This window comes from Lepus europaeus, chromosome 12, assembly GCF_033115175.1.
Source record: "Lepus europaeus isolate LE1 chromosome 12, mLepTim1.pri, whole genome shotgun sequence".
Lineage (NCBI taxonomy): Eukaryota > Metazoa > Chordata > Mammalia > Lagomorpha > Leporidae > Lepus > Lepus europaeus.
The window spans coordinates 2128207-2196345 of record NC_084838.1 but is presented as its reverse complement, the minus strand read 5'-3'; the positions used below and the strand labels follow the sequence as shown (position 1 = coordinate 2196345).

Below are 68139 nucleotides of genomic sequence, written 5' to 3'. Positions count from 1 at the left end.
CGCTGTGCTCCACACAAAGATGCCTCTCCAGATGGTCAGCAGCTCCAAAAATAAGAAATGGTTCCCAGCGCTCCGCTCCCAGTGTCGACAAATAAAACCCAGCAACCCACACGCTCCCCAGAGATGATACCGCGGGCGCGGGGGGGAGGGGGGGAACACCGGCTTCACGTGGCCGGCCCGTGGCAAGTCACCTGCCACAGCCACGCACAGGCCGGTGCCCGGGAGCTGGCGCCGTGCTGGGAAATCCCCCGTGGGAGGCCATGGGCCTGCTGGAGAAGCGAGAGGGGGAGGGGAGGGGGCACCGCCGAGGGTAGGAGACCCCCTGGGCAGGGCCCCGGCGCACACAGGCGTGGGGCAGACAAGTGGACAAGTGGACCTGGGCCCCCGTTGGGGTGGGGAAGGGTGTGGTCAACGGGCCTGGGTAGGGGGTGCCGGCAGGCAGCCACGTATGATCTGTGCCACGTCCGGGTCCGCACTCCCTCCTGACACTGCCGTTGGGATCGGCAGCACAAGCCATGCACAAGAGGATGCCAGGGGAAATGCCGTCCCTGTCTGCGTGGGCTGAGGTGTGGCTCCTCCCTGCCCGTGGCCTGGGCCTCCTCTGCTCCCTAGATCTCGGCCCCTTGCATGCAAACCTGAGCTCACGCCACCAACGCTCCAGCCGGCAGGGGGCAGGCATGGGACCCCTCAGCTCTGCTGTCTCCTGAGCCGGTTCTCTATTTTTATTATTAAAGATGTGTTTGTTTATTTAGAACTCAGAGTTATAGAAACGGATGGACAGAGGGAGGGAGAGGGAGAGGGAGAGGGAGAGGGAGAGGGAGAGGGAGAGGGAGAGGGAGAGGGAGAGGGAGAGGGAGAGGGAGAGGGAGAGGGAGAGAGGAGTCTTCCATCTGCCAGTTCAGTCCCCAAATGCCTACAACACCCTGAGCTGGGCCAGGCTGTAGCCAGGAGCCTGGAGCTCCATCTGGGTCTCCCATACACGTGGGCCATCTTCCACTGCTTTCCCAGGCCACAGCAGAGAGCTGGATCGGAAGTGGAGCAGCCGGGACTCGAACCGGCACCCGTATGGGATGCTTTACCCACTACGCCGCAGCGCCGGGCCCGAGCCAGTTTTCAGGACAAGCCTCTGCACTCCGACCTCCTCCTGGCTCAGCCTCCACAACCCTGCCTGACGCCCCCACCAGCGACAGCAGGACTGGGTTTCCCGCTGGGACCTGGCACGACTGGCTGCTACAGCAGGAACACAGCCCTCTCTGGGGCAGCTCCGGGAACCCAGCGCGGCAACAATGTCTCCATCACTCCAGAGGGAAAGAATCAAGGCGAACTTGCTCTGTGAGCCAAGGGTCAGGAACCCCGGTGAGAAGTGGGAGGGGAGAACGTTTTCATGATGAACGCAAAGACAAAAAAATCAGACAGCAGGGAAACAGAAACTGTAAAAAAAAAAAAAAAAAAAAAAAAAAAAAAATCCTAGCGGGGCCGGCGCTGCGGTGCAGCAGGTAAAACCTCCACCTGCGGTGCCTCATCCCGGTTCTAGTCCTGGCTGCTCCACTTCCGATCCAGCTCTCTGCTATGGCCTGGGAAAGCAGTAGAAGATGCCCCAAGTGCTTGGGCCCCTGCACCTGCGTGGGAGACCCGGAAGAAGCTCCTGGCTCCTGGCTTTGGATCGGCCCAGCTCCGGCCATTGTGGCCATTTGGGGAGTGAACCAGTGGGTGGAAGACCTCTCTCTCTCTCTCTCTCTCTCTCTCTCTCCCTCTCTCTCTCTCTCCCTCTCTCTCTCTCTCCCTCTCTCTCTCTCTCCACCTCAGTACCTCTCTCTCTGTTTCTCCCCCTCTCTCCTCACAAACAAACAAATAAATCTTAAAAGGACAAAAAGGCTGCATCAGCAGCGGAGAACAGAGGCCTCCCCAGGCGCAGGGGCGCTGTCCCCGCCCTGTCCAGGAGACGCTGAGGACGTCGCCCGCCCGTCACAGTGGGCGGAAAGCTCCAGAGAGCAAACGGCGGGGGACGGAACGGCTCTGGCTCTCCAGCTGCCTCCACCCCGGCGCCTGCTACAGGCAGAGCCACAGCGAGGAAACCCAGGGACAGCGGCAGGTGCAGGGTTGGGGCGTTGGGGACAGGGGTGCAGCAGGACGGGGTGTTGGGGGATGGGTCGTGAACAGACCCCCGGCAGGTGGAACCACGCGGACCCTAGGCCGGCTGAGAGATGAGGGACCGGCTGATGTGCAGCCCCCGCCCTAACCAGAGCACAACGCCGCGGGGACGCCCAGCCAAGCCGGAAAGGGCAAAAGCAAAATGATAAATATGCTTGGAGACTAACCAGACACAGGGCACAGGCCCCACCTGAGAGCAGGAGGCCCTGGAATGAATGACTAGGGAGCGAGACCACACACTGTGCGGGAGAAGCGCCAAGGTACAAAGTACGTTTGGAAATAAATGGATGAAAAACCACACGCAGGGGCCGGCTCCGTGACGTAGCGGGAAAAGCCGCCGCCTGCAGTGCCGGCATCCCACATGGGCGCCGGCTTGTGTCCCAGCTGCTCCACTTCCGATCCAGCTCCCTTTCAATGCACCTGGGAAAGCAGTGGAGGACGCCCCAAGTCCCTGGGCCCCCGCACCCAAGTGGGCGACCTGGAAGAAGCTCCTGGCTCCTGGCTTTGGATCAGCGCAGCTCCAGCCATTGTGGCCATTTGAGTGGAAGATTCTCTCTCTCTCCCTCTCTCCCGCTCCCACCCCCCCTCCCTCTCTCCCTCTCTCCCTCGGTCTTTCGGGGTCCGGGTTGACCGGTCCGGGAAGTGGTGGTGGCCTGTGTGAACAGAATGATCGCTCGCATTAAGAAAACGCCAGGACGCTGCAAGACGATGCCCGGACTGAACTCTGCGGGGCTGCGGCCGAGGACACGGACGCCGTCGCGTGCTTGTGTGTCAGCGAGCGGTTAGAACCGCCTCCCAGGCCTGCTTCCCAGGAGCGCACCAGACTCCCCGGAAGGAACAAACGCAGCGGAACAGCCACGGCCAAGCCACGGCCACGCCCCTCCCTGGAAGCCCCGGAGCACGACCGGCAGACCGCGATGGAAAACTCGGGGTGGGGCTGGGGTCCCCGGGCCCGGGGCCTCCCCGCGGGGCCCCCGAGTCTGCTCACCTGACCGGTCCATCCTCACACGAGGCAGAGACACTGCCAGGCTGGTCTCACACGGGTGTGGAAGCCGCACCACAGCCAGGGCTGAAGAAGCCGCACAGGGGCCTCAGCAGTTCCACACGCATGTGCACATGTACATACGTGGACACACATGCGCACACGCATGCACGTGGACACACAGGCACACCTGGCACCTCAGCAGTTCCTGCGAGTGCGCAGGGATCCAGTCAGCCGGCCTGGGAGCAGACGCACAGAGAGACCCCAGAGAGGCCGGGGACACGCCAACACACACACACATGCATGCACGCACATGCGCACATGCACGGACACACACATACACCGCACACACGTGTGCACATCAGCACACGCGGGCACACAGGCACACGTGCACGGACACACATGTGTACACACATACACCGCACACACGTGTGCACACCAGCACACGCGGGCACACAGGCACACGTGCACGGACACACATGTGTACACACACATACACCGCACACACGTGTGCACACCAGCACACGCGGGCACACAGGCACACGTGCACGGACACACACATACACCGCACACTGTGTGCACACCAGCACACGTGGGCACACAGGCACACGTGCACGGACACATGCACACACGGACCCAGTGACATGCACACAGAGACACGCCCGTGCACACACGCCCAGTAGCACGGGTTTGACAGGAGTGCAGCGCTGACTCCACGGGGAAGGAGGGGACTGCGCAGGCGCTGCAGGAGCCACCACCAGCGCCTTTCACACGCGTCCCCCACCCACCGGCACCCTGCAGCCCCAGCGCCAGAGCCCGGCTCCTGACCTGGGCCCTGGCAACGCGGCCGAGGCTGCCTGGACCGGCGGCAAAGGGCCCAGATCTCAGGCTGTGCCCGGTGAGCAGGACTTGGCGGACGCTGCTTGCTCTGGGGCACCCGGTCCAGGGAAGGAGACGGAGCAGAGCAAGCACTGTAAACCCCGAGCTCCCACAGCTCGGCCGGCACGCACAGCACTGGCTTTGAACACGGGCGGACGCTCGGGACAGGCAGCCGTGGCCATGGTCAGCAGCAGGGGCCGTGGGGCGCGTGGGCCAGGGACCCGGCGGGGTGGGGGCCACGGGGCGTCCGGGTGGAGGCTGCAGGAGCTGCAGCTGTGACTGCCTCGGGGCCACGCTTACAGGGAAGGGGACTCCCCTGGCCCCCGGGGGAAAATGAACCCTGACTCCAACCCCAGTCGCTGGGGGCTCCCCAGCTGAGTGAGGCGGCGAAGCCCAGGGTGAGGCTGGCCAGGGGCTGGGGGCTTAGATGGGAGACCCCCCACCCGCCGGTATCCCTGCACCACCCCTCCCCCAGGACACCTGCGTGTCCCAGGAGACCCTCACAAGGAGGAGGGTGCTGGGGGAACAGGACCATGGCTCCCTGCTTCCCTCCCTGCCGCTCCACGGGGTGGGTCCCGGGAAGCCCCATCACAGGAGACGGTGACCGGGTAGAGGGCGGGTCAGGCCTTTGCCTCCAGACGTCCGTGTGTCCAGCTAGTGAGTTAGGCTCTGGCGAGCCAAGCCCCTGGGGTCCCCCAGCGATGCCAGAGGCCTTTTTGGGATGGGGGGGTGGGAACAAGTGGCCTGTTGACAAGGCGCCAGTGTCCCACTCGAGTCTGGCTCCCGAGCCCTCTAAGCATCCACAGAGGGGGCAGGAGATGGGCTCACGGCTCCCTGAGCCCCGTGTTCACCTAACTTCCCGCCACTCCCATGGGTGCTGAGCCCACCCATCAGAACAGAGACAGTGACGGACCGGGAGGGCAGCAGCCCGGAGAGGACCCCCGGGGGCATCTCCCGGACAGCAGGCGAAGACGCTGGGACGTCTTATTTTGCTGTGCCCTTTCTTCCCGGAGCAAGCACCATGGCTGGAGTGCGCAGCCCTTCCGTTTGCTTTAGGCTTCTGTCTTGAGCGACACCCTGGGGACGCTTCAGGCCGCTGAGCCGCTCTCTGCAGAGGTGCGCCGTAGGGGGTTCAGCGAGACCCCCGCTTTGGAGCAGAGGCAGGGCAGCCCGGGTAGGGGAGGTGCCGATCTCAAAGGCGGCTCCTGCCACCTCCAGGCAAGCTCGGGCCAGCAGTGCCCACCCAGGGCAGAGAGAGCGCGGCTTGAAGGGTGTTTCGGCATCAGGCCCTGCACAAGGCGACCGCCCATGGGTGGCAGCTCTGTCATGGGCGCTCCTGTCCCCTGATGGCTCCTGGCTGCAAGAGTGGGATCTGGGGAGGGACAAGGGGAGATCAGAGCCAAGCAGGATCCTTGGGGCAGGGCGGCACAGCGGGGAGGACGGGCTGCTGGGACCCGGCCACGGGGGACCCGCTGTGCTGAGCTCCATCTCTGAGAAGCCGGACGCAGCATGGGGGAAACGTGTACACAGGGGGTGCACGTCAGGCACACGCGTGTGAGTGTCCCCAGTGTCAGCCCAGGTCCCCTCCCCCACCACCTGACAATGGGATCCACCCGAGGATCCTCTGAGCCTTTGGTGGAGGTCTCGGGGGGCTTGGGGCAAAGCTCAGGGCCTGAGTAGGAGCCCAACCGTCAGGGAGGCTCCACGGGGGTCCAGGCTGGCTCTGGATAACAAAGTCCAGGCCGCTGCCTGGGACCTAGAGCCCCCTCCCGGCCCCTCCAAGGGATGTCGGCATTGGTCCTCCCTTTCCATGAGCTGCCCCAGGGCCCTGGCTCGGGCTGGGCTCCCACCTGAGGTCCGGCTTCTCACCTGGGAGGGTGGGCAGCCCACGGCCGGGGCCACCCTGCATCTCAGGAAGGCATGCCTGCAGGGGAGCCCATGGGCCCCCTTCGCCTGCGGCCCTGCCTTGGTCGGCACAGGCCCTGGCAGGCCCCCTGCCGGGACACCCCCCCCCCGAGGCTCCCACCCTCCCTGGAGCCTCAAACCAGTGTATCTGCAGCTGCCTCAGTGCCCCGTTCCCCACCCGCCAGCACATCCAGCTCCTGCTCACTCTCAGAGAACATTCCAGCCCCTCCCATTTCTGCACTGGCTCCAGGCACCCAGCCCACCAGGACCAAGCTGTGTGGTCACTCACGTGACCCCCACCAAGGCCCCAGAGCGTCATTTCCCTACTTGGCCCCCTGAAATCAGCAGGTGTCTCCCAGCTGTCAAGGCCCTGCCTGCTCTGTCCAGGCCCCAGCACAGCCCCTGCTGCTACCAGTAACCCCCGGTCACGCCCCACATCCAGTTCAGCGGGGACGACCGGCCCCCCGGGGTGGGGGGAAGGAGAACGGGGGGGGGGGGGGCCTGAGAAGGAAGCAGGGGCGCGGCTGGCTCCTGAAGGCGCTGAGCACAGCACACGTGTGGGCTTCGGGCCCCATTTGCTGGGAAATTCGCCGAGGATGGGGAGCGGAGGTGCTGTTGCCTTGGCAACGCCCTGTCACACTCCAGTGAGGCCCAGCGGCAGAAGCAAGGAGCGCCGAGCTCATTGATTTGCTGGCGTCCCGAGGAGAGGCCTCGGCGGGAGAGCTGCTGCCTCCAGGTGCGCCGGCCTCGGGTCCACCTGGAAGACAGCGTGGCGGGGCGCGGGGAGGGGTGCACGTCCGGCCCTGCTGTGCCAGCCGCAGACACAGTGGCACCTGCTGGCTCGGGCAGCTCTGCATGGGGCCCCAGGAAGGCGCGGAAGCTGGAGGGGTGGGGAGGGGGCAGTGAGGCGTGCTGGTGCCGGGGGCTCAGCCCACCCAGGCCATCAGTGAGGGACGCCCGCAGGTGGGCTCCGCTCTGCCAAGGCCAGAGGCCTTCCCGGAGCAGACACCAGCCCTGTAGACTCCGGAGAAGGTGACATTAACGGGAACCCCGAGGAAGGGTCCGTGAGGAGGAGGAAGCCCACGCGGCCCACGCGGTCAGAGCCGGGGGTCTGGGCTGCCGACAGGGGCCCCTCCCCGCGCTGAGGTCCAGCAGATAGCGTGATGTCGGTGGTCACAGCCCCGGCGGGCAGAGGAGAGCTCGGAGACCCTCAGAGAGCCGGCCCTGGACGCACCAGCTGACATGGCAGAGCCCACGCGTCCAGGGTGGGACACACGGCGGGGGGGGCACTGCGTCTGCGCAGAGCACAGGCTTTTCCCCGAGCCACACGGCACAGCGGCGACGCGCCAGCCCTCGAGCCCTGCCAGCGCCTGGCCGTCCTCTGGAAGCGACTCAGCACCCCGGGCAGGGCGTCCTGGGGGCGGCGGGGCACACGGCGCGAGCTCAGCCTGGCACACGGGTGTTCGCTCGGCTTTCCTATTTGTTTCCCGCCAGCGCCACGCGCCGGGCAAGATGCTGGGGGCTCAGCCTCCGAGGCTCCCTCCCCCCTCGCTGAGCCCTGTCCTGGGCCGTTCCGGAGCTGGGTGGGGTGCAGAGAAGGGGACTTACCCGAGGCAGCGCCGGACCCAGCCCAGCCGTCTGGCCTCGGGGCCCCTGTCCTGCCTCGGCCACCCTGCTTCCCCTGACCTCGGGCACGGAACGGCCACGACCCGACCACCAGGGTCCACTCAGCCACTCCCGGAGCGCTTTTCCTGTTCTCATTGCCATCTCCAGGTTGCATTTTTTTAAAGAGACACAGCAGTGAGTCTGGAATTTAAAACAGGTTTCTGTGTGACAGACACACACTCCCTTCCTCTGCTTCCCTCCCCGGAGGCCCGCCCTGGCTGGGGCTGGGCTGAAGCCAGGAGCCAGGAACCCAGTCCTGGGAGCCGTCACCTGCTGCCTCCCAGGGTGTGCATCCCCAGGAAGCCGGAGCTGGGAGCCACAGCCGGCATCAGACCCCAGGTGCTCTGGCCACCCCAGAATCTGTAAGTCTTTGAAAGCAGCTTTACTGAGATACAATTCACATCGCACACACGTCACCCATTCCGCGTGCACGATTCAACAGCGTGCGGACAGCAGCTTTAACTGATGGGGGGAGTCCAGCATAAGCCACAGGAGCTTTGCCATTTCAACCACTTGACACACACAGTCCGGGGCTTTAGCGACACTCATTGCCGTCTACAACCATCGCCACTGTTTCCAAAGCTTTTGCACGACTCCGACACAAACCTGCACCCCACGTGCAACCCCAGCCCTGCCCCGGAGACCCCGATAACCTCTCCCCACCCCGCCTCTGTGAGCTGACTCCTCCAGTCTCTCCTGTAGGTGCAGTTTTAAAAATGTATTATTTACTTGAGAAACAGAGCTAGAGAGAAAGAGAGAGAGAGAGGGAAACAGAGAGAGAGAGAGAGAGAGAGAGAGAGAGAGAGAGAGGTCTTCCATCGCTGGTTCACTCCCCAGATGGCCACAGTGGCTGGAGCTGGCCTGATCCAAAGCCAGGAGCCAGTGGCTTCTTCCAGGTCTCCCACACGGGTGCAGGGGCCCAAGGACCTGGGCCATCTTCTACTGCTTTCCCAGGCCGTGGCAGAGAGCTGGATGAGAAGAGGAGCAGCCGGGACTCGAACTGGTGCCCATATGGGATGCCGGCACTGCAGGCGGCGGCTTTACCGGCGATGCCACAGCCCGGCCCCTGCAAGTGCATTTTGTGCTTCCGCCCCCGGCTAGTTCCGCTGAGCGCCAGGCCCCTGGGGCCCGCCCCGGAGCAGAGGTCTCGGGTGCTCGGCTCTTCCTGGGCTGCCAGCCCCCGCACGGAGGCACGGAGGCCCCCGGCTGCCCCAGGCCGCAGATGCTGTGAACCGGGCTGCTGTGCTGTCGCCGTCCCCAACAGCCTGGAGCAGACACCCGAAGGGGACTTTCTGGGTCATGTGGTTACATAATCTTAAAAATAAAAACAATTCTTGCTAAAATTGGATCCCGGACGCCAGTCCACTGAGCAGCTCAGCCACAGAAACAAACCGGCCCAGCCCGGGGGCGCAGCCTGCCCCTGACCACCTGCTGTGACCCCTTCCGGACGGGAACCCGGGCTGGGCGCCGCTGCCCTCCAGGAGCCGCCTCCTATCCCTGCGTGGTCTCTGTGACGCAGCCCCATTCGCTCCCATTGCACGGACGGAAACCGAGGCCGGGAGGCCAGTGCCTGGGAGTGGGGACACGACTCAGCCCCCAGCTCCAAATGCCGGGGTCTCCCCAGGCCCTGGCAGCCCCTCCAGTGTCAGTTGTTCTTTCTTAGACAAAACCGGATGCTCCTGGGTCAACAGAACACAGGGGAGGGGGCAGGGAGAACAAGACCCTCAATCTCGCCCGCATCTCAGACACTCCGGAACCTTCTCTGACCAGCGCCCGCAGGGGTGAGGGCGGGAGCGCACCCTGACCCAGCCCGTAGCTCTGCCCCCTGGGCTCCGGGACACGTCTCAAAGAACAAAGGCCAGGACCCATCTCCATCTTCTCTTCTCAAGGTGCGACACCCAGCTCCTGCACCAGGGCCCGGGGGTCTGGGGGGAGGGGCAGGAGTTGGCGCGTGGCCCCGGGGCTGCCTGGGTGGCCTGGGAAAGTTGTCCCCGTCCTCCACTGCCCCGAGCTCCCGTGCCCCTTTTGGTGACACAGGAGAGCCAGCCGTGGCCTTGCTGGCCGCTCTGCCCTCTCATGGCTGGGCCTGCAGCCGCCTGCTGTCGGACAGTTGGGACAGAGTTGATTTTCTAAAGGATAAATGGAGAGGAAAAGGCAGAGAGCTGCCAAGCCTCCACTGCACAGCGGCCCTCCCAGAGACCAGGGGCCGGGAGCCTGACCCCCAGGTGGAGAATGCACACGGAACACGTGGTCCTGGAGGCCAGCCCGGGAGCCCACAGCCCTGCCGGGAGTCCTCTCCCAGGGCCCACGGTACAGGCAGGGCACCTGGGGCTGGCGCAGCTGTGCCACAGCGTGGAGCAGACGGACAAGCAAGGGTAGCCCTATGGCCCAGGTGCACGCACAGACCCTCATCCACCGCCTTCCTGGGGTGCTGGGGGCAGCACCTGCTGCCTGCTCTCGCCTCAGCCCTAGCTGAGGGCACAGGTAACCGTGGCTGTGGACAGACGCCCTGGGCACGACTCCCTGCTCCCAGAGATGCCCTTCCTGGCTGAGCCTCCGCTGACCTCCCTGACCGGTGCGGACAAGGACGCCTTCCGGCCCTCCTGGGGTCCCCGGCGTTTGCACCCCTGCGCCGCCCTGGGACGCCTTCCCGGCCTCTCCGCCGGCCAGGATGCAGCTTCTGTCCCGGTTCAATTTCCCCCGCCTTTTTGATGTCACATCCTGTCCCGGGCTGCCCGCCTCCCGGCCGGCCACCACCGCCGCCGCCGCCGCCGCCGCCACCGCCGCCGCCCCCTCCCCGTGCGAGCCGGGCGCGCGGGTCCTCCCGCGCCACCCCCACACTCGCCCTTCGCGGGCAAACTTTTGGCACCGGCGGCGCCGCCGAGCGCGCGTTCGAGCTCCGCAGGGCGCGCCTCCCGCCGCCGGAGCCGTGCGCGCGGGGAGCGGAGGGCGCAGCCCCCGCCCAGCCCAGCCCAGCCCCGCAGGCAGCCGCGCCGGAACCGGGACGCGATAAATATGCAGAGCGGAGGCTCCGCGCAGCACAGCCCGCGCGCCGCCTGCTCCGGGTGCTGAGCCGGGAGCGCGTCCGCGTCCACGCAGCCGCCGGCCGGCAGCACCCAGGCCCGCACCCAGGACGTCCGAGGTGGCCGCGAGACATGCCACCGGCCCGGAAGCTGCTCAGCCTCCTCCTCCTCATCCTCATGGGCACCGAACTCACCCAAGTACGTACCCCAACGCCATTTTCTTCCCCGCCGGGCGCTGGCCGGGCCGGGGCGCGCGGCAAAGTCGGGGAGCGCCGGGGAAGGGGGCTGGGGAGGGGGTGGACCTGGGGCCGAGGGAGGGGGCGCGCCGACCCCTCCCTCCCCTGCCCCCCACTCCCTGCTGAGAAGTTCAGCCTGGGGCTGCTGGTGTCACGCGGGGAGCCCCCAGGCTTTTTGGGGGTCCAGGTCTCACTCTCTCACCCCAACACAGCCCGGCGGGGGCCCAGCCTTCCCCGGTGGGTTCACGGAGTTCCCCTGGGGGCAGGCGGCACCGGCTTCCTGGGGGAGGGCTTGGGAGCCCAGCTGTGCTGTGTGCACCGCGGGGACCCCGGCACTTGTGCGCTGGGCTTGTCGTCTCCTGAGCCTCGGCTCAGCACAGAGCCAGCCTTTGCCGGGTGTTCTCCATTTTAAAATGCATCTGGGAGCCGCAGGTCTGGGCGGAGGGAAGGGCTGTGTGCGATTGCCCGGCGGGAGGGTCGAGCCGGCACCGCACCCGGGGCTGGGAAGAGTGTGCCAGTCTCCGGAGCCCGGCTGCCTGGGGTGACATTAAAACGCCCTTTCCACCGTGCCACTGTGCCATGCTCCGGGCTGGGAGGCTGGCGCTTCCGAGCCCCAAGTCCAGGAAGCAGATGAGCCCAAGACCCCCCCCCCCCCCAGCCCAGGCCCTGGTCCCCCCCACCCCCGCCTCCCTCCATGTCGGAATAAGAGGAGACAAAGGAGAGAGAAGGAGGGAGGTAGACACAGAGAGAAGATGCCGGAACCAGTGTCCCTGGTCTCTCCCTGCCCCAGACTCTCAGCCCAACAGGGGGCTGCCGCGCCCCCGCCCCGGCCCCCCAGGAGAGGCTCGGTGTGGGGCCTCCAGCAGGGAAGTTCTCTCGGCCCCACCCCCACCCCACCCCCACCCCACACGGTCTGGCCGATGGATGGCAGGCGTGCAGTGGACGGACAGATGCAAGCACACGGGCACACGTGCACACACACGCGTGCACACACGCACACACGTGCAGAGAAGCGCCCAGCGGGTCCCGAGGAGCTGCAGGCGGCCCTGGGAGCCCAGCCTGAGCTTCCGGGCACAGCTCGGCAGCAGGACGGCGACGCCTCCTCGCCGGCCCCGGAGGTGCCCGTCCCTGACCCAAGGACCATTCCAGCCCGGCCCTAGTGACCTTCCTAGTGACCATTGCGGCCACACGATGCTTCTCCTTTTTGTGTCTTGGCAAACGCCCCCCTGTCCTGGGGAGAAACTTGGGGTTCCAGTCCAGGCTCCGTCTCGGTGGTGAGTGTCTGCCCACCTGCTGGGGCAGCCCCGGGGCACACACACCTGCGTCCCAAGCCTCACGGTCTGGTGCTGCCTGACTTCAGGACCCTGGTCAGCTCCTGCCCGGGTCAGGAAGGGGACTGAGGTTTCCCGGGGCTCCTCTGCTGGGGGTGAGCTGGAGGCGGGCTTCCCTCCTGGCTGGGTCCCTGGAGGTCCCGCCCCACCCTCACCTGCGCCTCTGCCCTCCCTGGCCATCTCTGGAGTCAAGCCTGCTGCTGGTGGCTGGCTGGTTGGCTGGCCTGGATGTCTCCAGTCCCTTCCCCTCCGTGCCTACAAACAGGCCGGGGAGCGGCTCTCTCGGCAGCCTGCTCTGGAGAGCCTGGTCACCCTGCTGCCGCCGCCTGGTCTGAACCCACCGGGGCTGGGCCGGGCCGGGTGACTCCTGGCTTTGGCAGTGACCTCCCAGGCGGAGCCGGGGCTGGGGAGTCGGGGTGGGTGCAGGGCCGGGCTGCTGTGAGTCTCAGCTGCTCGTTCCTATCTGTGCCGAGCGCTAGGCGGCCAAGTGTCCTGTGCGTCGCCCTCACACCTGTGAGCACACACAGCACCTGTCGGCTTCAGCTGTGCTCCCTGGGATCCGTCTTCCACGCTCGCCGCAGGCAGACTTCGCACGGCCACACCCTGCGTTAGGTCCCTGGGTTGGAGACAGTGGGACGAGCTGGGTTTCACCTGCTCTTAACCAGCACTGCTTACCGGATTCAGGCAGACAGGTGGGAGGGTGGGGGCGAGCCCCCCGGGCGGGCCGGGCGCCAGCTGTGGATCCACGGCCACCGGGCCCAAAGCCGTGGGCCTCCGTGAACTCTGTCCTCAGACAGAAGGACGTTTGACCCGGCCTTGTTCTGTGGGTTCCGACAAAAGGCTGGCATTGCAAAGGAGTGACAACACAGAGGCGGGCCTGGGGGAGGCGGGGCGGGCCTTGTATAGGATGGCGTGAAAGGTACGGGGTGGGGGGCAGTCTGAGGCCAGGACCTCGGGCCCAGGCGCCCGCCCTGTGGCTCCTGTCCCTCTGGGCGCTGTGGGTGACCTTGAGAAGGCCTGCTGCCCTCTCTGAGCCTCGGCTCCCGCTGCTGTTGAGACAAAGCGCTCCCCCCAGCCCCCCGTCCTGTGTCCCGCCGCCCGGCCCCTCGCCAGCCTTTCCTGGTCACCCACGGGTTGGACGGAACCCTGTCCAGTCCCAGCCTGCAGCGTCGAGGACGCCTTGCCGTCCGACACCCGGGGCCGACCCGCGGCCCCGCCGTGGCCCTCCGTCTCAGTGGCCAGGTGCTGCACAGGAGAGCGGAGGAGTGAGTGCCGGCCCCGGAGAAAGCTTTGGAGCGGAGCCGGATCCCCAGGGAGCAGGGATCCCAGGTGGGAAGGTGGGGGAGGGAAGGAGGCCGGGAGAAGACCGGGCGCCGACTCTCGTGTCCCTGCTTGGCACGCACGTGCCGGGCGGGGAGGGGTGCTTGAGCCTTGTGCACCCTCCCCTGGCCATGTGGCGGCCTGGGTGCTCCCCGAGGTCCCAGCCGAGGGCACAGACTTGGGTGCTGGGTGACTGCCATATACCCCGTCCTGGAGCCCACGGAGCCGCTCCAGGAGCCTGTGCCCTCGGGGACGTGTGGGCAGGGTATGCGGGGGGCAGGGGTTGCCTCTGGGCGTCCCGGGAAGGTCACCCTGCCACATCTGCCCCTCCCTTCCCACCCAGCCACTCTACAGGAAGACCCCAACCCGTGGCCCTGAGCCAACTCAGAACCCCAGCCTGTCCCCCGGGTGGGGCTGGGGGAGCTGCAGGCACGAGCTGCGAGCCGCAGAATCCCACGTGGGGCAGCTGTTGGCGTCCCATCCCACGGCGGAAGGAAGGGTAATCCACCTTCAGATCCCGGCCGTGCCGGGACGGCATCGCTGTGTGAAGTGAGATGGGGCTGCCGGCTAAGCTCAGGCAGCTACGGGGCCCACGGGGAGGGAACCGACTCCCGGCTGCGAGGCCGGGGCGGCCGGGAGTCTTCACCCACCTCAGTGTGGTCGTGACGGGCAGTGCAGGCAGGAGGTGGGGGGAGAGAAGGGGGAGTGTGTTCGCCCCTGCAGTGTTCGGATCCCGACAGGGAGAACAAGCCCAGCAGAGCTGAGGGCGCCAGCTGGTGCTGTCCCAGGTGTCACCGCGCAAACAGCCCCAGGCCAGGAGGGAGCGTGGCTCTTTCCGGGGCACAAGCCCCAGCCTCATTCTCGAAGCGGGGAGATGGAAGTGGGGGGGGGGGGTAAGCGACATGCCCTGGGAGGCCCAGAAAGGACGAGTCGGCCTGGGACGCGGCCCCAGGTCTGTCTGACACCTGGGACGCCTGAGTTCAGGTTCTTGTTAAGACAGAGAAGTAAAAAGTAGAGAAAGCAGAACCGCTCGGTGTCACGGAGCCCCAGGGGAGAGGGGTGGGTGCTGTCTCTTGGGTCCCGGAGACCCCAGCCAGTGAGGCGCACAGGGCCCCGGGTCCCTGTGTTTTGCTAACTGTGTGACCACATGGTGCGGCCGCTGCTAACCACGCAGGCTGGTTCCAGAGCGGGGAGGGTGCTCGGCGGGGCTCGGTGGGGAGCACTGGGGGCCCTGAGGTCCAGGCAGTGGGAAGCAGTTCGAGGATGCTCCCCCCACCGTGCCGCCGCCCAGCTCCGTGGTTTGCACTGGGCTGGGGAGGGCTGGCCACTGGGCAGAGCAGGTGCTGCTCCGTCTGCCGCCGGCACACTCACGACTCCTTTCTGGGGAACGGCTTCGGCGCACGCATCGGCGGCCAGCTGCTGGCAGTAGCTTCCCTGGTCTAAAGGGTGTGGGGGGCGAGGGCTGAGGCGCCTCCTGCTTGTGCACAGGGCCACGACGTTGAAAATCTGATGGGAGAGTCCCAGGGAGCACGCGGTGAGCGAGAGAGGCGCCAGGCCCAGGCTGTGCCCGCGGGGAAGGGCTGGGAGCAGCCCTCACCATGGAGACCGTCACCTGCGGCAACCCCACCCCACAGGCGTTTCCCTGCTGGCCCCTTGGCGCTAGCCCGAGCCTCTGAGAAGGCCTCAGCGGCGCTCGGCCCCGGGGCAGAAGAAAGAATGGGGCCTGGGAGGCCGAGACTGCCTCCCACGGTCGGCCGTGAGTCCCTGTGCCTCGCCCGCCCACCGTGCCAGCCCCCGGCCGCAGATGCCCTGGCTGAGGCAGCCCCGAGAAGGGCCCCGGGAAGGGCACTGACTGCACAGCACAGCGCAGGGGCCTGGGGAAGAGGCGCCGTCTTGAGACGGCAGCCAGCCTGGGGAGATGGCGCTGGGGAAGTCCCTGAGGGCCCGGCACCGTGGCACAGAGGGTTAAAGCCACCGAATTCGGTGCTGGCATCCCATGCGGGCGCCGATTCGAGTCCAGGCTGCTCCACTTCTGCTCTAGCTCCCTGCTGATGGCCTGGGAAAGCAGTAGAAGATGGCCCAAGTGCTTGGGTCCCTGCACCCACGTGGGAGACCCGGAAGAAGCTCCTGGCTTTGGTCTGGCCCAGACCGGACTGTTACAGCCATGAAGCCAGGAGCCAGGAGCTTCTTCTGGGTCTCCCACATGGGTGCAGGGGCCCACGCACTGGGGCCGTCCTCCGCTGCTTGCCCGGGTCATCAGCAGGGAGCTGGAGCGCAAGTGGAGCAGCCGGGACTCGACCTTGTGCTCGTACTGGATGCCGGCGTCACAGGCGGTGGCTTAACTCGCTGCCCACAACGCCAGCCCCTAAGAGTCCATCTCCTTGAGAGACACCGAGGTCTTTCGTGCACTGGTTCACTCCCCAGGGGCCCACAACAGCAGGGGCTGTGCCAGAGCAAAGCCGGGAGCCCCACGCAGTCTCCCACGTGCGTGGCAGGAACCCGAGTGCCGGAGCCATCATCCCTGCCTCCCGGGGTCTGCATTAGCGGGCAGCGGGAATCGGAGCTGGCGCTGCGTGCAGACCCCGAGCCCCTCGGAGTGGGACGCAGGCATCTCAGCCGCCAGGCACCAAACCCTCCCCAGACACCCCCTTTTAATCCGCGTCAGGATTTGCTCCATGGACCAGGCTGCCTTCTCAGTTTTGGGAGGGGGCAACAGGAGCACTGTGTAGCCCCCACCCCCGAAACCCCAGCTCAGCCCAGCGGAGGGCGTCTGTGCCCCTCCCTGCAAAGAACCCAGCCCTGTGTCTCACCACCGAGGGGGGGGGGCGCTGATGGAAGCAGCGGGGGCAGAGGCGGGGGGCGTGGAGGGCAGAGAGTGGGGACTGAGTGACGGGCCAGGACTCTAGGGGGGACGCAGCGTCGCAGAGGCGCTGGGGGGCTGAGCGGGAGGTAGAAGGCCTAGCCTCGGGGGACACCAGCCCCTGGGTCAGCCGCCCTCGCTGGCTCCGTGGCAAGGCTGCGTCTTGCACCCACACGACAGGCTATCTGTGGCGGGCAGCCGTGGTGCTGGCCTGTGTGCCTGCCCGTCTGGGGGCCCAGGCAGGGAGCACCCCCCGGATGTGCTTTGTCCTGGCAGAGCAGGGAGCAAGGGCGAAGCCGAGACCAGCGTGGCCCTGCCATCCGGCCTCCACTGGCCGGGACGGCCGTCACACAGCCAAGCCTACACGGGCCGTGTCGGTGGGTACCTGGGCCACAGGAGGCAGGGCAAGGAGCAGGGAGCCGGGCCGGGGGTGCCAGGAAGGCGCAGGCTGGGACTCCCCAGGGTCGGCCGTGGCCGCTGGGAGGGAACGCTCGGGCCTCCGGGTCCCCTCCCTGCCCAAGGACGTTCTTGCTCCAGCAGAGAGAGCGAGCGAGAGGCACACGGGAGCAGCCGTTACTCATGAGGGAGCCCTGTGCTGGCTCTCGGTCTCTGCTTCTGCCTCTCTCTGTCTCCTCCCTCTGACTGTCTGTCTCCTCCCTCTGATTGTCTCTGATTCTCTCCCGCTCCCTCACCCCCCTCCAGCTCATTGCACACAGCAGGACACCTCCACCTCCCCCTTCAGGGTCCATCGCGGGCAGCGGCCTCTCCCAGTGGGGCTGCGTGGTTGTGGTGGACTGCACTCGGTGACTCCCCGACAGCGCCACCCACCCACTGTCCCCTGTAGGGATGGCCGTGTTGGAGGTGGGAGCACCCTCCCCAGGCACCTAACAGCCGCTGTGGTTTCCAGAGCGTTCTGGTTGTGCTGAGCTTGTGCCGTTTGCCGAGGTCGGAGATCGTGGGGGCCTGGCGTGAGGACAGAGACCCGGCCGCCCCGGCAGGTGACCCAGGCGTCGCCCAGGGCAGCGCCGATGCGCCTCCTCCCTGCATGTGGTAGCCAGGGTTTGGGAATGCCTTCCGAAGGCCAGTGTGGCTTGTGGACTGTGCGTGGCTGGCTGGGTGGCGGGGGCTTCCGTCGGGCCACCCCCGGGGTCGCGTGACAGCTGTGTTGAGGGGCCTGGTCTGGCAGCCGTCTGCTCCGCCATGTGACCTTGGACAGCCGAGTCGCCTGGAGTCGGCAGTGGCTCCGCCCTGTGGGCTCCGCAAGGATTAAGTGACATCAGGCCTGGCACTGAGCCCCCGAGCGTCCTGGGCCCAGCACCTGCTCTGCCGGTGGGGTTCTGATTCCTCAGAGATGCCCATGAGAGCGAGCCCCTTGCTCCGGGGAGTCTGGTGGAAATCGAGATGTAGATTCCTCCCCGGGCAATCCCTCCTCCTTCCATCCAGAGCCCTTGGCCTTGGCCGCAGCAGCCCACGGTTAGGGGGCGCCCCGGGCCCTTTCCGAAGGCACTGAGGGCAGCAGTGTCGCCTCCTGGGTCACTGTCCACACGCTGGACAGGGGCCAGCGGGGGGCGACTCGCTTGAATCTCCCAGGCAACAGCAGGTGTGGGCAGCACCCTGCAGATGGGCAGCTAGGTGCAGGGCCCGCATTCGGGGGCTGAGCTGTCACACAGCCCACGCAGGGCTGGTGAGAACCGTGCGTCTCTGCAGGGGCCTCAAAGCATCGGCCAACAAGGAGGCGAGGACGTGGGGGTGTCCCTCCCTCCCACCGACATCCCGGGGACCCTGGGAGTCCCAGGGCCCCGCTCACGTTCCGCAAGGTCCACGCCAGGAACCCAGAACCTCACTTCCAAAGGAATGCTTTGCAGCCGTGCCTGCGGGGTCACCGTACACCCCCCTCCCCGGCTGCCAGCAGGACGGAGCCCGGCAGAAGCACCTGGGGCGGGGTGGGGGGGGCTTCCTCTCTCCAGGCCCTGCCCTGTCCCCAGGAGCCCCGCAGCACCAGCAGTGCCAGTGAGCAGCCCTGCCTCACCCTTGCACACAACCCGCACCGCGTTCCCTGGGTCGGCAGCCCCAGCCAGGCTGGCACTGCCTAGAGTGCCGGGGCAGGGCTGACGGCGAGCCTAACCCGAAGCTGGTTAGGAGCCGATCTTGTCTCCTGCCCGGAGCGGTGACGACGCCTGCCCCTCTCCCCAGGCGAGCTGGTTCCTGCACACCCCCCCCCCCCCCGCCCGCACAGGTGGGGAAGCCAGGTTCCAGGAGGGCTCGTGGGCCGGGCCGGGCTCTGCACGCTTCCTGAGACCCGCGAGGGCAGCTGTTGAGTTCACAGGGAAGCTTCTAGGTGTTGCTGTGCCGTCTCGGTGCGGCGTCCGTGCTGGGGTTCGCAGCCGGCTGTACCCCACGGCTCGCACTTACTGGTGTGAAATAACCTATGACCTCAGGGGTGCACCGAGGGTTGGTGCTGCGGTGGGCTCAAGTCGTCGCAGCATAGCTCCGACGCCTGCAGGGAGCAGGAGTCGGGGGCTGGGCAGGCGGGGCTGTGTCCCTGAGTCTTGGTCAGGAGAGGGGCGGGCAGATGGTCACACCGGGGTGACAGCCTGGGGTGGGGGCGGGGAGGCTGCGAGCAGGGCTGCAGTACCAGCTGGCACTGGGAGGTGGCGCCCGCACCCAGCAGTTGGAAGCTGCTGGCCGCGCACACAGAGGGTTGCCATGCCTTAATCAGAAAAACAAACCCGAGCCACCGCCGTGGCCAGCAGGTCTCGCTCGGGCTGGGATCGGCTTGGCTGCCCCACGAGTTGCTCTCCGTGGTGGGCGGGCGCCAGGGAGGCGGTGCTTATGTGCTGGCTGCCTTTCCAGCCCCGGGCGCTGAGCGATCCTGGGGGTTCCGGCGCTGCCCAGAGCTCAGTGGCACAGCTTCTTGGGCAGGCCGGCCTTCCGGGTGAGGCTTCTGGGGTCCCCGCACGCCGGGCCCGCGGGAGCCCGGGAAGGCAGCGCCCGTAGGGACACGGACTGCCCGGCCTGTCGGCCAGACCCCCGGTCGCCGCCAGTCGCGGGCGTGGCTCCCACGCCTGAGCCCCAAACCTCCCGCAGCTGCGTCCGCGCGCTCGCCCCGTCACCCCTCGGCGCGTGCGGCCGGCGCACCCTCGGCCTCCCCGGGCCGTGGTCAGCGCCGGCTGACCTCCGCGGCTGCCCGGCTAGCAGGCGGCCGTTCACTTGGCCCCCATCCCCATCCCTGGCGCCGCCGCCCAGCGCTCCCCTGGGGACGCGGGGGTGTGGGTGGCGGCCAGGCGGGCCAGGGGCGGCTGGAGAGGCCGGGTCGCCCTCGGAGCCCAGCTCGTCGGTCGGCTGTGGTCTGCAGACCTCGCCGCCAGCAGCCAGGGGGCGGCGGGGAGCCGGAGCGCGCAGGAAAAACCCACCCATTTCCTGGGCAGATTGCGTCGGCCGCCGCCCGGCCGTGTCCCCGCCTCCCGGCCGCGGCCCCCGCGCGCAGCCCGCGCCGAGCTCAGAACCGGGCTGCTGTCCCCGGCGGAGGGCGCGGGGCGCGGCGCGGGCCGGCGGCGGCTCCCTGTCTCCCTCGCTCGCTCGCTCGCTCGTTCGCTCGCTGGCTGCTTCCTGCCCGCCTTGCTCCCCGGCGCCCGGGGGCGGCGCGGCGATGGCCGGGGCGCGCGGGGCGGCGGCGGCGGGCGCGCGGCGGCGGCGGGCGGAGGGGGCGCGGGGACACGGCCGGGCGCCCCTGCCCGCCGCGGTGCCCGCCGCCTGAAGGCTGTCCGGGCGCGGAGCCGGCGCCGGTGCGGCGCGGGCGCGGGGACCCGGCGCGATGTCCGTGCCGCTGCTGAAGATCGGGGTTGTGCTGAGCACCATGGCCATGATCACCAACTGGATGTCCCAGACGCTGCCCTCGCTGGCGGGGCTCAACACCACCCGGCTGTCGGCCGCCCGCGGCGGGACGCTGGACCGCAGCACCGGCGTAAGTGCGCCCGCCGCGCCCTGCTTCCTCCGCGTCTGCGCCGGGCCCGCGGTGGCCGTTCGCGGGGCGGGGGTGAGCCTGCCCGGGGGCTCGGAGGTCCCGGGGCTTCTCCGAGAGAAACTCTTTCCTTGAAGCGCTAGGAAACTGGGGCTGGGCTCTTGGGGACTTGCCCAAGGTCACGGGCCCCTGCGAGGCACGGACGCTCCCTGACCCCAGCCTGGTGGGGCCACGGAGCCTGCCCTACTTTGGACAAGCCGGACCGGGACCAAGTCCCCAGGCACCCAGCCCTTCCCGTCTGCCCTGGGCGGTGGGCCGGGGTCCCCTCGGAGGAGGGTGCAGGGGTCCCTGGGAGCCGCGCGCTCAGCTTTGCCTTCCATCACCCCTCCCACCCCGCCTGCTTGCCCTGCCCTGCGGGGGTCTGGGGGCAGGGGAGCGCCCCCTGGGCATGGCTGGTTGGGATGGTGATGGTGGAGCCGCCCAGGCGGGCTCCCCTCCTGGCGGAGAGGAGAGGAGAGGTGAAGGTCAAGTCTCCTGGGCTCCCCCGGCCGCCAGGGGCTCGGGCTCCTTGGGGAGGGGCTGCTGGTGTGACCCCCTCACCTGCTGTTGGAAGAGCGACTTAGCCCTTCCGCCTGACTTTGTCCTCTGCCTCTGGACCTGCGCCTCTGACAGGGAAATGAATGAAATCAGATGTTTGCTACTCCAGGCTCTCCCCGTCCCCAGCTAAGAATAGCGAGGAGGTGATGGGTGGAGTCAGCGGGCAGCCTGCGGGGCCGGCAGGAGGGTGCAGGGCGTGTGCCGGCCAGGGCTCAGGGACTCCTGGGGGCTCTTGGGGTCCGCCCTGCGTGCCTGGCCAACAGGACCACCCCAGCTGGACTGCAGGGGAGGGGCCGGCTCTGGGTTCTCTGTGGTCCTGGTGACCAGGGCTGGGGTGGCCCCTGCATGGCCAATGCATCCCTACGGTTCGGTGGCGTCCCCAAATGGCCGGGGGAGTGGACGTGGGTGTCTGTGCTAGGCTGCCAGCAGGATGATTGCCGCGGCCCAGGGGCATTGCAGCTCTGGGCTGAGAGGCAGCTGGAGCCGACGACGGTGTCACCGCTGCCGTGCCAGCCGCCCTGCTGGCCTCCCAGGGAGGGGGGGATCTCATTTCTGAATTGCATGCCTGCTGGGTGTCGCCAGCCCTGCCCTGCTCGCACCGGGCCGGGGGCACTCTGATCCCTCCCATGTAGCAATTGGCTCCATGTTAGAACTCCGGGCATCTTTCAAGTTAAAGCTGAGATTTGAAACATTGTTTTTGAAAGAGTTGCGCCTCTTTGATTTGCTTCCCGCCCTGGACATCGGTTGGTGCCTCCGGGGCCAGGTCTTTGGGGCCCTGCTTTGTGCCTGTCCCCTGGGCCAGACGAGGACGGTCACCACCACCCCTCATACAGTGCCTAGTGCACGGCCTCACAGTCTCCCTTCTCCCCCTCCCCTGCCTCACCTCGCCTGCCCCCTCCAGGTGCTGCCCACCAGCCCCGAGGAGAGCTGGCAGGTGTACAGCTCTGCCCAGGACAGCGAAGGCAGGTGCATCTGCACGGTGGTGGCTCCCCAGCAGACCATGTGCTCACGGGACGCCCGCACCAAGCAGCTGAGGCAGCTGCTGGAGAAGGTGAGTGCGGTGCGTGTGCGTGTGAGAGTGTGTGCGCGCGCCCGCACGCCCACCCCAGCACCACGGCTGCGCTGGTCTGCGGGGCCATCCCGCAGCCCTCCTGGCCTGGTCCCACTAGAAATATTTATGAATGGGCAGGTGGATGGGTGGACGGGCGGATGGACGGGTGGGTGGATGGCTGAAGAGGCCAGGTGGCCCGGGAGGAGGGGGCAGATCTACCCGCTGCCGTCGGGAGACGGGACGCAGCCCCCTCTGGTGGGCACAGCTCCCTCAGCGGTAGAGGGAGGGGCCGAGCTACGCGTTCAGGTCCTCCAGCTCCGGCCGGCCCTGAGGACGCCACGTGACCAGCTGGGCCGTGCCCCCGTGCCCACCGGGAAGGGGCTCAGTGAGACCCTGCTCCTGCGGGCATCCCAGCGGGGCTCGGGGGGCTCAGGCACCTGTGAGGGCCGGGAGGGGGGCCCCTGCCCCCTGAGCAAGCCGGCTGAGAGGAGTTACAGTGAGATGCCTGGAGCAGACCAAAGGAGACCGGAGGCCTGATTGAGCCGTTAATTATTCAGAGCTGTGGAGGGAGGCTGCGCGCAGAGCCCCCAGGGACCACCACAGGCCTGGACCCTGCGCCCTTGGGGAGGAGAGCGGAAACAGTTTCCAGAAAGCTCTCCAGGCCCTGGGGACGAAGGCCCGGAGCTTTCCCTCTGCCTGTGCCTTGAAAAATGTAAAGGCCCATCTTCCACGGCGACGGCGGGCACGCCGGATTCCAGCGGGCAGGGCTGTCCTCAGCTCCTCTCCCGCTGGCCTGGGGCCAGTGCCCTTCTGTTCCTGGCTCTCAGCGGCCAGGCGAGGCACACACCGGGCACCCACCCCCGTGGGCAGAGCAGAGACGCCCCGGAACCCTGTGCACGGGCCGAGGCCGCCAGCGAGCTACTTCCTGGCGGAGCCTTCAGAGTCCCACCAGGTGGGGGAGGACGGTCCTGGGAGCCACCACCCCTCCCCCACCTCACCCCCAACCCCTGTTCTGAGACCCCTGTGCCAGCCTGCATGGGAGCGGGCGGGGCTGTGGGCCTGAGGCCTCGGAGCCAGGCCAGCTGGGAGTCGGCCGGCCTGGCTGGGTGACAGTGGGCAGGTTTGCTGCCCCTCGCCCAGGCTGTTCAGTGCGGTCCCCCGGCCGACAATCCATGCATGGTGCTTGGGATGCGGGAAACCTTCCCTGAGGAGGTGTGGCCTTCCTGGAGGGCGGGTGGGCCTGCTCCTGCGCACCTGCTGCACCCTGGGTGGGGGTGGGGCACCGGGCAGCCCGTGTCATCGGGAGCTTTGGGGCCCTTGAGTGCCTGTGGGAGGCACGGGCTGTGGCTAGGATGCCGCCTGGGGGCAGGAGGCTGGGGTGGCGGTTGGAGCCCTGGGCTGGAGGCAGCCGGCCCGGAGTTTGTCTCTTGTGAGTCGAAGTTTGATCTTGACAAATTCAAGTCTTCAAAACCTCTCCCCCTCCAGCAACTAAAAGCAGGCCGAGCTGTGTGTGGTCCCTGGGTACTGCTCTCCGGAGGGGTGGGCAGAGGGGCCGTCTTCCCAGCCTGCAGGCTCACGGCCTGGCCCTGGGCTTGGGTAGTGACACCAGCGTGTGGCTTGCTCCGGCTCAGCCTTGGGCCAGGGTGATTTTGTTCCATAGTAGTGCATGGCCCTGTCTGGCCCGGCTCATCCAGGAAACCTCCCTGGAGGAGGCAGCATTCAGGCTGGGCCTTGAGGGTGAATGAAACCAATGGAAAGGAGTGCCTGGGGCACTCAGAACAACAGAGTGAGATGGGGGAGCAGGCAGACAGCAGGCCCAGGCCCCTTTCCCGTGGATGGAATGTCCGGGGGCGGGGGGCAGAGCCACCGTGTCCCCGTGTTGTGCTTTCCAGACTGGGGTCTGAGCCGGATCTGTGCACACTGCCTGCAGGCACACGGGCTGCTGTGCGCTGCATTTTGTTTGCTGGACTGCAGGGGATGGGGGCCACGCCACCCCCCACCCAGCCTGGCCACCCAGGCCGAGCCCGGCCCCACTGACCCCCGCGGCACAGGGTTTTCAAATTCAGCAGAAATAAATAAAACCAGAAGAGATTTGTTGCCTGGGAGGTGTCCTCCTGCCTGGCCACGGGGTCGGGTTCAGGGGAGAGGACCCCCACGCACGGCTGCCGTCCTCGGCTGCACTCCCGAGCCGGAAGCGTGCACGGCCGGCGGGTGCCGGGAACCTGCCCGTCCCCCTGAGCTGTCTGAACCCCGGTGAGCGTTGACGCTCCGTCTCGAGCTGGGCTCGGTGCGGCTGCGCCGGCACAGGCGTGATCGGCGAATCTGCAGAGCCATGATCGCTCGTGATGCCACGTGTGACGGATGGCACGCGAGACGGGAGGTGGGGAGGGCCGTTCCCGGTTCCTTCCTCCTGCACACAGGCAGCCAGCAGCCTTCCAGGGAGGGCTGGGGGAAGGGCGCTTTCTACCTGGGGGCGGGGCCGAGGGTGGGGCCAGGCAATTACACCAGGAGAGGACCCCGCCCCCCCAGGGTCCCCAGCTCCGGATGTCCCCCATCTGCACCCCAGATCCCAAGGTCAGGCTCGGCAAGATGGCAGAGAGGATGTTTACCGAACCAATTTGCTCTGTGTGATGCTGCCGATGAGCTCGTGAATAATGCATGGAGCCCTTGTGGCTCGCCGCGTGCGTCCGTGTGCGTGTGCGTGCGTCCGTGCGTGTGTGTGCATGTGCGTGCGTCCGTGCGTGTGCGTGTGTGCATCCATGTGTGTGCATGTGTGTGTCCGTGTGTGTGTGCACGTGCGTCTGTGCATGTCCGTGTGTGTGTGTGCATCCATGTGTGTGCATCCGTGCGCATGTGTGTGCGTGCATGTGTGTGTGTGCGCGTGCGTGCGTGGGGGCGGGCGGGCGGCTGAGCCAGCCGGGCACCGCTGCAGCTCTTGCCTTGCGCCTGTCACCCTCTGCACAGGTGCAGAACATGTCGCAGTCCATAGAGGTGTTGGACAGGCGGACGCAGAGAGACCTGCAGTACGTGGAGAAGATGGAGAACCAGATGAAGGGGCTGGAGTCCAAGTTCAAGCAGGTGGAGGAGAGCCACAAGCAGCACCTGGCCAGGCAGTTCAAGGTGTGTGCGCCCCTCCCGCTGCCCCCCCCCCAGAGCCAGGCTTGGCCCCTCGTGCTGTCCCGTCCCCTGCAGCGGCAGTGACCTGGGAACCCCGGGGGGACATGGCCAGGATTGCTCTTGCCCCGCACCGAGCCCTGCCACCCAAGAGACTCAGGTGGGCCCTGGCTGGGCCAAGGACCCTGAAGAGGGGGGTGGGGGGAGGCTTGAGTGGCAGCTTCGCACGCAGGAGAGCCCTCAGTGGGCGAGTCGGGAGCCGGCGCCCCCCAGCCCCTGCTCCCCAGGCCGAGTCTCCCGCCCCACTCCTGCAGGTAAGGCACACTAGCCAGGGGTTAGCACGCTTGGCCGGAGCCGTCTCTGAGCACGGATCACTCAGGGCAGGTCTTCCATGACGAGGCACGCTGTGGACGGACTGGGGCGGGGGTGGAGACGTGGACCCCAGGGCCTCTCTCGCCTTGCGGGCGGTGAAGTGTGCACGGCTCCCGGTAACTCTGGGCGCTAAAGCCGTGAAACGGTGCACACGTAACGTGCAGCCGGGGCGGCACCCCTGCCGGCTGCTCGGCTTCCAGAAGGTTCCGTGGAGAAGTGCGCGCGGCCTCGCCTCGGTTAAGATGCCGTTGCGTGCTGCTGAGACGCGCGGCCCACAGGCCGGCGGCGCGCGCCCGGAGCCACACAGCAGCCTGGCCCCCGCTGTGGACCCCTCAGGAGCTTGCCCCCCCTCCTTTTTATGCTAATGCTGTTCTTTGATCTGCTCCCTGCATGCAGCGAGGACTAATTTTCTTTTAAAAGCGAGGCATTAGACAGACGAAACGGCAAACTAATGAAGTTATACGGTCTGTGTTACCCGTGAGATGCCGGCCAGCCCGAGGCCTCCGAGTGGGAGCAGCCGGCCGCTGGCCTGCCCGTGCCTGCTCAGCCTGGGGCCCCTCGGGCTTGATGGGAAGGCGCTTGTGTCTCTGGCTCCCAGAGGGGCCGGCCCTCCCTGCCCTGTGGCCCGGAGACCCCCTCTAAGCTCCCGGGGTGTCCCAGGGCCAGACTGGCCACGCCGGGGTCCCTCTGAGGGCCAGACAGGGGCGCCGTGGCTGTGGGGGAGCAGAGGCAGGCTCCTGCCCTTGCGTGACTAACTCCAGTATTAACGTGTGTGATTTTTTTTTAACTGACCGTGAAAGTGCTTGTCTCAGGCCGTCTGCGTGGCCAGGCTAGCGAGCTAGCTCCTCAACGCTTTCTCATTTTCTTGCTTGCAGGGCTAACTTTAAAGAGTTTTTTCATGCTACAGTGACAGAAGACGCAGCCCACTCCCCTGTAACATGAGAGAGAGCCAGACAGCTTTTTGCACCTTGCATTTTTACTCTAATTTTCCAGTCCGTAGCACCATATCACTAAGGAAGCTTGAATTCCACCAGGATCCTCCCTTGCATGCCGTAGCTGCATCCCAGGAGTAGCCCGAGCCCTGTCGGTGCAGTTTTTGAAAAAGGAAGAAAAAAAAAAAGAACTCTGTGTTGTCTATGATTTAACCGCATGTAACTGATGTTGCATTCTGACAATAAAGACCTTTCCCAAACCCGTCGTGTCCTGAGGACTGATTCCTACGCCTTCTGGCGGGGCGGGGCGCGGGGGTGCACAGCCCCGCCCGTGGGAGGAGCCGGCCAGGCAGGCCTTACCAGTTCTTGCATGCATGGCACTGAACCCAGCTTATTTTAACCTTGCAGGCGATTAAAGCGAAAATGGATGAACTTAGGCCTTTGATCCCTGTGTTGGAAGAGTACAAGGCCGATGCCAAATTGGTATTGCAGTTTAAGGAGGAGGTCCAGAATCTGACGTCAGTGCTAAACGAGCTGCAAGAGGAGATTGGCGCCTTTGACTACGATGAGCTGCAGAACAGAGTGTCCAGTCTTGAAGACAGGCTGCGTGCATGCATGCAAAAACTAGGTAGGCCCGGCGCCCGGCACGCGTGCAGGCGCAGGGAGCGCGGCCGAGGGGGCAGCGCCCGCCTGGCCTCGGCCAGCCGCCCGCAGGGCTCCTGGTAGGGCCTCCTGTAGGGTTAGCGCAGCAGGAGCCCAGGCAGGGCCCACGGAGGAGCGCGTCTGGAGAAGCAGGGCGAGCGGAGCCGCTGCCTGGGGCTGGGCGCGTGCGCGCGCGCGCATGTGCGTGGGTGCGCGTGTGCGTGGGTGCGCGTGTGCGTGCGTGTGTGCGTGGGTGCGTGCGTACATGAGGGACACGAGTTCCATGGGGCTGGCGACACGCCTTGGGTTCCTGCAGGCACTGAGTGGGAGACGGGCGCTGTCCCGTCCCGGCAGAAGATCCGCCCCTCCTCGCGAGTGAGGGAGCCCCCTCTTCCAGCCCCAGAGGTGCTCACGTGCCCCAGGCACATTCCCGGGTCCTAAGCGGTAGCCCCCCCAAGCAGGGTGCTCCACCGGGACCCTTGCTTGAGATTGATTGCTGGTTAATTGCGATAAGCAGTCTCAGTGAGTTGCGCCCGAGGCCGCTGGTGCCCGAACCTGGCTTGTTCTGGGGCTCCCCCCTCCCCACCCCAAGCCCACCTCCTCTCTAACCGTGTTTCCCACGGAGGCTGCACGTTCCACGCAGTCCCTGGCCTAGGGTCTAGCCAAGGGTCAGCCCGCCCATGCAGGAGTTTCTCCTGCGGCTCCGTCGGAGGCTGTGACTTGGTTCCCTTCCCCTTCCTCCCGACCCCGCCCAGGCCCTGCACCTGCTGCAGGTGCGTGGCCAGCAGGCACCATGGGACTTCCTGGCGCTGTTAGGTGGGAACTGGCTGTGAGAGGACAGTAGTATCAGCCAGCCGTGGTCAAACAGGGCGGGGGCGGTTCTGGTTCTGGTGCCTCTGAGCCCCTGGCCGCGAGGAGAGGACGGGGGGCCCACGCTCTCACCGTGTCACACGGGATGGCCGACTGTGTTTCTTTCCCTCTGCTCCCTGGTTTCCTTGCTGCCCCGGACTGGGTGACTTGGACCATGCGGGCTGGGCGGGGGGTGGGGTGGGGTGGGGAGGTCTGTGGACATGCGAGGGTTTGGTAGGAGCCCGAGGCCAGTGAGGAGAGACACACTAGCTGTGTGACTCTCTGCTGGGTGCCACCCTTGGGTCCCCCCGCCCCGGGACCAGAGTTTGGCTCCGTTTTGCTCCTCAGGCCCCTGGCAGCCCCTGGCAGGGTGGGTTTTCTTGTTCCTCCGTCCCCCATACGCGCTGACCCCCCCTGGCCCCATCCGCGCCCCGCCGCACCCGTGTGCACCCTGGGACGCCAGGAGGAACACGGGAAGCCTCCATGTTGTCCCGTCATGGGAGCAGAGTGGAAACTGACACACGACGAGAAGGAGGCTTTGGGCCAGGCTTCTCGGCCGTGCCGTTTTGAGCGCCAGGTTCTAGAATCTAGGTTCTAGAATCTCCTCGCTTGCTCGCCTCCGGCGGCCGAAAACGCTGGTTTGGGAGTAGAACGGGGGCTGAGTGGGCGCCCCCCACTGTGCGCTCTGCGGTTTCTGCTTCTGCCTCGAATGGGTCAGGAGGGCTGTGAGACACGGACGGGCCTTGGAGCAGGGCGGCCCTCGTGGGCGCCCCCGTCCCCCCGTCCGGGGAGGCAGCCTGTGGGGCAGGGGGTGCTGCCCCCGGCTATGCGGCTCCCCCAAGGCCTTGTCAGCTGCACCTCGTCTGGGCCCCGTGGTTGCTGGGAGTCCAGTTCCTGCCACGGGGCACCCAGGGGAGTGGCCCTGGTGGACACCTGGGTAGATGACAGAGGCGGATGACGGGTGCCTGATCGTAGATGATTGATAGGTGGGTGGGCCCGTGGATGATAGCAGTGGATGGTGCTAGGCAGGTGACGGGCGGGCGGACAGATGGGCAGAGATGACGTGATTGGTGGGAGGAGGGAGAGGTGATAGAGGTGGGTGACTAGTGAGCTGATGGGCAGAGAGATTGGCAGATAGTAGATACGGGTGACAGTTGATTGATTGACAGGTATTTCGGTAGATTGAGCTCCTCCTCCCTCTTCCCCTGCCTCCATTCCGCTCAGTGAGTGGCTTCAAGGTCGAGTTTCCGGGCCATGGCCTCTCGGTTTGGTCTCTGTGCCGGCCTTGCACACGAGCAGGGGCTGGGGTCGCCCCAGCGGCCGGTTTCCTTGTTGGCGGCTGGGGGAGGGGCTGGCCTCTGTGCAGCGCGGGCTCCTGGGCAGGCGGGGCCCCTCCCGCGCCTGCACCCCTGGGTCCCTGCTGTGCCCGGTGGCAGGCTGATCTCCCTGGGGTTACGGTGGGGGACAGGGCTCCCAGCAGCGCCTGCCCCTGAAGCACCCAGGCCAGGCCCCCTCCCAAGACCCCCTCCCCGCGGGACTCAGCCAGAGGCGGATCTGGGGCTCACTGCCAGGAAGGTGTCTGTCCACCTTCCCGGGGCAGTATGGAGGCACTGCTGCCCGGCAGGGTCCCGAGGCTGGAGCCGGGGCCTGGGGCGTCTCTCTGGACACCTCAGAGGCAGATGCTCCTCCAGGTCAACTGAGGAAGGCGGAAACCTCGGCACAGCCGGGAACCCCGGGCCTGAGCCGCGCCTGCTCTCTGCAGACTCACTGGGCGTCCCCGGGGCTTCTCCCGGTTGCAGCCTGGCTGGGGAGGAAGCCCCCAGACGGCAGGGGGCACGGTGGCGCCCAGCGGGGGTCTCCTTTCCCTGTGAAGACAGAGCCGCGGGGGGGCTGGGCTGCTGCCGAGTCGCCCTGGCCAGCTTCGTCCTCCCGCGGGCGGCTGTGTCCCTGCCTCCTCGGCCAGCGCCGTGAGGTGTTGGGAAGGTGAGCTGGGCAGAGCGCTTGCTCTCCTGCTGCCCAGCGCTGGGAGACCGTGCAGGCTCCAGGGCACCGGCCTGGGCGGGGTCCTGGGGGGCCCCGCCTTCCCCTCAACTCCCTCTGGGGAGGGCTGGGGTGTCAGATGCTGCCCCAAGGAGGTGAAAGGCGGAAGAGCCCTCACCCCCACCGCAGGACCTGGGTCTGAGACCCGGGCAGGGGGCAGCTTGGTCCTCCGCCCATTTCGTCCACACCACGGACGTGTGTGCGTCCAAGCCCCCAGCTATGCCGACTTCTCCCCTCATAGGGCTGAGGGCGAGTGGCTGGGAGCAGGGGCCAGTGGCTTTGGGGCAGTCACCCTCCTTAGCTGGCCCTCAGGGCTGCCCAGAGACCCTTGGGGCCCAGCCTGGAGGCCCCCCGCCCCCAGGGACCAGGCTGCTGCTGCCAGGAGCCACCTCCTGGAACCCAGAGCAGGAGGCGCTTTGCTCCACCCACGGGGCGCGGCCTCCAGCCACCTGTCCGGGTTCCTCCCCAGCCTCCGGCCCAGCCCCTCCTGAGGGCTCGTGACTGGAGACGGGCGCTTTCCCAGGCTGGCTGTGCCAAGATTTCCATCAGGCTCTGCCGTGGGCTCTTTTAGATCCTGTCAAGTCCCCGAGGCCTTGGCACAACTGGTCTGGACAGAGAACCAAAAATAACTCCTGAGTGCAGGAGAGCCGCCGCCCCGTGGGCCCCGGAACAGGGCCTGCAGCCAGCAGCTGCTGCACCGCCCCTCCCGCTCCCTGAGCTAGGCTGGAAGCTGCCCCCCCCGGGGACCACGAGTGCATTTCCGGGGCCCAGCCCAGCCAGAGGTGCCCTGGGCCCCGGGGAGCGGCCGGGAGGTCCAGGGCGGGCACACGTGAGCTGGGCTTGCCGGAGCGGGGGTGCTCCCCCGTGCCACTCTGGCTCTGACTTCTCGGTGGGGACAGTGGAGTGTCCCTCTGCTGCGAGGCTCTGCGGGGCACACCCCGGCCAACGCTGCCGCTGTCCTGCTCACGCCTCGGCCGCCCGCCCTCCCCCCTGCTGGGCAGTGAGGCCCCACACAGGGAAGATTTTCTGGGAGGTCCATCTTTCATTCATTCTTGGGGGAGACAGGGTGCAGGCGGGAGGTGTCTTCCCCGGGCGGTCACAGGCCCCGGGAGATGTATGCTTGGCGGCTCAGGTCAGAGAGGACGTCCAGGGGTGGGGTCTGGGCGGGAGGCAGGGCCGGTGCCCCTGGTGGGAGACAGCTTGGGCGGAGCTGTGGGAGAGGCCAGGCGGGCTCAGGCTGGCAGGTGTCCGAGCCGGTGGGCTGTGAGTGGGTCCACATGGAGTGGGGAGGGGCTCTGTGTGAGGCTGGGTCAAGCCAGAGGGAGCCCCAGGCCGTGGGCTGAGGGCAGGGACAGATCCACAGCCACACCTACCGTGGTTCACTTGCGGCTCCCACCGGCTTGGGGGCAGGATGCCAGGCTCTGGATAGCTGGTGGGGGCCTGGGAGCAAGGGTGGGCTCTCAGTGGGGGCATAGACCCCTGTTAGCGTCTCCCACGCTGATCAGACTGACAGCCCAGGACCCCCAGGTCAATAGAACCAAGGAAGAGACAGGCGAGGGTGGGGGTGGGGTGCCGCTGGGGCTCCCACAGGGCAAGCCCTTAGTGGCGCTGCCCGCCTGGCGGGAGGAGGGGCTGAGAAGCTGGTCTAGGCCTTCATGGAAAGGAAGCTCTCGGGGACCCTCCCCCCCATACCCCAGTCTCTGTTCCAGGCCCTCTGGGCATGACCCTCGGCCTCCCTCGGCCCCTCCTCCTACGTCTGCTTCCGGGTGGGGCTTGGGCAGGGCAAGGAGCTGGGTGCACAGTGGCCACGCAAACTTGAACCCAGTGCAGCAGGGATGCTGGCGACCCACGGCCCGGCTGCCAGGAAACCTCAGGCCGTGAGGGGCCTGGGTTTTCGTGGGGAGCACACACTTCCAGAGGTTTATTTATTGGGAAGTTAGTTACGGGGGGTGGGAGGGAGAGACAGAGAGATCTTCTGTCTGCTGGTTCACTCCCCAGAGGGCTGTGATGGCCGGGGCTGGGCCAGGCCGAAGACAGGGCTCTGGAGCTCCATCCGGGTCTCCCACGTGGGTGCCAGGAGCCCAGGCACTTGGGCCCTCCTCTGCTGCTTTCCCAGGAGCATTAGCAGGGAGCTGGATCAGAAGTGGCCCATCCGGGACTGGAACCCGCCCTCCGATACGGGATGCTGGCGTAGCTGGCGGCTTAACCCGCTGCACACCACTTGGGCCCCCTTGCGCACTTTCTCCGGGGTGGGCACAGGGAGACGGAGCGGAACGGACAGGAGGGTGCATGTGGGTGTTTGCTCTGGGCGGGGTGCAGAGCTGGTCTTCCCTCTGCTTGTGTGGCTACAGGGCAGCGTGCGGAGGTCCAGCCGGCGTGCGGAGGTCCAGCCTCCAGGCTGGCTCTGTTGATGGACATGGGCACTATCACGGGGATGGCGTGGGAGGCACCGGGGACCCCCGGAGCTTGGGGTGGGCAGGGCTGCACCCGGCCTACCCTCCGCTCCCCGCTAAGCCGTGGTCCCCGGTGAAGTCTCTTGGGTCGTCCCTGAACCTGCCAGTGGCTGTGCAGGCTGGGAGGTCACAGGCAGGCCGGGCGGGCCTGGGGACGTGGAGGAGGGTGCAGAGGGCACGTGGCCACAGGACCCTCTGTGGGCCTCCCTGTAGGCCCCCCGTGAGGGGAGGTGACAGCAGGAGGAGGGGAACCTGCCTCAGAGCTCAGTGGCGCTTTGCCCTTGTGAGATGAGCTGGGTTGGGGTTCTGGAGGGGTCACCGGCCACAGGGGGCACGTCGGATGAGGAAGCGGGGTGCGGGGGGTCAGTTTCGGCGTGTGGCTGCTGCCCTGAGTCCAGGGGGCTGAGTGGGAGGTGCTGGCCCCGGCCCCAGCCCTGCCTGAGAAACGGGGTGCCCTGGGCGCGTCCTCGCTGCTCCGGCACCGTCTGTGACAGGGAGGGCTGCCAAGGTCACTCCAAGATCAAGTCCACCCTGTGCTCGGACTCGAAGCCCTGCGCCTAGGACCTGCCCCAGGCAGAGAAGGGCACACAGGGCACTCGGCCAGCCCCGGGCTGCTGGGCATGGCGCGGGGTGGGGCTGGGCAGGGTGGGGGCAGCGTCGAGGCCGCACGTGGAGCCAGCCCTGCCTGGGTCCTGGGTCCAGCGTCCAGTGGGGGGCCTGCCTGTGCCCCCCACCCTCCCAGGCAGTTCAATGCCTTCTACTAACGACCTTCGGAGGCTGAGCTGCTGCCATCCCCAGTGGCCAGAGGAGGCTGACGGCCCCTCCCCAGGCCGACCCACACCACGCTTCCAGGAGGGCGCCGGGTCCACTCACTCCTCCCTGCCTGACTGGGCCCCAGGCGCTCTGTTTTGGGGAGGGGTGGCTTCTCTGGCCTCTGGGGCCCAGGACCCAGCCATACCCAGGCCCCCAATGGAGAGAAGAGGAGGAAGAAGGCGCCTTGGGGGCGGGGCTGTGTGGGGCGGAAGCCCCGCCCCTGCGCTGACCCCACGCTCTTTCCCAGCCTGCGGCAAGCTGACCGGCATCAGTGACCCCGTGACGGTCAAGACTTCCGGCTCGAGGTTCGGGTCCTGGATGACCGACCCCCTGGCCCCAGAAGGTGACAACAGGGTAAGTGTCCCTCAGCGTATGTCGGGGTCTTTGGGACCTGGGTGCTCATGTGGGCCGCTTGGCAGGGCCAGGGGCTCGGGGGGTTGCTCCTGGGAAACTCTGGGGTGTGGCCGCTGTCCTGAGTCCAGGGGGCTGAGTGGGAGGCGCTGGCCCCGGCCCCGGCCCCAGCCCTGCCTGAGAAATGGGCCCTGTGCGAACCCAGAGCCCCAGCATCAGGGTGGGGGGAGCTGGGCACCGGCAGAGCCCCCCAGTGCCCTCCCGAGGCTGGGCCCAGCTGGCCTGCCTCGCTGCGGGGAGGGAAGCAGAAGCCAAGGCCAAGCTGAGGCCATGTTTGAAGGACATCTCGTTTGTATTGCATTTCCCATTCCTTTCAAGGCTGATGGAGCTGCCTGTTCCCTTTTGATTTAGGAAAGAGGCCGGGCTTTCTTCCTGGGCTTTCCCCCAGGGCAAACGGAGGAGAAGGCGGAGCCCGCTGAGTCCGAGCCAGGCCTGGGTTTTACTGTTTGAGCCTCTGGGCAATGGAGAGGTGGGGGCAGGGAGCTGTGGGCGCCTCTCGGTCCTGGGGGCGCCTGCACCCTGGCCACAGCCCGAGGGCCTCCCCCAGGCCTCTCAGCCAGGCTGGGAGGAAGTCAGCCCAGCCCGGCTCCTCCTTGGGGACAGCGTTGGGAGGTCCGGGTCTCTGCAGCGTCACCACGGGAGTTTTTAGTGGAAACGTCTGTCTCCTGAGCGCTGGCATCTCTGACGGCCTCTCAGCTTCCGGGGTGGGGAGGGTCCATCCGGCAGCCCTCGTGGGAGGGGCCGTCTCAGCCCCGCATGGGGGCTGTGCTGGGGCTGGCTGCCCTGCAGGCCTGAGAGGCCCCACCTGCTCTCGGTGGGGGTCGGGGGTTCTCTCTCCATCTCCAGCCGCCGCTCCACTGTTGGTGGCCTCTACGACCTGGGGGAGGAAGGTGGTGGCTGCAGGTGCTGTGGGCCGGGCACTCACTGTCCCAGGCTCTTCTCTGGGTCTCTGTGGTCACTGCAGAGGTGACGGGGCAGCCCCGCCACGTGTGTGCCCAGGACATCCAGCACTGGGGTCACCTCTGCACCCGGAACCCATTGTGTGGCAGGTGCTGGGTCTCCTGGTGCCGCCCCCACCCCAGGGCCCTCCACCCACTCCTGCCTGCAATCCTGCCCACCCCTCTACACCCCCACCGCGAACCCACACGCGTCTGGGGTACCCCAGCCCTGCCCGGGTACCTGTTTCCTGCACCCTACAAGCACTGGTGCCAGTGTCTGCTGTCCAGATGCCAAGGGCCCCGGGTGTGAGTCCGCCAAGCAAAACGCCCTCCAGAGGAGGGGGCGCCGGGGCTGGCAGAGGGAGCCCCTGGCGCCTGCTCCGAGCCAGTCCAAGCCTCGCAGTGGGCCCGGCCACCCCCGCTCCCCGCCTGCTAAGTGGCCCATCCCTCGGCCCAGCCATCGATCTGAGCCGGCGATGTTTTGTTTTGTTTTGCTCTTTTCCAATCTCCAGTCCGATCTGGATCGCACACACGCAGGAGACCAATAACTCACTCAAAAAAAAAAAAAAACAAAGAAATCGATGCCGGCTTCGGCACAGGCTGCCATGGAGGGCACTGTGGGAGGGGCGTGGCCAGGCGGGCAGGGGGCAGTGACCGCAGGGCACCGGGCACTGAGCCCGAGCCGGCTCACAGGGCCTGGCCGCCTTGGCCCTGAGCTGTTAGGACCCGAGCAGCCTGGGGTGCGTCTGCTCCAGGCCCGCTGTGCGGCAGGCACTGCCGAGTCCCGCCTGTCGCCCTGTCCCCGCTGGTGCCCGGGAGGCCACCCCCACGCCCCCCACGCCTAGCCTTCCCCTGCCTTCTGGCGTGGCCGCGCTCACCAGCATCTGGGAGGCCCGGGCTCCCCCAGGGCTGGCTGAGCCCCTGCACGCACGGATCTCCTGCCGCGATGTGCCCCCCAGCTCCAGGGACCCTGGCCCCCCTGAGGCTCACACCCACCTCCTGCTCGTCCTGGCCAGGGCAGCCCAGCCCCCGGGGAGGGACAGACGCTGCCCTGGCAGCCAAGCGCGTCCAGGCTCAAAGGGACAGTGTCCTGGGGGAAGCACACTGGGAAGGGACCTGGCAGGATTCGTTAACCACCAGAAATGCGTCTCCCTGCCCAGGGCCGCCTTCCCTGCCGGGGCTGAACACACCCTGCCCTTCCCTTGGGCCCCTGGTCAGGAAGTGTCCCTGTGGCCACTCCTGGGCAGGGGGCAACTGACACCTGCCCCCAAGGCACCACTCAGCTCCCCAGGCCTCCCAGCCCCACCCCCACCCCACGTCCCAGGGTCAGGAGCACCCGTGGCCGAGAACCCTTGGTCAGAGACGTGGGGTCAGGGTCACCTCCTAGCTCCGGCCCCTGCAGAGCGGCCACACCCTGCTGGCCTCGGTATTCTGGTCTCCATGGGGGCAGAAAGGGCTCCGTGGGCGCCTGGACGAGCTGAGGCCTGGGCGCCCGACAGCGTTGTGTCCCCAGGGTGGGCTGTCGGGGCCGCCTCCTGAGCACCAGCATGGATGGGATTTGCTGAGAGCCTGGGGCAGCCTCTGTGGATCACAGGACTCCAGGCTCCGGCCCCCGGCCCCTGGCCCCTGGCCCTGACACAGGACGGCTGCTCGAGGGCTCCCAGAGCCCAGCCCCCGCCGCCAGTGCTGGCAGCCCCTCAGCTCTGCTTCCTGGAGGCCTCCCGCCCTGCATCCCCTGCCCCTGCTAGAAGGAACCCTGAGTATCTGGACGCCAGGGTCACCCGCTCTGCCTGCAAGGAGGTGCCGGGAGTCCCCACCCCCCAGGGTCCCAGCCTCCAGAACCCCCACCCTCCAGGGTCCCACCCTCCAGGACCCCCCACCCTCCAGGGTCCCACCCTCCAGGACCTCCCACCCTCCAGTGTCCCCACCCCCCAGGGTCCCAGCCTCCAGAACCCCCACCCTCCAGGGTCCCACCCTCCAGGACCCCCCACCCTCCAGGGTCCCACCCTCCAGGACCCCCCACCCTCCAGGGTCCCCACCCTCCAGGACCTCCCACCCTCCAGTGTCCCCACCCCCCAGGGTCCCAGCCTCCAGAACCCCCACCCTCCAGGGTCCCACCCTCCAGGACCCCCCACCCTCCAGGGTCCCCACCCTCCAGTGTCCCCACCCTCCAGGATCCCCACCCTCCAGGGTCCCCTACCCTCCATGGTCCCCACCCCCCAGGATCCCCATCCCCCAGGGTCCCCCACCCCCAGGGTCCCCACCCTCTAGGGTCCCCACCCTCTAGGGTCCCCCACCCTCCAGGGTCCCCACCCTCCAGTGTCCCCACCCTCCAGGATCCCCACCCTCCAGTGTCCCCACCCCCCAGGGTCCCACCCTCCAGGACCCCCCACCCTCCAGGGTCCCACCCTCCAGGACCCCCCACCCTCCAGGGTCCCCACCCTCCAGGGCCCCCCACCCTCCAGGGTCCCCCACCCTCCAGTGTCCCCACCCTCCAGGATCCCCACCCTCCAAGGTCCCCACCCTCTAGTGTCTCCACCCTCCAGGGTCCCCACCCTCCAGTGTCCCCACCCTCCAGGATCCCCACCCTCCAGGGTCCCCACCCCCCAGGGTCCCCCACCCTCCAGGACCCCCTACCCTCCAGGGTCCCCACCCTCCAGGGTCCCCCACCCTCCAGGGCCCTAACCCCCAGGGCTTGACCGTGGAGGAGGTTCATACATGAGCCATTTCTGTTTTTAACTCTTTATTTATTGGAGAGGCAGAGAGAGAGAGAGAGAAAGACCTTCCATCCGCTGGCTCACTCCCCAAATGGTCACAGTGGCCAGGGCCTGGCCAGGACAAAGCTCCATCCAGGTCTCCCATGGGTGCAGGGGCCCAGGGATGTGAGCCGTCTTCTGCCGCTTCCCCAGGCGCGTAAGCAGGGAGCTGGATCGGAAGTGGTGCCCATGTGGGATGCCAGTGTGCCCGGTGGTGGTTTGAACCCGCTGCACCGAAGCGCTGGCCCTGAGTTCCTGCCCCCGAGAGGAGGAGCACGGGTGTGGTCAGGGGCGGCGCTGGGAGCCAGCCGTGCCAGGCGGAGGCCGAGGCCGAGGGGGCCTGGGTGCCAGGCCCCGCCGCCTCCCGCACGCCTGCCGGCTCTAATCCGTGACCCACATCGGCGAGGGCTGGTGTGTGGGAGGCTGAGGATAACACACGAGACCCAGGGCTTTTTGAAAATCTCATTAGAAATGAAAAGTACATCTGCCTCCCGGCCTGCGCTGGGCGTCGCGGGAGCAAGCCCACGCAGGGGGTTCATTTCTGGCGCATGTGCGGCGCCGAGCCCGAGCACGCCGGCTCCCTTAACCTCTGCCACGGCCAGCGAGGCTCTCGGTGGATCCAGCAGCTGTCTTCCAGCCAGACAGATGCCGGCCCCGGCCCTGGCACGGGCAGCCGCCACCACTGCCTCGGCTCACCACGCCGCTCTCCCACGTGTCCCCACGCGGGCTACAAATGACACAGAGCATTGGGAACAGGGTCTGGGCGTTCAGGCTGCCCCCGGGGTCTCGGCCTCTGGACCCCCAGGCCCCAGCCACGGGGGGCGTGGGTATCTGGGTGGATTTCAGAGCCGGAGCCTCTCACGAGACCCCGGTTTCTGCTCCGAGAGGTGCCTTCCCCGGGTCACGGGCAGCAGTGACAACGACACACACGGCACCCCAGGGCCACGCTGACGCCACCGCTCCCTGGTGGTCTGGATGGTTCCATCCACGCCACAGCGACCGCCTGGTGGGTGAGCCGACGAGTCCGCACTCGTGTCCTGCGGGGACAGCCCTTCCCCGCGACCTCATGTGCTGGCCGTCACCGCAGGCGGGAGCTGCCCAGTGCCGCGGGCTCCGTCCTCGCCTGGGGCCCGGCTGCCTTGCTGGCCTTGGGGGTCCCTGGGTGGACAGAGCTGGGTTCTTTCACGATCTGTGTGAGCGCCGGCTGGGGCGGGGGGGGCGGCGTCTGGACACAAATGCCCCAGGGTCTCGCGAGCCTGGCACTCTCCCACGGAGAGGGCGCGGGAGCTGGACGGGGGGCCCTGTGGTGGGGTGGACGCCGCGCCCTGGGGCCCGCGGCGAGACTGGACGCCATGCCGTCTATCCAGGCCCAGGCCCGCCCCGCCCCCCCCCCCTTGCCCGGCTCTTAGCCGCCGCTGTCTCTCCCGGCAGGTCTGGTACATGGACGGCTACCACAACAACCGCTTCGTCCGCGAGTACAAGTCCATGGCCGACTTCATGAACACGGACAACTTCACGTCCCACCGGCTGCCGCACCCCTGGTCCGGCACGGGGCAGGTGGTGTACAACGGCTCCATCTACTTCAACAAGTTCCAGAGCCACATCATCATCCGCTTCGACCTGAGGGCCGAGGCCATCCTCAAGACGCGCAGCCTGGACTACGCCGGCTACAACAACATGTACCACTACGCCTGGGGTGGCCACTCGGACATCGACCTCATGGTGGACGAGAGCGGGCTGTGGGCCGTGTACGCCACCAACCAGAACGCCGGCAACATCGTCATCAGCAAGCTGGACCCCGTGTCCCTGCAGGTGCTGCAGACCTGGAACACCAGCTACCCCAAGCGCAGCGCCGGCGAGGCCTTCATCATCTGCGGGACCCTCTACGTCACCAACGGCTACTCGGGGGGCACCAAGGTGCACTATGCCTACCAGACCAACGCCTCCACCTACGAGTACATCGACATCCCCTTCCAGAACAAATATTCCCACATCTCCATGTTGGACTACAACCCCAAGGACCGCGCGCTGTACGCCTGGAACAACGGCCACCAGATCCTGTACAACGTCACCCTCTTCCATGTCATCCGCTCTGATGAGCTGTAGCCCCGCCCCCGCCCGCCAGGCCCCGCCCCCCGGAGGATTCCCTCCCGGGAGCTCCAGGTGGGCGAGGCCGCTCCCTGGGCCCCCGGGGCCAGGGCTTGAGGGGGCAGAGCCCTGTCATTGCAGCTGGAACTGCAGCCGCAGGCGCCCCGGCTCTCCTGCCCGCGTGCCCGCCCGGTCACTCACACGCTACAGAAGCAAGGCGGCGACTGTTGGCCCCCGCGAGGCCCGCATGGACGCTCCCCGGGGCCGGGGCCGGGGCAGGCTCCGGCGGTGGGCGTGGCGGCGGAGGCCGGCTGGACTGGTGGCCCGCGGTGGCCGCCGCCGCCTCCCGCCCCTGTGTCCTCTCTTAGAGTAGCCGTGCCCAGGCGCCCAGTAGCTCGTGGATCGTGTGTAGTGCTCCCAGAAGCGGCGGCCGGGGGGTGTCCTCCCAGCCCGCCCACCCCGTAGATGTGTCGTGCGCGTCCGTCCGTGAGCCCCTCCCGGGGCCATCCGTCCAGTCCCTGCCATGAGTGTTGTGACTGCAATGCCGTAGTTCAGGTTGGTACGTGGGTGGTTTTTGTTTCTAAAAAAAAAGTGTTCGCCCTTATAGAGACGTAGTCGAGTTCGAGTTCGTGTTGCTAATAATCTAAGGAATCTCTCGTTCAGGTAGCCGAGTCCTGTACGCTGGAGGCGCGTGTCTGAGGGAACTCGGGTGGCTAGGATGCTTTATAGGTGAAAAAAAAGAGGAACCTTTGTACTCTCCAGTTACCTGCGGGACAATAAAAACATTAGGAGACGTCTCCGCCTCGCCTGTCATTTCTGTGGGTCGCCAACGGGGGCACCAGATCCTGTGTCGGGGGCCCTTCCCCCACAGGTCCCCGGGTTGGAACTGGGGCACCAGCCCCAGTGTCCCAGCCCCAAGGGGGCTCCCGGGAGCTGCCCCGGGTCCCACTCCCAACCCCTGCCTGTGTCTTCCAGGCTCCCCCGGCACACAGTGGGGGGAGTGTGGGGAGGTAGCCCCAAAGGAGACCTGCTGGTCAGTCTGGCCGGGCCCCCCCAAGGCTGGGGCAGGTGCAGAGAGGGGGTGGCTGCTCCCCCGAGCACCTGCCGTGGAGCAGAAGCCTGGACAGGATCCTGTCCAGACCTCATCCCCACGTCCCGAGCGCTGCTGGAGCCCAGGCACTGGGTGCTGCCCAGGGAAGGAGCAGGGAACTGGCCGTCCCCCCACGGTGACAGCCCCACCCTGGTTTTACAGAAGAGGTCACCCACCTGCACCCCCAGGCAGCTGTGGGGTATGGGAGCCCCACCCCCACCCCCCTTCCTGCTGGGCAGCTGGGTGCTTCCGCAGGGCAGTGAGGGGCGTGGGCTCAGTCCAGTGATTTACAAGGTTGGTGGGAGCCTCCAGTTGTCAGAGGGCCATAGGCCTCCCCCAGGAGTCAACGAAGGGGTGTGGCTCCCCCAGTGGTCAACAAATGGGTGTGGCCTCCCCCAGTGGTCAGCAGGTGGCGTGGCCTCCCCCAGTGGTCAACGAAGGGGCATGGCCTCCCCCGGTGGTCAGCAGGGGCGTGGGCTCCCCCAGTGCTCAGCGAGGGGGCACGGCCTCCCCCAGTGGTCAGCAGGGGTGTGGGCTCCCCCAGTGGTCGGCAGGGGCGTGGGCTCCCCCAGTGGCCGTGGAGCTGCGTCCACCACGTCTCCAAGCATGCAAGTCTCTCTTGGACCCAACTTACTCTTGCGATCTGGGCCGAGCTTTCTGGCATACAAAGATCCAGGTAAAAGCGCTTGGGTGCTCTCCTGCCACTGCCCAGGACGCCTGGGGCGTCGGCGCCCCAACATCAGGAGGGGAGAGGAGGGGGGTTGGGCAGAGGCAGGTGGGCAGTGGGAGCCTGGTCAGCGGCGTGGCTCCAAGCAGAGGCCCCGCAGCAGCTCAGGTCTCCGAAGGCAGCCGTGGGAAGGGGGAGGCGGCGGAGGAGACCCCTGAGCGCGGGGGCACTGCCGGGGAGGCCGAGTGTCCCAGGCCGTCCCTCGGAGGCCCCGGCCAGTGGCTTCGGTCTGCTCTGTCGCCCTGCCCCTCCCTTTTTCCGTCTGACGACTCGGCAAGAAAACAGACGCCGGTGCCTGCTCCGGGAGCCACCGGGAGAGGGAGTAAGACCCCAGAGGCCCGCGTGGATTTGCTGTCTCTGGTGGGGGATTTGCCGGGGAAAGGACAGTAAATGCGCCGGAGAAACGGCTCTATCCAGAGAGCAAACAGCAGCCGCCTGCCTCTCGGGCTCCAGGGTTCCGGTCACGGAACACACCGGCGATGGCGCGGCTTCCAGGGTGGATTTTCTCTGTTAGAACTTTGGCCTGGAATCAAAACCCGGCCGTTTTCCTGGGCGCTTGGAGGCCAGCGCGGAGGACCCCCGCCCTGTCCACGGCTGGGCCCGGGTGTCCCGCTGTCCTTGGCGTCCCTTTTCTGAAGACCTGCTGGCCCCTCCGTGCCCACAGCTCCTCCTGCGGCTCCTCCACTTCCGCAAGGTGTGAGCGGGTGTGGACGGCGGGGGCAGGGCTGCCCGGCCGCGGGGTGCCCAGCGGGTGTGGACGGCGGGGTCAGGGCTGCCCGGCCGCGGGGTGCCCAGCGGGTGTGGACGGGGGGGGCAGGGCTGCCCGGCCGCGGGGTGCCCAGCGGGTATGTGGACGGCGGGGGCAGGGCTGCCCGGCCGCCGGATGCCCAGCAGGTGTGGATGGGATTTGGCCTGTGTGACTGACGCTGGTGTCCCTGAGGCTATGATGTCGCCGGCGTGGCACTGCGGTTCCATTGCAAACGCTGTCTGGTTTTTCGCTCCTCTCTGCACCACAGCTCTCGTGGTCTTTGCTCCGGGGTGCGACCTCCTGGTCCATTCCCTCAGGGCCTCCGGCGCCTGCGACATGGAGTCTGACCAGGCCACACTGCGGGTTCCGGGAAGGGTGGACGACGCCTTTTGTCTCCAGCAAGGGCTGTCCACTGCCTGCCCACCCTGCGACCCCACGTGCCCCACAAAGCCGCCCAGGCCGCGCCCCTGCACACGGCGCCCGGTGAAGCCGCCCGGGCCACGCTCCCCTCCAGGACGGCGTCGTGGTCGCCATGACCCGCCGTGGGCTGCGTGCGTCCTGCCTCACCTCCAGAAGTCATGCACAGTGACCCTGGCCCTGTGGCCGTGAGGTCTGTGATGAGAGCTGGGCGGGCCTTTCCAGGCCTCTGGGTCCCCAGAGCCTGCAGGGTTGGGGACGTGGGTCTCCCAGGGGTCTCTGTCCCTGCCCTGGAGGAGATGAGGCCCGACCTGGGGAGTCCCCGCCCACCTGGGGTTGTGCTAGCTCCGGTCCACAGAAGCAGGCGTTCGATCAGACGGCAGCGAGAACGGCCGGGGGTGCCGGGGCTCTGCCCCTGCCCACCCTCGTGTGCTGTCTGCACGCACAGCGGCCCTCCCGCAGGGGAGTCACCAGCCGCTGAGTCATCACTCAGCAGGCCGCAGAAGGTGCCAGAACCATGTACCCGGCCAGGCCCGGGCTCGTCCGCCACCCCCAGGGCCGCTGAGTCACCTCGGCTGGTGCTGGGCCCGGCCGTGGAGGGAGGCGGAGCCAAAGCACCTGCTGAGGGGTGGGAGGTGGGGAGCAGGTCTGTGGATGCCCTCCACCCACTGCCCTGACCCACGCACACGCAGGCTTACAGGTGTGCGCTGCATGGACACAGATAGCCACACGGTGAGCATACGTATGGACACGGCGCACATCCATGGGTGCGCACCATCACGCCTGTGTTGGCTTGCATGTGTACACGCATGTACTCACACATGCACACGCGTCCATGTGCACGCGCACCCATGCACCCTGGCTGGCACCAAGCACCCACCTGCTACCGCGGAGCAGCCACGGGAAACAGCCCGGCTGTGGGAACGCCCCTCACCCCCCTCTGCAGGTTCCGTCTCCCGTGGAAGATGGGAGCCGTCCGCCGCCTGCTGCTCGGGGGCGCGAGGGCCCTGCGCTCGTGGTCTCCCCCACTGGCTCAGAGCAGAAGCCTTCACCGAGCCTGGCTCCTTTGTTCCTGCACCGTGCACACCTGTGACCCCTGGGAACGCTGCTGTTGGCCCCGTGGCGGGGGGAGCGACAGGGGGCTGGGTGCCCTGGTGCTGGCGGACGTCCCTGTCACACAGGTGGCAGCCACCACTGTGGAGACCGCCCTGCCCGGGGTTGGCACGAGCACCGGGCGGCTCATGAGAGCCACGTCCAGGCCAGGGCCAGGGCCAGCCCCACTCACTGGAAAATTCAAAGTTTGGCTTTTCCTGGCCTCCGGGCAAAGAAACGAGCCCTGGGCAGCCCACACCTTCCCCCTCACACACTTCGGGCCCCGCCCCCGGCTCTGAGGCCTGGAGCCCCGTGAACGGCTGCCCACGCGCCCACAGCTAGCTGGTGGAGACCTCCGTCCCCGGACGCCAGCCCCAGGCTCCTGCCAGGCAGCCCAGCCCGCGGCAGAGACACTGATATGACGTCACAGGGGCATCTTCCAATGGGCCTGCGCCCCCTCCCACCGCGGGGGGCCACCTTCCTCTCTCTGCGGCAGCCCCTGGGGAGGTCCGGCGCTGACCCTGAGACCAGAAGCACTGATTCCGTATCGATCTCTCCCTGCCCGCTAAGAGCCCTTTCGTTTCTGCTGATTGGGCTTCCGCCAGCTACCTGGGGGACGCCTGGGGCCTGAGCCCACCTGCACAGCACCTGCCCCGGGGGCGCCCGTGCTCGCCTGCGCCCAGCAGCACCCACTGCCGCCTTCTGGCAGCCGACGGGCGCCTCCTCTGCCCCGGCCTCGGCCCAGTCCCTGCCAAATTGGCGGTGGCAGGCAGGCCATAAAGAAGACAAACAGTGGCCGCGCCAGGTCGTTGTGAGGTCCCGGCGGGATCTCAGGAAGCGGCGGCAGAGCGGAGATCCGATTCAGCTCCCACTGTGGGTCCCGGGGCTGGGCTGGGGCTCCACGCGTGCACGGGGGCTGCTGGCCGAGCATCCTCGGCTCCCGGAGTGCTTCCCGGCGCGGCCGGGGAGCGAGCAGCCCGCACTCGGGGCCCTGCAGGCCGGCTATGCGCCAGGGGCCCCAGAGCTCAGGGTAGGATCCCGGGAAGGAGAGAGGCAATTCCAGCAGGTGTGCGAGGGTGAAGCCCTTTATCACAGAGCCTATCACAGTGCGATAAAGCCACGGCAGATGGAGACAACCTCTCCGGCCCTCAGCAGCTCCAGGCATACAGACAGCAGCCATGGGAACAGCCACAGAGCCCCCGCTCGCCCCCAGGCAGACCCCACCCAGAACACCGGGGGGTGGGGGGCAGCGAGACCCCTCAGACCCTCGGCTGCACACCACAGCGGCTCAGATCTGTGCAATGGATCCACAGGCAGGGTCGTGTCAGGAAGCCCCCCACCCCAGAAGCACCCCCATCCCTCCTGCCCTGTGCCACGTTCCGGCACAGCCCAGGCCCCCTCGCCGGGGAAGGTGTGCAGGAAGCGATTGGCGGTGTGAGTTGTTCAGAGCGGCCGGGGGAGATGAAGCTGGGGCGCCGTGGGCACGGGCAGCGTGGAAAACGGGCCCAGCTCCGGAGCGCCCACCCGGCTGAGTTATGGAAAACCAACAGGACCTGGTTGGGTGCCACGGGGGAACTCCAGAACAACACCCATGAACAGTCTTTCTCCCAGCGGCTGCGAATGATGCGTCCTCCCGTGACCCCGGGGCCAGGCCCTGCCGACAGCCCCAGGCCCCTCCCCCAGCAGCTGGCCCGTGGCAGGTGCACAGGGCATCTTGGGAGTCATCTCACACAAGTCATCTCCCCACTGGCCCCAGAGAGGCCCAGGCTGTGGCCTCCACCTGCCTGCCAGCCCCACCCTCTGTGGGGTACATGGCTAAGAGAGCAGGGCGAGGGCTCGGACTGGAAAAGTCACCCCCAGTGCCCTGCCGGTCCCTGCTCAGCTGCGTGGGAGGGGCTGGGGAGTGGGGGCGGGGCTGAGCCCGCCAGACACTCCCAGACCAGGCAGGGCCTCAGGGTCTGGAATTCACCACCGCAGGCGGGGACTGTCCACCGCAGTGTGACACGTGACAGCTGGGGACAGCCTCGGGGGGCTGGGGCGTCCCTCACTGGTCACCTTCCCTGACAGGGCCGCACACCTGCCGGGAGCCCTGAGGGACCCGTGCCCTGGGGGGGACGCGTCCATCCCCGGGGGCGGGCTGCAGGCAGGACACCCGGTTCTCAGTCTCAGAGAGGCCTGAGGGGGAGCCGTGAGGGGTGGGAAGCCTCCCCGCTGCGGGAGGCTGCAGGGAGCAAAGCCCCACCCCACAGCAGGGACCCCAGCGGGGCGAGCTGAGAGCAGGAGGCAGACCCCCCCCCCCCGGGGGGGGCTGCACCACAGCCTTGGAGGCAGGTGCGTTTAGAAAGGGCCAGAGGCCTCGTGGAGCTGAGCGGGGCAGGCGGGACACACTGGGTGACAGGCAGGCGGGACACACTGGGTGACAGGCAGGTGGGGACACGCTGTGACGGGCAGGTGGGACACGCTGTGACAGGCAGGCGGGGACACGTAAGTGACGGGCAGGCGGGACACACTGGGTGACAGGCAGGCGGGGACACACTGGGTGACAGGCAGGTGGGGACACGCTGTGACAGGCAGGCGGGACACACTGGGTGACAGGCAGGCGGGACACGCTGTGACAGGCAGGCGGGGACACACTGTGATGGGCAGGCGGGGACACGCTGTGACGGGCAGGCGGGAACACGCAGGGTGACAGGCAGGTGGGACACGCTGTGACGGGCAGGCGGGGACACGCTGGGTGACAGGCAGGTGGGGACACGCTGGGTGACGGGCAGGCGGGACACGCTGTGACAGGCAGGCGGGGACATGCTGGGTGACAGGCAGGTGGGGACACGCTAGGTGACGGGCAGGCGGGACACGCTGTGACGGGCAGGCGGGGACACACTGTGATGGGCAGGCGGGGACACGCTGTGACGGGCAGGCGGGAACACGCAGGGTGACGGGCAGGCGGGGACACGCTGTGACAGGCAGGCGGGGACACGCTGGGTGACAGGCAGGCGGGACACGCTGTGACAGGCAGGCGGGGACACGCTGGGTGACGGGCAGGTGGGGACACGCTGTGACAGGCAGGCGGGGACACGCTGGGTGACGGGCAGGCGGGGACACACTGGGTGACAGGCAGGCGGGACACGCTGTGACGGGCAGGCGGGGACACGCTGGGTGACAGGCAGGTGGGGACACGCTGGGTGACGGACAGGCGGGGACACGCTGTGACGGGCAGGCGGGAACACGCAGGGTGACGGGCAGGCGGGGACACGCTGTGACAGGCAGGCGGGGACACGCTGGGTGACGGGCAGGCGGGACACGCTGTGACGGGCAGGCGGGGACACACTGGGTGACAGGCAGGCGGGACACGCTGTGACAGGCAGGCGGGAACACGCAGGGTGATGGGCAGGCGGGGACACGCAGGGTGACAGGCAGGCGGGACACGCTGTGACGGGCAGGCGGGAACACGCAGGGTGACGGGCAGGCGGGGACACACTGTGACGGGCAGGTGGGGACACGCTGTGACGGGCAGGCGGGGACACGCTGGGTGACAGGCAGGTGGGGACACGCTGTGACGGGCAGGCGGGGACACGCTGGGTGACAGGCAGGCGGGACACGCTGTGACAGGCAGGCGGGGACACGCTGGGTGACAGGCAGGCGGGACACGCTGTGACAGGCAGGCGGGGACACGCTGGGTGACAGGCAGGTGGGGACACGCTGTGACGGGCAGGCGGGGACACGCTGGGTGACAGGCAGGCGGGACACGCTGTGACGGGCAGGCGGGAACACGCTGTGACAGGCAGGCGGAGACACACTGTGACAGGCAGGCGGGGACATGCTGGGTGACAGGCAGGTGGGGACACGCTGGGTGACGGGCAGGCGGGACACGCTGTGACAGGCAGGCGGGGACACACTGTGATGGGCAGGCGGGGACACGCTGTGACGGGCAGGCGGGGACACGCTGTGACGGGCAGGCGGGAACACGCAGGGTGACGGGCAGGCGGGGACACACTGTGACGGGCAGGTGGGGACACGCTGTGACGGGCAGGCGGGGACACGCTGGGTGACAGGCAGGTGGGGACACGCTGTGACGGGCAGGCGGGGACACGCTGGGTGACAGGCAGGCGGGACACGCTGTGACAGGCAGGCGGGGACACGCTGTGACGGGCAGGCGGGGACACGCTGTGACGGGCAGGCGGGGACACGCTGGGTGACAGGTAGGTGGGGACTCGCTGTGACAGGCAGGCGGGGACACGCTGGGTGACAGGCAGGCGGGGACACGTTGAGTGACCAGCAGGGCGGGACACGCTGTGACGGGCAGGCGGAGACACACTGTGATGGGCAGGCGGGGACACGTTGAGTGACAGGCAGGCAGGGACACGTGAGTGATGGGCAGGTGGGGACACGCTGTGTGTGCAAACCTGGGCTTCTCACCCGGGAGCCTGGCAGCCTCTGCCGGGAGGGGGAGGCTCCACCTGCATCTCATTGGCCGAAGTCCGTCACATGGTCCGTCACATGGGCCCACCTGGGCACAAGGGAGGCTGGGACTGGGCCCCGTGGTCACCAGCCCCATGGCCTTCAGGTCTGAGCCTGGCCGCCCCCGGCCCACCCCCAGGACTGCTGTCCCCCACCCGGACCCCGCCCCGAGGGCTCCCAGCCGGGCCGGAGCCACGCCAGTGTTTCTGAGGAGCCCGGGCTGACGCGGGGCCGCCCTGAAGCAGCCGCCTGGGGTCCTTGCTCCGATTCCTACCCAGAAAACGGAGATCAAGGAAGCCGCTCGGTAAGTTCAAGCCAGGCTATCCCGGAGCTCGTGCCTGGGCCCCAGCCTCGGTGACAGGCAGGCGTGGGGGGGCACAGGTGACAAGCGGGGACCCTCACAGCTGCAGATCTGGTCCAACTAGGAGCCAACATGTCCCCCGGGGGTGGGGGGAGGTCGTCTCGGGTTCTCCGCGTGGGGCGGGCGTCTTCCCAGGCCTCCTTATTCCAAGAGGGCAGCAGGAGGGGCAGAGGTCACAGGAGAAGAAGACCATGGAGGGGCCAGGTGCCCTGGAGCCGGCCGGTGCCACCGAAGCCCCCTCACCGGGAGCTGGCCAGTGCCACCAAAGCCCCCTCACCGGGAGCCGGCCGGTGCCACCCGATGTCAGGGCCGACCTCCAGTCCTGGAGCGAGCCCCATGCCTGTCTGAAGCCACTGGGCTCAGCAGTTTGTTCCCAGCAGGCAAAGAGGCAAACGCGGGCTTTCTGGGGGCAGCGCCCATGCCCCCCCCAGGGCCCCGCCCCACGCCGGCCTGGGGGAGGTGGAGACATGACCCCCCATCTGCTCCCCTCAAAGGAAACCTGGGCTTTGCTTCCTGCAGGGGCTCCCACTGCATGGGGGAGCTGGGGAGCAGCCCGGGCAGGTGCGGCTGTAGGAATCCCCTGACCACACCCTGGACCCACGCCAGGGGCCTGTGCAGTCTGGTCACTGCCCCATCCAGGATGGGGCGGGCAGGGTGGACCCAGTGGGGTCCCCGAGTGTCACCCCTCCTTGCAGCCCTGGCCTCCCAAGATCCACGGTGGAACAGGTGAGGAGGAAGGAGGGGAGGAGGGGGGAGGGGAGACAGGTAAAGAGGGGAGGGGATTCATGGCCTCTGACCCCTGCAGCCCCCACAGGCCCCACTGCCCCTGGTGACGCCCCAGTGAGGACAGAGGGGACACTGTCCTTGCCCCCAGCGGCCCTAGCCACCGAGGAGGGTCCGGCCCTAGCCACCGAGGAGGGTCCGGCCCTAGCCACCGAGGAGGGTCCGGCCCTAGCCACCGAGGAGGGTCCGGCCCTAGCCACCGAGGTGGGTCCAAAGCCTTGTTTTCCAACTTCCGGACCCCGGGGGACTGAGACTCCCACAGGAGGCAGGGGGAGGAGGAAGGGCGGGGCCCCAGGCGCTCTGTGACCTTGGTCCCCGGGGAGTCGGGCAGGGCCTGGGTCTGGACAGGGAGTGGACAGGGAGCCAGAGGCTGCAAGGAACGGTCCCCCCGTCCCCACCCAACCCTGCGATCTCATTTCCCAGAGGACTGGGACAAAGACACCTGGGGGTGGTGACACAGTTAGACCTCGGAAAGTGCTGAGTCATGATCTGCCAGTTTGCAAAACAGCTCATTAGGTCCTGCAGGGAGGCCGGGGTGGAAAAAACCTGTGCCCTGGGAGACCCCAGGGGCCCTGCCTCCCCTATCCAGGCCCGGCCCCGCCCTCGCTGGCCTCCCTGCCTCAGGGCTCACGGTCTGGCTCTGAAGCCAGCCGAGTGCCACGGCGGCAGTGCCATGACGGCCAGGGTGCCACGGTGGCCAGGGTGCCACGGTGGATGCCGGTGCCACGGAAGAGGGAAGTGGGTCCACACTCATGGACATGAAAGGACGGGGCCCCAGGCTTCCAGGGCTCCCTGTCCGCAGGATGGAGGCAGGCAGGCGGGCAGTGGGCCCTGGGCTGGTGACCAAGGCACCCCAGACGTGCGCCCGGCGAGGCCCCGCCCGTGGTTCTGGCCCAGTCTCTGCTCACTTGTAATCTCCACGGCTCTGTCGTCTCTTCCTCCTCCAGATTCCTGCTGCACAGGGCGGGGCCAGCTCTGCTGTGGTCACTGGTGTGTCCTGCACTGGGGTGCTGTCACTCTGCGCTCGCTCACGCGAGGGCGGGCTGGTGGGCGCGTGAACGGGTGGGTGGGAGCATGCACACGTGTGCATCGGTAGGTGGGCGGACCACGGATGATGGACGTGATGAGGCGTCCAATGGCATCCTCTCCACCCAGCCTCACTGGCCACGAAGTGGGGGCCCTCACTCCTGGCACCACCCCCTCCCCTGCAGTGTCCTTCTCCGTGGGCCGCTGGCCGCCGGCCCGCGCTCCGTCTGCTGCGTCCTTCCCCGGGCTGGACTGAGACCTGTGTTGCGTTGCCGGGGCGTCCCCGGGGGCGCAGGAGTGCCCAGGACGTCCTTGGGCGGCTGGATTGCTGGGTGTGCTAAAGAACACACCAAGGCTCTTCGGGGAGTGCGGGCCCCGCCGTCCGCGGGCTCCCCTCGCGGCCATCCCAGGACACAGCGTGTCCCCAGCTTCTCCACCCACTCAGCACCACGCCCCCAGGACAGCGACTCGGGTTTGCTCTCCACCAGACCCGGTGGCACCTCGGCCCGGTGTTCCCAGCAGGAGGAGGGGATGCGAACACTGGGTTTTGTGGGACCCCATGGATGGGCGGAGACCCTGCACCTCGGAGGCACGGCAGGCGGCGAGGCTGACACCCAAGCTCGGGTCGAGAGGCTGGCTGTCTCCCTGCCTCTCACGGGCTCTCACGGGAGGTGCTGCTCGTGGGGTCTGTCTCGGCCCACAGCTCCCCCGGGGGCCCACCCCATCTCAACCAGTCACACCCGCAGACCCGTTCCCACAGCAGGGTTCCCGTGTGGCTGACCGACCCAGGAGGAAATCCCAAAGGACTCACAAGCCCGGGGCTGCCGGCGAGCTGGCCCCACAGTGCTGGCCCCGGCCCTGTCTCCAGGACCCTTGGCCGAAGACTGGAGTCCACACGGCCACGAGTGCCGGGCGTCTCTGTGGGAATGTGAGATCCTTGTGCTTCCCCGGAGGCCTCCTTCCTCATCACCCTCTTCACGGGCAGCTGCCCCACCCCCGACTCCCCAGGGCTGGCTGGCAAGAGTGGGGACAGTCAGGGCCAGGAGGCACCTGCTGCACGCAGGCCACCCCCTGCGGCTGCGGGCACTCCCTGCTGGAGCCAGGCCCGAGCTGATGCCCGCCGCTGCCTGGAGAGCTGACACCAGGGCTCTCTCCACCCTCCGCCTGCTCGGAGACACAGCGTCAGGGCCCCAGGGTGCAGCCGCGGCCCAGGGGCGGCCCCAGGGATGCCGAGCGAGGAAGACAACCTAGGCTTTCCTGCAGCCCGGCCCCCAGGTCTCGGCTGCTCCACGCAGCCCCCGAGCATCCCCTGGGGTGGCCCAACTCCCCAGAGCCCGTGGGGAGCCGGAGCCTATTGGATGAGCGGATCGGCAGCCCCTGCGAGGTCCTGTCCTGGCTCAGCCTGTGCGGCGTCGCCCAGCATCCCTGAGTGACAGGCCCGTGGCGGCCCCATCCTTCCTTGGCTCCTGGCTTCTGCCCACACTCTGATGCCATCTCATAACTGTCAGGCCTGCATATTTTCTTAGTAAAAGATTTATTTATTCATTTGAAAGGCGGAGCTACAGAAAGAGAGGGAGACAGAGAGAGAGAGAGAGGGAGGGAGGGAGAGACAGAGAGAGGTCTTCCATCCACCGGTTCACTCCCCAGATGGGCACAAGGCCACAGCTGGGCCAGGAGCCAGGAGTTCCATCCGGGTCTCCCACATGGGTGCAGGGCCCAAGGACTTGGGCCATCTTCCGCTGCTTTCCCATGATCATTAGCAGAGAGCTGGACCGGAAGTGGAGCAGCCAGGGCTTGAACCGGTGCCCGTATAGGATGCCGGCACTGCAGGCAGTGGCTTTGATGGTTATGCCGGCGTTTTGCACCTGCAAAGACCGGAGGCGCAGGGAACACACAGCAGGCTCGGGCTCTCCCTAGGCTGAGGCCGCCCAGTCCTGTCTGCAGGGGGCCTTGGGGTGCCCGGCAGTTACCTGTGGACGTCGTGACCTCACTGTCCCAGGTGCGGTGGTTCAAGGTCACGGGGGTAAAGTCAAGGTGTCTGCAGGCCCACACCCCCTCCCTCCGGGGCCGAGGTGGGGTCCCTGCCCGCTCCAGGCCCCGCTGCCATTCTCCTTGGCAGGGCTCCTGTCCCGGGGTCTCAGTGCCACCCAGCACGGGACCATGTCATCTCAGATCCTGAGCCAGAGGCATCTGCCAAGACCCCAAGGTCGGGTGCATATCGGGGTACAGGGGCGTCACTCACCGCGCCCTCCTGTTCCCTCAGCCTCAGTGCCTCTCCCCTCGCCGGCCTCGTGGCTGGCCGGACAGACTCCCACTCCAGGCAGGGTGCCCGTTAGGGACAGTGGCGTGCGGCGACATCCGATTCATCATTGTCTCACCGAAGTTCAAAAACGAGGGGGAGGGGAAGGTGTGACCCACTTCCGCCTGACGGGCGCCATGGCGACAGGTGCATGGGCTTAATTAATCAGCCACGGATACACCCACCGCTCGGGAATAAGGAGGAGCCGGCGCTGGTTACCTGGGGAGCTCCTGGGCCAGCTGCGCTGCGCACCTGCCGAGCCTGGGACCTACCAGGCCAGGAGGCAGGCTGTGCCCAGTCCCCCGCCTCTGGTTCTCAGGTCCCAGGCCAGCTGGTCCTCTGAGCCCATGACTGCCGCCTGAGTGGGTCCTGCAGGGCCGTGGACCCCAAGAGCGCCTGGCCCGCCCCCTCCCCCTGGCGGCTGCCCTTCAGCCAGGTGGGCTGCCAGGAAGCAGAGCCCGGAGCCCAGCGCCGTCTTTGGCAGGCTGCATCTTGCAGGCAGGGCGGGCGGGTTTTGGGGTGACCCGAGTGTGGCTGAGGGTTCACTGGGGGTCAGACAGCGAGGGCTATGGCCACGAGCCAGGCTCAGCATGATTCTGCCGGATCCAGTCCCGGGAGCAGAGCGGAGGGGGCTCACCCAGCGGCCTGGGCAAAGAAGCCCTCAGGTGCTAGCCAGCCCCCCCCCCCCCCGCCTGGGGCCAGCCTGCGCCTCCCCCTGGGGACCGGAGTCCCGGGAGGCAGGAGGGTCTCATGGCCTGGGGCTGCCCTGAGACCACGGCCGAGCACCTGCCCAGGCCAGCGCTGACCACTTGCAGGCGGCTGTGCCTTCTTCCAGGGTGTCCATCACCCCATCCCACCCACCCCGAAGAGCCCGGGGCGCCCTGAGGATGGGGGCGCTGAGCACCGAGCACAGGGCCAGCTGGGAGTCAGCAGCGCTCACGCGAGGCCCAGGGCCAGGGGGCGGGGCACAGTCTGCCTGGCGCCTCCTGTGTTTCGGGGGCCTCCCCTCCAGTGAGTGACTCAGCGGGGGCTCCACCACTCGCAGGAGCCCCTCCTTCCTGGGGCACACGAGGCTTCTGTCATCCCCCCCCACCGCCGCCTTTCCCCCCACTCCTGCGCCTCCCTCTGCTCCCCCTCCTCCCTCTCCCTCCTCCTCTCCCCTCCCCCTACTTCTCTCCCTTCTCCTCCCCTCCCCCTCCCCCACTTCTCTTTCCCCTCTCCCTCCCTCCCCCTACTTCTCTCCCTCCCTCTCCTCCCCTCCCCCTCTTCCCCTCCTCTTCCCCACTCCCTTTTCTCCCCTCCCCCCTTTCAGGGAAGCACCCTGGGGCGACAGTGGGCAGAGCCAGGCGTTTGCACCGTCCCCACGCCCCTCAGTGCTGCCCCTCCCTCCTCACTGCCCAGCTGCCATCCCAGCCTCACCTGCAGTCACTTCCTGTACTGTGGACGCCCCTCCCAGGCAGCTCCAACCTCCCTGGCTGAGCCTGAGAGCCCCGTCCCCGGCTTCCGCTGGTGGCTTGGTGACACCACCCAACAGGACAACCACGGCCAGAGTGGCCTCTGTCCTGCTCAGTCCTCTGACCTCAGCCGGGGTTAACCCACCCAGCCTGTCTCCCACCGCCCCGTCCGTCCACCTATGTGTCCACTGCTGGCTGGACACCCCTCCCCCCCAGCACAGCTCCCCTGTGCTCCCGTCTATGAGGTTCCGGGTTTGGAGCTGGAGTCTCGTCCCTCTGACCCCTCCCTGCGCTCAGCGGGACACTGGCCCCTGCTACTCCACGGGCGCTGCTGGGCCCACAGTCGGTCATCACCTCATTCGCGGGGCCGGCTGGGGCCACCCGGTGCAGGGCAAGAGCCAAGCCCGAGCTCTGCCTGGCCTGCAGTGTGCAGCCTCCTGCCAGGACGGAGCTGCAGGCCCCTGATGGGAGGGGCTCACGCAGGAGTTGTGGGGGCCAGGAGGGGACAGCCGGTGTGGAGGGGCACTCAGGCCATGGCCACCCGCTCCGGCCAGGTGAGCCTGTCTCCCCCCTGGGGCTCACCAGAGGCATCCAGCGCCCCCAGCCTCAAGGTGCATGGACGGGAGCAGCCCCAGCAAGCCCGCGGTAGCAGCCGTCACACCGTGGGTGCGGGGACCCAGCATGGCGCTGGGCACAGGGCGCCGGCCGGCACCATCTGTGTGCGGATGGGACGCAGGCATCTTCGCCGAGGCACTTCCAAGCACGCGTTCTTAGGGCGGAGCCGGCTCCCCGGGGCTCCTCCCCTGTGAGCTGCTGACCCTCGGAGAGGCCCCCAGCCTCTGGAGCAGCAGGGGAGCTCAGAGCCCACAGTGGCCTGACCCAGGCGGTGGCCAAGCCGAGGCTCGAGTGCCACAGCAGAACCCGCACTTGCTTATTCGGGGGGCGGATCCACCCTGCACCGACCCGACCACCACAGCCCAGAGGACCCGCAGCCCCCCTCCCGCCCCATCTTCCCCCCTCCCCTCCTCCCTTTCTTTGTCCTTTTCCACCTTCCTGGTTCATGAAGACACCCCCAGTGAGAGCAGCCCCTCCCCCACACCCGTCCTGGCCAGGCTGGCCACCCTGTGCCACTCGCAGGCCCCCTGGGAGCCCCCGGCTCTCCTTCCCCAATTCTCAGGCCAGGAAGTGGAGGAGCAGGGAGCCAGGTCGCAGCTCCAGGCTACCGGACTGGCGGGGGCGGAACTGGGCTCCTCGCTGTAGCGCCCTGCACAGACCTCGGGTTCCCAGGTGGTGACTGGAAAATGCAAAAAAAGCAGCAGAAAAAAGAAGTCCGCTTGGGGATTTCACAGGAGAAAGGAGCTTAATTAGAAATGCAGTTTGTGTAAGAGCCTCGCTGTGTGGATACAGCGACAGGAGGGGGCAGGGGGAGGGGCAGGAGAGGGCGGGGGACGGGGGTGGGGCAGCACAGGGGCTGCTGAGCTGGGCTGAGCATACTGGTCCCCAGGTGTGTGTGACCCAGGCTGTGTCTCTGGTCCCAGGTGTGTGTGACCCAGGCTGTGTGCTCTGGTCCCAGGTGTGTGTGACCCAGGCTGTGTCTCTGGTCCCAGGTGTGTGTGACCCAGGCTGTGCGCTCTGGTCCCAGGTGTGTGTGACCCAGGCTGTGTCTCTGGTCCCAGGTGTGTGTGACCCAGGCTGTGCGCTCTGGTCCCAGGTGTGTGTGACCCAGGCTATGTGCTCTCCCCGGGTGTGTGTGGCCCAGGCTGTGTCTCTGGTCCCCAGGTGTGTGTGACCTGAGCTGTGTCTCTGGTCCCAGGTGTGTGTGACCCAGGCTGTGCACTGGGGTCCCCAGGTGTGTGTGACCCGGGCTGTGTGCTCTGGTCCCAGGTGTGTGTGACCTGGGCTGTGCGCTCTGGTCCCCAGGTGTGTGTGACCCAGGCTGTGTGCTCTGGTCCCCAGGTGTGTGTGACCCAGGCTGTGCGCTTTGGTCCCCAGGTGTGTGTGACCCGGGCTGTGTGCTCTGGTCCCCAGGTGTTTGTGACCCAGGCTGTGTCTCTGGTCCCAGGTGTGTGTGACCCAGGCTGTGTCTCTGGTCCCCAGGTGTGTGTGACCTGGGCTGTGTGCTCTGGTCCCCAGGTGTGTGTGACCCGGGCTGTGTCTCTGGTCCCCAGGTGTGTGTGACCTGGGCTGTGTCTCTGGTCCCAGGTGTGTGTGACCCAGGCTGTGTCTGTGGTCCCAGGTGTGTGTGACCCAGGCTGTGTCTGTGGTCCCAGGTGTGTGTGACCCGGGCTGTGCGCTTTTGTCCCCAGGTGTGTGTGACCCAGGCTGTGTGCTCTGGTCCCAGGTGTGTGTGACCCGGGCTGTGTGCTCTGGTCCCAGGTGTGGGCATTCATTCAGCAGAGGGGACCAGAGCCTGGGGACGGGGCTCAGTCCCCAAGGCTGACCTCTCTGGCCCATGGCCCGGCCTCAGGCCTGGATCCACTAAGCGGGCACCGGGCATTTATGCCCTAGAGGAGGTTCCAGAGCTGCACAGCAGGCCTTCGAGACAGCCGGCCGAGGACCTGCCCACGTGGGCTGCGAGACAGCGCCAGGTGGGAAAAAGACCTGGGGCGAAGGACACGGCCCCCAGCAGTTCTCAGAGGCGGCACCCAAGCCCGAGACCAAGGGCTGCTCCGCGCCCACCCTAAAATGCTGGAGAGGGTGGAGGAGCGCACCAACCCGGGTAACTCCCCCGAGGAGCAGAGCAAAGGCCGGCGTGCTCAGAGGAACAAGACAGCATCCCACCGGGTACCACCAAGCAGCCACAAAGAAACCGGGACCCCTAAGCCGGGGGGAAATCCAGCCAGCAGCCACGACCCAAAAATGCCGGCGTGACGTCACAGCCCGGGGACCGAACCGCCAGACGCAGACAGTGGCATCAGGCGCAATGGTGACGGCTGTGCGAGCGTGGGGAAGACAGAGAGCGGGGGCTTGGTGCTGAGGGGGCGAGGGGCTGAGGGGCCGAGCGGGAGGAGGGGTACAAGGGGGCCGAGGGGGACGAGGGGGAGGAGGGGCTGAGCGGAAGGAGGGGGAGGAGGGAGAGGAGGGGGACGAGGGGCCGAGGGGGAGGAGGGGCCGAGCGGGAGGAGGGGGAGGAGGGGGACAAGGGTGCCGAGGGGGAGGAGGGGCCGAACGGGAGGAGGGGGAGGAGGGAGAGGAGGGAGAGGAGGGGGCCGAGGGGGCCGAGGGGGTGCACATCTGCTCACGAGCAGGTGCAAGAGCCGCGGGACCCACAGGAGGCACTGCAGAGGGGGCGCCGGGTCCACAGACACATCCCCAGGATTCCAGAAGCTTCCATGTCCTCCAGGTCCCGCGGGTGCCCAAAGCTGGAAGGACAGGAGCTTTCCGTGCACCAGTGCTCCGAGAAGGGCTCCAGGAAGTGTGGAGTGTGTGCTCGGACGCCGGCCTCCCTGGGCATGGCCACTGCCCCCGGGGGCCCAACAGAGCCGTCCCTCCTCCACAGGCAGCTGGGGGCCCTCGCCAGCCCCAACACGGCAGCCTTGGTGGCTCCCATGGCTCCCCCTTCCTGCCACCTGATTCTCTGTGGCCTGGGATGGGGCTGGGGGTGGTTTGTCCAGTGTTGCCAAGGGTCCACACACTGGGTTCTGGAAGCCAGGCTGCGTGAGACCCCATCCCTCCTGCCCGAGACTCGGGGACTCTGGCTCTGGATTCGGCACGGGGCATTTGCTCCGGAGGCGGGCGCGAGGCGGTGCAGAGACGGACGCCCGGGCCTGGAAGCAGACGGATCCGTTCCCGGAGCGAGCCAGCTGTGCCGCTCAGGGGAGACGGAGCTGCAGCGCCCGGCCGCCAGGCAGCTCATCCGTCTGGGGGTGCAGGAGGGCAGGCCGGGGACGGGGCCTCCCATCTGTCAGCACCCGGAACCCGGGCTGGGGACTCGGGCCGGGGGAGGGGCAGGAGCAGGTGCAGGCAGGACAGCCAGCGAGGCTCAGGGGTGTAGCAGGCAGGAAGTAGCCGGGGGCCAGCGTTGAGGACGCTCATTTGCGCTCCAGCAGCCTGAGAGTCATGGAGCACATCAATCAGTACTGGGCAGACGTCCGCCCCTCACCCCCCGGCCCTTACCTCCCCGGGGGGACCCATCCCAGCTCCGCTTACAGTGGGCCTGGACAGGAGAAACTGGCCAGCACAAGCCCAGTGCAGCCCAAGAGGTCCCCTGGGGCCACACACCCTTCAGAGATGCCCGTCCCCAGGCCCCCACTGGCCACTGCCCCTCCTGCCCATCCACGAAGCCCAGCGAGCCAACCTTGGGGGGGCGGCAGACACCACTCCTGCTGTTGGTAGCTGAGGCACTGGGCAGGGCGGGGTCCTGGCAGTGTTGGAGGGAAGTAGAAGCAGAAGGCCCCATATTGGGGTTCCCCCATGGCCTCAGATGCCCCCCCAGCACTGGCCGGGGGGTCTCTCCCCCTAGGGCACCTCTGGGTGCTGAGCCTGGAGACAGGGTGCAGCCGAGGGTCAGATTTCTTGTCCAAGGGTCAGAGAGAGCCGAGGCCCCCTCACCCCGGCCCCTGGCCAGCAGAGATGAGCTCACCTGCTCGTCCCCATGGGTTCTGGTTGGTCCCTGACCCGTGTCCCAGTCCTGGGCCGGCTGCAGCAGCCAGCGAGAAAGAGAGCAAGGCAGGCCGACCCTGCTCCCCAGCAGGGCCCACAACCTGGGCGCGTGGACAAAGCCACACCTCCCGGTAGACACCCCAGGCTGCACCGAGCCCTTCCGAGAAGACGCCCTGGGTTGAGCCGGGAGTCCCGGGCCATGCGGCTCCCGCCACGGCTTCCTCACAGCGGCCCTCCGCCCGGAGCGCACCCAGCCGATTCGCTAGAGCTGAGCCCCCTGCCGAAATCAGCCCTGGACCCTGCGAGGTTCATTGCCAGAGCAATGGTGGACAGAGGCCCCACCCACAGAGGGCGCAGGGCACAGTGGAAGGGAGGGATGGTGCCGATGGGACCCCACTCAGATCCCCAGCAGCAGCCTGGGCAGTCCGGCCCCACTCCAGATGCCCATCCCTGCCCCCTGCCACAGAGCCACCGAGCGGGACACCTGGCATTCCCAGATGAGCCCCCAGCCCCAGAGCCTGGAGCCTCAAGAGTGTGTGTGTAGCTCCCTCCACCCCCGCCAGGCGGATCCTGCCACGGCCACAGCTCCCACGGGGGAGCCGCCAGCCACAGCCACAGCCCCAGCCACAGCCCCGAGCGGGGCCTGAGGGGCAGGTGACAGATGGGCATTTTCGTTTGACAGCAGAAATCTCATTTCAACGCCTTCTCCTAGGAGGTCGCCCCTGCAGGTGGAAATGCACCAGGCTCCTGAAGCCACCGGCGACTTGTAACACTAAGAGCTTTCTCCATTTCGCGCTAATTTAATTTCTGGGCTCTCACAGGCAGCTGGGTGTTGATGGCCGGGGGCAGAGGGGCAGCCCGGAGGCTGTGAGCTCCCGATTGCTGGGGAGTCGGCCAGGACCTTGAGACGCCTCCCGGCAGGACGGCCCTTCGGGGGCTCTCCCGGGGCCACTCAGCTCCCCCACAGCTGACACCCACGGCTCGCCCGAGCGGCTTCGGCGCTGCCAGGGGAGCCGCCAACCCAGCACTCGATATTCCTGGATCTAGTCTAACAAAACCCCAACAGTCCTGAGTCTCCTTCATTTTTCTTCTTTTTTTTAAAGATTTATTCTGTTTATTTGAAAAAGCAGAGTTACAGAAAGAGAGAGAGCGAGAGCGAGGTCTTCCATCCCCTGGTTCACTCCCCAGATGGCTGCAACAGCCAGGGCTGGGCCAGGCTGAACCAGGAGCCGGGAACTCCACCCGGGTCTCCCACGTGGGTGCGGGGGCCCAAGCCCTTGGATCATTCTCCACTGCTTTCCCAGGCCATCAGCAAGGCGCTGGATCAGAAGTGGATAAGCCGGGACTCAAGCCGGTGCCCAAATGGGATGCCTGCACTGCAGGTGGCGGCTTAACCTGGGAAGCCACAACACACCAGCCCCCGGTTCATTTCAACCCTGGGCAAATTCCCCCTGGGAAAGGTTTCGTCCATGAAGCGGAAGGCGGCCGCGGCTGGCTAGGCCGGCACCACCGTACCTGCTGTCTCACCTCTGGCACGGCGGTGGCCTGAGATCCCGCAGCAGGAAGTCCCCCCCCACGGCCGCCTAACAGCCAGAGCCGCCCCCCGCTTGGCCGGCTGCTGTCCAGTGCACGGGCACCCGGCTGAGCAGGACAGAAGTCCCCTCCTTATGCAGAGCCAGAACCCGCAGCGGCGATGTCCCAGGCGGGGAATCTGGGGAGGATCGAGGCCGCTGTGCCTCCCGCCGCTGTGCCTCCCACCGCTGGACGTGCAGAGGTGGTCCCGGGTGGTGGGCGGGGTCTCCCAGCCCTGAGCACAAATGGCCTGGAGGCCATCAGCCTGAGCAATCCGGAGGACACACAAGGGGAGGCTTCGTGTCCCCTGACCCCGGGGACCAGAGTCCCTGGAGCTGCCCCCCGAGCCCCCACCCCCAACAAACTCGGCAGCTGAAACGCCCCGGCATCTGCTCTGCTCTGGGACCTGTCGCGCAGCCGCATCGCCGGCTCCACGCCAAGACGACTCGTGCGTGGTGGCCAGCTGCTGTCCGCACCACCGGCACGTGGAGCTTGGCTTCCTCCCAACGTGTTAGCCGGGCCCCAGGGCTGAGCCCAGAGGGAGGGAGCAGCTTCAGCGACCCGGGAGACACACTGCGCCACACCCCAGCGGCCAACCTAGCGCCCTCTATCAGCGGAAGCCGAGGACTCCAGGCCGCGGTTTCTAGCTGCAGAGCGGTCAGGAGGAGCCAGAGTGGGGGGCACAGGAGAGGTGGGGATGCTGCTGGGCCCTGAGACCCCACCGTTCCCAGCCCTCTGGCCCCATGGGTCCCTGGGAGGCGCAGCTGTCCTGGTGTCACCCGGTCGTCTGTTCTGGTTAAGATGCCTTCCCGCCGTGGTCCTGGCCACTCCCCTTCCGGCCAGCTGGCTCGGGTGGCTCTGCTGCCCGGCCCACGCCCAGCTCCCACATTCCACTCGCCAGCCTGGCCGCCCCAGGGCCATACTCGCTCCCGAGCCCGAGAGATGATTCAGGTCAGGCGCCCACCCACGCCCACGGCCAGGCAGCAGACTGAGGCCCCAGCCAGAGGGAGCAAGTTTGCGGTCTCAGCCTTGTCCCCCAAAGCCCCCCAGGGGACTGGCTCAGGACCCCCGACTGCCATAGACCGTGTGCTCCGGACACTCAGCACGGGCTCGCCCGCAGTGAGGTCAGCCCCGCGGCCCAGTCCGTGGCACCGAGCCCTCGCTCGCCCCCGCCATGCTTGCCACCGCCTCCCCCTCCTCACAGCAGCCCCGGGGAGACCAAGCTAGGGGTAGGGACGAGGAGGGGAGGGGAGAGGAGGGGAGGGGAGGCCCCTGCCTATCACATTTTGCTTCTCCCAGGGCCGCACCGTGGGGTCCCTCGGAGGCCCCTCCCCAGCAAGTGCAGGGGGTCCCCGGGGCCAGGCAGACCCCGCCCCTTCTACAGGCTCCATTCTCCCAGAACATCTTCCCCCGCCCCTCATTGCCTAACCCCATCCTGGGAAAAGCACAGGTCGGTTCTCGGCACCTGCCGAGGCCACCGCGGGCGGGCAGCAGACTGGGCTCTGGCAACCCTGAGTCCCCGTGCCCTAACAGGCCCATCCTGGGGGACAGCGTGGGAGCCGCGGGGGCCCCAGCCTGGCGCCCCCATGATAAAGGCCCACAGCCGAGTGAAGGCAGAAATGGGCGGGGCTGCTTCTTGTCCTGACCGTGCTGGGGCGTCTGGGGAGCCCTGGGCTCTCTCCCAGCTCTGGGGGCTCCTGACTCCAGGGTGGCCCGTGTGGGGGTGGCTGACTGTGAGCCCAGAGTCAATGCTGTCCCAGGAAGGGAGGCACCAGGGAGCTCTCCAGGGAGCAGCCAGCGTCTGCCCAGCCCTAAAGGCGACACCAAGGTCATCCCAGCAAGAAGCCGCTTAGCAGACGCGGGGGCACCAGGAGCTCCCAGCGGGCTCTGGGAAGCCCACCTTCAGCCCACCCCAGTGAAGAGCCAGCAGGGACGGCCCAGCCCCCTCCTCAGCCCCACTGCCTGCCCCTGACCCCTGGCATTGGTTTCCAAGACCGGCACGAATAGCAGCCGCTGTCCACAGCTGTGGCGCCGGAAGCAAGCGACCAGAGCCTCTGACAGCTGAGCCGAGGCTGTGGCTCTCCCTGGGGGCTCCGAGCCCCAAGTTCCTTCCCCGAGTCCGTGTGCCTGGGCTAGCCTGGGGACCTGCCCAGCTGCTTGCCCACGGGTTCCTCCTGCAAGTGCATCGTCGCTGCTGAGGCCACAGGGGACGGCCACTCCGAGGCTCCACCCCTCGGCAGGGGGACGAGCCCAGCTATGTCCCCGGGACAGGGGCCCCAGAAGCCCACAGCCCGAGCGCTGTCTCAGCCACGCGGATCCCCATGTCCTCTTTCCAGGCTGGACCAGAGAAGGGGGCTCCGAGTGAGGCTGCAGAGCCCAGGGCCTGGGCGCCCCCAGAAGGACTCGTGTCTCACGTGGGGTTCTCTTGAGTAAGCATGTCCTCCTCCGACCCCGGCCTCCACGACCAGTGTGGCCACGACCCTCAGAGCCAGCAGAGGCCAGGGCCCCGGGTCTGTGCATAGCCGTGGAGCCACGCGAGGCCACAGCAACACCGTGGCCCCACCCCTCCCCCCCAGACGCCTTTAGCCCCCAGGAGCCATCTGTCACCGCCCGCCAAGCACCAGGCTTCGCAGGGTCAGGGGTCACGGGTGGGGGGCGGGGCGTGGGGTCGCCGATGACAGAGCGCCTTCGAAGCCTGGAGGACAGAGCCCATCAATCTTGCACATCCACCGCCTTGGCTTTGCTTTGTTTGGAAAAAAATCGGTAAAATGCTCCACGCAGGGCTCAGTTAGCTGAGCTGAGCACCCGGCGTGAGCCCCTGAGAGCCCCCGGGGAGGGGCACAGTGGGCGCTCGGTGTCCCCGTGGACTGCAGTGGCGCCCGGTCGCTGTCGGGGTCCCACAGCAACCGCCCCGGGGCGCATGCGCTGCTGGCCCCTCACTCAGCTGCGTGTTGAGGGGGCTCCTCCAGGCGAGCAGGTCTGCGGGGAGGCGGCGGGAGCGTAACACCCTGCTTACCAGTGAACAAAGGCGTCAGCCAGGCCCTGATCGACACACTCTCGCCCCTGTGAGCGCCTGCTACGATCGACTCTCTAGAGAAAGACGAAACCCAGACTCAACACCAGGGCCTGCCTGACGCACACACGGGACGAGCGGGCGCTGGACGGTGGGACTGTGCCCTTAAGACCGACCCTAGGGGGCCCCGGACGCTCACAGGGAAGCTCCGAAGGGTTCCTGGGAAAAATGCAAAAGGAAAAACGAAACATGGATGTCACCTTGTGCACCAAACACCCTTAGCTTTTTTTAAGTTTATTTATTTACTCGAAAGTCAGAGTTATAGAGAGAGAAGGAGAGAAAGAGAGAGAGAGAGAGAGAGAGAGAGAGGAGAGAGAGGTCTTCCATCCGCTGGTTCACTCCTCAGATGGCTGCAACAGCTGGAGCTGTGCTGATCAGAAGCCAGGAGCCAGGAGCAGCTTCTGGGTCTCCCACATTAGTGCAGGGGCCCAAGGACTTGGGCCATCTTCTACTACTTTCCCAGGCCATAGCAGAGAGCTGGATCAGGAGTGGAGCAGCCGGCACACATATGGGATGCAGGCGCTGCAGGCGGAGGCTCAGCCCAAGACGTCCAGCGCCGGCCCCAGTGCAGGGAGTTTGAAACATTGTTGGCTCTCTGCACCTGACCTGGATCTGGTCAGTGGTGTAATGGAAGCCGTTGTCAGATGACCCCGGTAAGGGCACGGGGCCCCTGGGGAGACTGCCCTCATGACTGGCCAGTGCTCCCTGGAGGACACAGGGACAAGGGGCTGGCCACAGGCTCCGGCGTCCGCTCCAGCACCCAGAGAGACGCAGGGCAGCCCCCGATGCTCACGGGGCCCAGCAGACACGCCCTGCACGATCCTGGCAACTTCCCGGCGACGGCAAAACCGCTCAGACATCCTAAATGCAAATTTCAGCAAAGCTGCTGAGGGCTGTGTCGTGTCTGCTTCCCCAAGGGGAGGGGCTCTCTGGGGGGAGGGGCTCTCTGGAGGGAGGGGCTCTCTGGGGGGAGGGAGGGGCCCACCCGGGTGGTTTGGCACAGGTGCAAGTCTGCGGGAGGGCGCGGACAGTGGCGAGGGAGTCACGTGACATCCCAAAGGCCCAGGGGACCGCCCCGGAGGCCCAGCCCCAGCTCAGTTGCCCCTCAGCCCAGGGTCCACGAGACCCGGCCTCTCCCTCCCCCCATAGTGCGCACACTCGCACACACACGCACACACGCGCACACACATGCACAGCACCCTGGGTGCTGCAAGCAGCCACTACTGTGCCTGCCCCTGCGGGGCTGGCAGTGCGCCGGAGCCATCAGCAGTGAGAACTCAGCCCCCGCCGGGCCCCCACAGGCCCGTATCCGCCCAGAACCTCACGGTTCGGCCGGTGCAGGAAGGATTTTGGTCTCCTACTTTCTGAGTCTCTGCTGTTTTCTTGCAGTCGCCGTGCTAGTTCCGTGCACAGAAAACGATGAACTATCTCTAGCAGCTGGCACTCGGTGCTCGAGAGAAGCCGTCAGGGGTGAGCCGGGGTCTCTGGGTCAGGGGCTCTGTACTGAGGGCTGGCGCACCCACAGTGGCCCAGGGATGGCCCCTCGCGACTGCCCACGTCTCACCCCAGCCAGGGACCCCAGGACGGAGAGAGCCTGGGCGGGAGGAGGAGGGGTTGCTCCAGACAGCAATGTGACAACTCGGTCCCGCCCTTCTGCCCTCCCACTGCTCACAGAGGAAGTGGCAGCTGTCACTCAAGCAGGTGCACACAGCAGCTCTGTGGGAGCGAGCGGGGATGGAAGCCCAGAGGGAGGGGGCGGGCACATACAGGCGGGTTCCTCCCGGGGCGATGCCCTTGGCCACCAGGCAGGTCCTCCTGGGCACCCACATGGCCCCTACATCGTGGCCCTGCTGGGACCCGGGCAGACACCCCTGGACACCAGGACAGAAAGTCCTGCCCTTCGGTGCTGTCCCAGCCACTCCGGAAGCCGTGTCCGGCCCTGGTTCCGTCTCTGTTGTGCTGAATCCCCGTGTCCACCCTCCCACACCCAGCACGTACCCCACCCCCACCCCCACAAAGACTGACTGGACGGATGGGCCAGCACGGAGGGCGATGGCCACGGGGCCGCAGGGAATCTGGGGAATTGCATGGGTGCCTGCTCGCATCCATCATTGGAACCTCGTCCTGCGCCCCCGCCAGGGCTGGGCAGGACCCCTCACAGCCACCCCTCACCTCAGGTCAGGACATCGCGGGCCGTCCTGGCTCCAGGGTGTCCACTGCGCAGGGACCCCGAGCCCACCCCTGTGCACCTGCTCAGAGATGTTCTCTGAGTGCTGGGGCTCAACGCGGTGTGATACGGACGAGGAGCCCACCACCGTCTAATGACCACTCTGCCCCCCGGCCGCTCCCCTGCCAGCGCCCACCGGCCCCAGCTCCCAAGGGCTCCCCTTCACTGCTTCATATAGGACCAGTCAGACCAAGAGGCAGGCGTGGGAGCTCCTGGGTCACCAGCCCCGCCCCTGGCGATGAGGGATCATGTGACTGGCGCTGGCCAATGAGATGCTCGCAGTCCTGGCCAGGTGCAGCGTGCGCAGTGCCCAGGTGTCTCAACCCCGACTCTGCCCGGTCCTCCCTGGAAAGAGGAGGCTGGGGACCAGGGGGGCAGAGCCCCTGCTGCTTGGGCTACGGCCTGGCCTGGCCTCAGAGCCTGCCTGTGTCTGAGACGCCCACAGGGGCCCTGCAGGCTGGGCCGGAGGCCAGGGCAAAGCGGGCTGCAGGGCTCAGCTCGTCGCCAGCGTCGGAAGGAGACGTGGGAGCCACGTGTGACGTGGCCCGGGACGTGTGACGTGGCCCAGGAGGGCGGCCCCGTGACGCCGGGAGCTGCAGTTGTAGTCACCAGGGTCTTGTGAGCAGGAAGAACGAGGGGCAGAGACGAGGTTCCAGGAGAGGTCACGGAAGCAAAGGGAGAGAAAGTCCCTCAGAGCCGAGGGGAGGGGTCCCCAGGGAGAAGGAACTGACGTCCTGTGGTCCAGGAGGGGACCGACCACGCCCACAGAGACCCAGGAGGGGACCGACCGCGCCCACAGAGACCCAGGAGGGGACTGACCGCGCCCACAGAGACCGGCAGAGGCAGCAGAGACACAGAGACCCAGAGACTGCGCAGGGCTCCGGCTGCAGAGCCGCGAGTGCGGGGACCCCTTTCCTGGCAGGGGGCCCAGAACTCCTCCCCTGAAAATCCGGTTCCCCCGCAGCCTCGGCTCCACGCCACGCCCCACGTGTCCTCCTGCCACGTCTCTGCCACCAGCGCCTCCCACCACGGCAGCCCCAGCTCCCAGCAGCCCCCACACCCCCGCCACCCTCGGCGCTGGTCTCCTTCCTCCGTATCTTCTCGCCACCTCGGCCGAGGCAGCCTTGCCAAGGCACAGCTCAGGCGACGCCCGCCTCTGCTCTAGAACCTTCCATGGCTCCCCTCAGGCGGGGACAGAGCCCACACCCTAGGCCGGCACCCAGGACCCTGTGGGCACAGCCCTGGGAGCTCTGGCCACTCCGTCCTCCCTCAGGTGACCTCAGCCCTGCCCCGTCTCCGACCCTCCCCCAGCCCTCCTTCTGCCTCCTCCCACCCACGAAGCCAGCCCCAGGCTCCACTCACTCCAGGGGCCCTGACCGCTGTACGCAGAGCGACCGCCTGGGCTCTGGGGCGTGGCTCAGGGGCCAGGACAGTGAAGGGTCAGGGCCCCAAGAGGCTGGGGGGCAGGGCAGGGCCCGGGGCGGCCGGTCAGTGTGTCGGCCCAGCGTGGACGAGCGGTGCAGGGCTGACGGCACCCGGGAAGCGGTCCAGCCAGGAGCGCTCGGCGGCCACGTGCCCGGGGGTGGGCAATGGGGGAGGCTGCAGCGCTCCTCGCCCCAGCTGGAGAAGCCAAAACCGGCTCAGCAGCCGGCACTTGCGCTCCCCCGAGCTGCCGGCTGCGTAAAAATAGAAGGAGGGGATTACAGAGGAGCCGGGAGGCGGCTTTGGGCAAAGCCATCAGCGGCCGGATAAGCAGGCTGAATCGGTGACGCCCAGCCCTGCAGAGGGCGGACGGCAGAGCCGGGGGTGGTGCGGCGAGGGAGGGGGGCCGCAGGCCCGCAGCAGGGCTGCCCGCCCCCTCGCCCTCCTCAATGGCCACTTGTAAATTTCCCGAACCTCAGGCGAGCCCAGCACCCTGCTCAGGACTTCCAATGGGGCCTCAGCACCTGTGCTCCGAGCACCAGGGCGGGGCCACAGTAGCAGGCAGTGGGGTGGACGCTCAGCCAGACACGCACTGCCCCCCACCCCACCCTCCACCCACACCAGCGTGAGCTTCCGCCCGACTGGGCCGACCCTCACGGTGACTCCGGTGTCTCCGGGTCAGGCGCTGCTTGGCCAGGCTCCTCGGGCTCAGGCCCCTGCTCGGCTTCCAGGGACCCCACCTCCGGGGCCACCTCTGAACGCCTTGGCCAGGGCTGGAAGATCCACCGCCCCGGGGCCCCTCGCCTCTTCTGTGCTATCACTGCCCACGGAGACAGGGGCCGTCACTGCCCAGGGAGACAGGGGCCACCATCACTGCCCAGGGAGACAGGGGCCACCATCACTGCCCAGGGAGACAGGGGCCACCATCACTGCCCACAGAGACAGGAGCCACCATCACTGCCCACAGAGACAGGGGCCACCATCACTGCCCACGGAGACAGGGGCCACCATCACTGCCCACGGAGACAGGGGCCACCATCACTGCCCACAGAGACAGGGGCCACCATCACTGCCCAGGGAGACAGGGGCCATCACTGCCCACGGAGACAGGGGCCACCATCACTGCCCACAGAGACAGGGGCCGTCACTGCCCACGGAGACAGGGGCCACCATCACTGCCCACGGAGACAGATGTCAGAGGGTGAGCTGGCTGAGCAGCAGGTGCAACCCGCCCCAGGGGTTAGGACCCAGGGTTCTCAGGCCGGGGAGCCCCTGCCTGGGGCCGTCAGTAACGTTATCGGGGCCTGGGCAGGACGCTGTGGGGGGAAGCACCAGGCAGCTTCCCGGGCTGCTGTCTCCCTCTCTGCGGTGCTTTGCTCTCCGTACCTCCCTCTCTCTCCCCCTCACTCCTCCCTCTCT

General features: G+C 67.4%; 1 protein-coding gene across 2 annotated transcripts; it reads left to right on the top strand.

Annotated features, from left to right (window-relative positions):
* The first annotated feature begins 10670 nt into the window (after nucleotides 1-10670).
* Nucleotides 10671-40166, top strand: OLFM1 (olfactomedin 1). 2 transcript variants are annotated; one of them, XM_062207284.1, is made up of 6 exons: nucleotides 10671-10803; nucleotides 21812-21961; nucleotides 24926-25081; nucleotides 26788-27007; nucleotides 33424-33530; nucleotides 38713-40166. In XM_062207284.1, exons 1-6 carry the CDS (start codon nucleotides 10738-10740, stop codon nucleotides 39385-39387), a joined length of 1374 nt encoding a protein of 457 aa, XP_062063268.1. In that variant the 5' UTR covers nucleotides 10671-10737; the 3' UTR covers nucleotides 39388-40166. The 2 variants fall into 2 exon arrangements, with proteins under 2 accessions (XP_062063268.1, XP_062063267.1); XM_062207283.1 differs by lacking the exon at nucleotides 10671-10803 and adding an exon at nucleotides 20128-20316.
* The last annotated feature ends 27973 nt before the right edge of the window (nucleotides 40167-68139 follow it).

Excerpts from the sequence above, each read along its gene's own strand:
- OLFM1 (XM_062207283.1), top strand. The coding sequence starts at position 20,167 with ATGTCCGTGCCGCTGCTGAAGATCGGGGTTGTGCTGAGCACCATGGCC. Across the intron at positions 25,082-26,787 it reads ACCTGGCCAGGCAGTTCAAG|GCGATTAAAGCGAAAATGGA; the intron begins GTGTGTGCGCCC and ends TTAACCTTGCAG. Across the intron at positions 27,008-33,423 it reads TGCATGCATGCAAAAACTAG|CCTGCGGCAAGCTGACCGGC; the intron begins GTAGGCCCGGCG and ends GCTCTTTCCCAG.